Here is a 72089-nt window from a genome sequence, read left to right as displayed (position 1 = left end):
CAAACGGCTTTCTGTGTTTGTCTGGTAGGCTTGTGATTCCACAGGATGAAGAGTTGCGAGAGGAGATTTTGTCTCAGGCACATCGCACTAAGTTGAGTATTCATCCTGGGAGCAACAAGATGTACAAGGATCTACGTACTCGTTTCTGGTGGAAGGGAATGAAACGCAGTGTTTATCAGTTTGTTTCGAGATGTTTGGTGTGTCAACAGGTCAAGGCAGAGCACCGACGACCTGGAGGATTGCTTCACAGTCTGCCTATTCCTGAATGGAAATGGGAGTTTATCACTATGGACTTTGTGACCCATTTGCCGGTATCCCCGAGGAACTGTGATGCTATCTGGGTTGTGGTGGACCGACTCACCAAGTCAGCGCATTTCATTGCCTATAGCCGAGAGTACTCTGTGGATCGCATGGCACGGATGTACATTCAGGAGATCGTCCGACTTCATGGAGTGCCTGTGAGCATTGTCAGCGATCGGGACCCCAGGTTTACTTCTAGATTCTGGGGGAGTGTTCAGCGTGCGATGGGTACTACTCTCAGTTTGAGTACAGCCTATCATCCGGAGACTGATGGTCAGTCAGAGCGCACTATCCGTACGTTAGAGGATATGCTTAGAGCGTGCGTCATGAATTTTGGTTCAGCCTGGCAGGATCATTTGCCGTTGATCGAGTTCGCTTACAACAACAACTATCACACTATTATTGGGGTGGCACCTTTTGAAGCGTTGTATGGGCGACGTTGTCGTACTCCACTCTTCTGGGAAGAAGTGGGGGAGAGACAGGCTGAAGGACCGGAGTTTATCCAGCAGGCGATAGACATTGTTGATCAGATCAAGAAACGGATTAAGACTGCACAGGATCGTCAGGCCAGTTATGCTAATATCAAGCGTAGGCCTTTGCAGTTCAAGGTCGGGGAGAAAGTGTTTCTGAGAGTGTCACCTTTCCGCAAGATTCTCAGATTTGGCCTTAAGGGCAAGTTGTCTCCCAGATTTATCGGTCCGTTTGAGGTCTTGGAGAGCATTGGCGATTTGGCTTATCGACTAGCTTTGCCACCGCATCTATCCAGTATTCACGACGTGTTCCACGTATCTCTGTTGCGACGGTATGTGGCGGATGAATCTCATATTCTGCAGCGGTCTGAGGTTCAGGTAGACAAGGATTTGACTTATGTTGAGAAACCTCTTCGCATCCTTGATTATAAGGATAAGGTTTTACGGAACAAAGTCATTCCTTTGGTTTTAGTTCAGTGGCAGCGCCGAGGCACTGAGGAAGCTAATTGGGAGCTTGAGGACAGGATGCGTAAAGACCATCCTGAGTTGTTTTGATTTCATTCTTTAAGTTGTATTCAGTTGCAAACTCTGTAAACGTTTGATTGAATAAAGAATTTTTCTGATTTCTGTATTTGCATTCGGTACTTAAGATCTGATTTCGAGGAAGAAATATCTTAAGTGGGGGAGAATGTAGTAGCCCGTACCCTAATTGAGTAATTAAAGGATTAATGCTAATTAAATAAATTGGGGATTGGACGGATCGGAAGCTCCAAAGGGACGATCGGAAGCTCCGAACAGGATCGGAAGCTCCGATGAGCGATCGGAGGCACCGATCGATATTACGTCATCCATGACGTGTGGCTGGATCGGAAGCTCCGCTCAGGATCGGACGTTCCGATCACCCCTATCCGAAGTCAACAAATGATATTTTGACACGTGGCAGATCAGGATCTTCGGAAGCTCCGATGGCAGGATCGGACGTTCCGATCGAAGTTCGGACGTTCCGATCGAGGATCGGAGGCTCCGATCGTTGTCTATAAATAGAAGGCCGAGGCTTCATTTCTCCTTGCCAATTCCGGATTTCCTCTCTATTTCTAGTCATATTCGAGTTGTTCTAGCCTTCCTAGGCTTGAACCGGGAGTCGTCTAGACATTCGGTAGTCGTAGCGGAGTTGTGCCCAAGTTCTGGAGGCATCGACATCAAAGGGCTAACGACGGACGAAGGTATAGCTTTTGCTTCCTATAAATATTTAGGAGTATGCAATAGCTTAGTTAAGGCTTTTAGAGCACTTTAATGATAATAGTATCATTTGGAAGTGTAGAGCAGACTATAGGCGTGGACCTAGAGTTGGTAGAGCTTGCACTGTATTGAGGTACGAAAGTACTGTTCGAGATATCCTGACTGAGTATGCATGTATTACGTGACTGCATGATTTATATGCCATGATATTATGCTGAATTCATTTGCATCTTGCTGTATCTCTTTCGAGATGTCTGTTAGTAGGGTTTTACCCTATCCTGTTAGTGGATGGACTTCCATCGATTTGGGTCCGGCGTATCCACAGTTATCTCGGTATGGGAGCCACCTCCTGAAGCGACGGCACAGCGTGCTACATACCAGGGCCCGGTCTGTCTCTGTTATCTGATCCTTGACCTCGAGTCTATAGGGAGTTCACTTTGCATGCATGTGTACTCATACTCTCGCACTGAGCGTTTTATGCTCACGTCTCGTACTCTGTATTTTCTGGACACCCTATTCCATGGGGCAGGTTTGCGATTGGATGAGGAGGGTGGATCCAGGAGGGGCTAGTCAGTGGTTGGCCGGGTGGAGCTTCGTCTAGGCTTTATTACTGTTGTTTGGGTTTATACAGCTATTCGATTTGGTTGTATATTATTGGATAATTACAGATTCCTTTACTTGGGATTGTATAATGTTATTGGTTTCCGCAGTTTTATTCTGATATCTGTTTTATTAAGTTAATTGCATGCCTAAGTTCTGTTTAGTAGGTGATCCGGGTAAGGGTCACTACAAGTGCACTCAACTTTGTGTAACGCTTACATCCATTGTACAATGGTTTCTCTGCGTCCTCCAAAAACTTCACAAATTCTTCTGGATTTTCTGTGTAGTTCTCGTATGCTGCCTCACACATATTAGTTGTTTCAAAGTCTTTGTGATAATCATAAGTTGGATCCTGGTTGGTACTCCAATTTACTCTATCATTTTCGGCAGACTCGCCATGCCAAATCCAATTAACATAATTTTGACTAAAACCATGAAAAAAAAGATGCTCTCGAATCGATGTAACCGGTCCTTTTTTTAGATTTATACATTTGCAACAAGGACAATGAATGAAATTGGGGTCAACGTGGAGATTTTGCAAACAACTGCTGATGAACTGTTCAACACCCTCCTGATACTGTTTGGATCTTCTATCCGAGCGAATCCAAGATTTATCCATAATTCACAACTTATCTTCAACAAACAATTAAATTTATGAAATTTATATATAATAACAAATACTAAAAGATTAATATACAAGAATCATGAATGATTTCCACTTCAAGCACTAGTTACTTGGTTTTTAAAAACCAAAGGGATTTTTTAAAAAATCATTGTGACTCCAAAAATCAATGCTAATTTTAGGAATAGTTCCAGAAAAAAATTTTAAATTCAAATATGACCGAGCCAAGCTCTAATACAGTAAACTATTTTCAAAATCAAGAATGAATACTTTTGGTTTCAAAGTAAAAACGGGAAATTAATTTTACTAGTGAACAAAAATAAAAAATATAATATGCAAAATATTAATTTATTTAAACAAAAAATGACAAATAACTTAATTTTTCAAGCACAAAGGCTAGGAAATTAATTTAGCAGTCTTATCGAGCACAATTACAAGCATAAGAAACGAAATTCCCAATGCGAACAATGAATCATCATATAATCAAAATATTGTAAGCACATGGAGAAAATATGCGACCAGGTTTAATTTCAAAGCACATTAAACGTCCACTGAAGCAGAAAAAGTTCAAAAAATACCTGCTTTTGTTGCGGCTAGAGCTAGGATGCTACTTTCAAGTTCAGCTTGTGTCTGAAAAGTAGCTGCAGCAAAATCAATAACACATGCTATAGTTTTTAGCTCATTGTGAGTGAAAGAAAACTATCAAATGCTTTATCATTGCCCTACTGGTGTATAGAGTATAAACCAACACAATATCACAATTATTTTCTTTGTGCATCTCGAATCCTCTTTGAAATTGATACATGTTGAAAGGAATAACATGCCATATTGAGTAAACCTACGTTTCACAAGGGAAAATTGCATCTTTTTTAAATCAAGTAAGTTAATAGGAGGAAATTAAATAATGTACGACACAATTTGAATCAACAAAATATAATAAGTACTGTTTGTATGTTTACGCGAGGGGAAATAATAAATACTTGTCAAATTGTTGCTGAAGCAACAGAAGCTATAGTGCAGGAAAACCAAAAAAAATACACCAGATGGAGTGGTAACTAACAGAACAGTAGATTGTTTAGCAAAGAAAGCAACATAAAATAAATTACTAGCATTATATTGTCGAATGATTCAGGCATGTCCAGTGTTGGATCCAACACTCCAAAGACCAAACGAATTGATAGGTAACTTTTTTTCAGTGTTTCCTCCATTCAAACTGTCATCTACTCAGTATCAATTTCCCATTATATTTTGCATAAAACCCTTACATGTTACTTAACTTGTCCCCAAGCCCCTACATGAAAAACTCTCTAACCAAAGACCAAAGCTGCTTCTAACCACAATGGCATAGAATATACTCACGTAAAAAATGTTGTTACTTGAAATAGCAACTCGCACAAATTATTTGACATCATTCCCAAGCTACTGTGTGACACAACAACTCATGCATTCTGAACAACTGAAGCTAAGCGCTTTAAGAAATAGCATAATTATGAAAACTATGATATGGCGACTAACTCAAAGTCATTTCCTTTAAGAAAAAAGGCTAACATTTGACATTTCTCTATTTTCAAAACACCTAAAGCAGCTCTAGTACCACAATATGCTTTATAATTTTCAATGTTCAAGGTACATATTTGTGGAAACCACTCAAGAAAAAAAATACCTGCATTTTAAAGTAAAACCCAAACCAAAACAAAATCTAGCCTACAGAATGTTTAAAAAACCAAATTTCTCCACAGATAAACTATATTTACACACACACACACACACACACCACATACAACACTCCTCTATATGCGCAAGCATAACTATATAGATAGAGTATCACAATAACACAACTAACACAAATGGAACAGAGAGACGATGAATCAAATCAAAACCTGAATTACTAAAGATTTTTTTTTAACGGGAACAAAGCTTAAAGAACACATTTGCTCGCGGGCCTAAACACAGAGATATATAGGGTTCGTCCTTTGACAAGAAAAACTAAATATGTATGATGATTAACCTTGCACTTCAAAGATTTAACTAAATGGTCGTTTCTCATACTCCCGAAAAGAAGTTGCTGTTGGAAAACTGGCGAGTTCCCAGACCAATTACGATTGATACCCGGTGCAGCGGAAGTTTAAAAATTTTTCTCATGGAACGATTCCATGGTGTGGGTATCAACCATACAACGATTGAATTACGTGTGTGTAAAATTTAAATAACAATTAAATAAATTTTACCTCAAATCTCGCAACGAGATTAATGGACACCAACAGAACAATTCTGCTCTTGTTGTCTCTCCCTGGAACCGATGAACGCCTTCAATCAGGTCCACGAACAGAGGTTTAATCCCTCTGATAGATTGCACTAGAAAATCTATCAGAAGTTTTCTGCGAAGAGAATACACGAATTTGATTCGTTATTCCTGACTGCAATTCAAAATCACAGACCGGAATTTCTCGGGCAGAGTGAAGGGGGGCGGCCGAAATATGTTTGAGAGAGACTAGGGTTTTTCGATTTTTCTGTCTCAAAAATTATGACCTGTTGTGTGTAATTTCTGTACTGAAATAACTTATTTATAATGCAGGCCACTAACACCTTAGGGCCCATTAGTCATAAGCTGGGGCCCGACAAGCAAAGCCCGCTCGTTCAGAAATTAATATAAAATTCATCGTGACTCCGATTGATGAAACGATTTCACCAATGTGCACAGAAACCATTTCTGCACGTTTTAAAGTCAAAATAAATTTTCCTGAATCCGAATTCAGTGGTTTCCAAAAATGTCCATCCCTATGTCATTTTAGGAAATCCTACTCCCTTACTCTTATTTAAGAAGTCCAACTCCTTAGTTCATTAAATTTAACTCTTTAAATTTAACTATCTCAACGGGGATTAAAACTCCATTACACTGTGTGACCCTCAATGGTTCAGGGATACAGCTAGCCGTGGGCTCACAACTCCTTGTGACTCGGAACAACACTTTCCGACTTGCCCAACGAATCATGGTAAAGCGCCTAGCAACATCGCCCCATGATTCCCTAGGTATCACTGATAGTGCCTACAAGAACCAGTAGATTTTGGTTAACGTACAGTACGGTCCCTTCATCCATATATCCCGATCGAATCAACAACCATTGGTATATCGAGAGTCGCTCAAGATTCGATAACTATGCAATACATCTTGAAGATCAAATTAGTGACATCGCATGTGCTACTAAGAAACCATTTCTTAAATCACATCAATTACTCTGGCCAGAGATTTATCACACTAATATCTCCTCAGATCGCATAGGATATCCACACTCGCAAGTATGTGGTGAATCCTTGACAACAATGCATTGACTCCTATATGTGTCGTAACTGTACCCAATCTCGACACCTGATGACCCCCTCAGAGTCGGTAAACGAGTCAAAGCACAGTACTAGCATATAGAGTCTCCATGATGTTTCAAGTCGTAAGGACTAATGGTGTACAACCAAAACCGCGGACTTTATCCACTCGATAAGTGATAACCACTTGGTAAGTCCGGATAGGGTGGTTCGACTATTCATCCTATGAATATCCATTTGCATGCTTCGAACATCTCCATGTTCCCTACCAATGAAACGTGGTACTCCGCATCGCAAATGCTAGTCTCAAACTCGAGCGATCCTTATCCTTATTATCGGACGGCTCAATCGACTAGGAACGGTTTTAGAATATACAGTGACTATAAGATGTATTTCATGATAGACATCTCCATGTTCTACCACATCTTACATACACTATAGTATATTCAAGGTCTTTATCAAAACAACAATAGTATATCACAATATAACAATATGAAGTAATATAAAGTCATTGCCATAAATGTGTAAATAATATTAAACAAAAGATTGTTTATACAAAGAGTCAACAAAGCCCATAGCCACACAGTTGGCTCACTGGGCACCCACTCTTACAATCTCCCACTTGCCCTATAGCCAACTAGTCATACTACGTAGACCCATTGCTTCGCGATGTTTGTCAAACAATGGTCCTGGCAAAGGCTTAGTAAGTGGATCAGCGATATTGTCTGCAGAGGCCACTCGTTCGACACTGATGTCTCCTCTTTCCACAATCTCCCGGATTATGTGGTATTTCCTCAGTACGTGTTTGGATCTTTGATGAGACCTTGGTTCCTTTGCTTGAGCAACGGCACCCGTGTTGTCGCAGTACACCGGGACTGGACCAACAAATTCAGGAATGACGCCCAACTCTTGGACGAAATTCCTCATCCAAACGGCCTCTTTAGCAGCAGCTGATGCTGCAATGTATTCAGCCTCAGTGGTGGAATCCGCTGTGGTGTCCTGCTTGGAACTCTTCCAAGAGACAGCACCGCCATTGAGCATGAACACAAATCCAGAGGTTGACTTCGAGTCATCCACATCACTTTGGAAGCTAGAGTCGGTATAGCCTTCCAGTTTGAGTTCTCGTCCTCCATAAACCATGAACATATTCTTAGTCCTTCGCAAGTACTTAAGAATGTCCTTCACGGCTTTCCAATGCATCTGACCAGGATTAGACTGATATTTGCTCGTGACACTCAGAGCAAATGCTACATCCGGTCTGGTAGATATCATCCCATACATGATACTACCTATAGCTGACGCATATGGTACATGTGTCATATTCTCTATCTCTGCATCAGTCTTGGGACACATAGACTTGGATAGAGAAACTCCATGACACATGGGTAGATGTCCTCTCTTGGACCCATCCATTGAAAACCGTTTCAATATGGTATCGATGTAGGTTGATTGAGTGAGTCCTATCATTCTCTTAGATCTATCCCTATAGATCTGTATCCCAAGAATGTAGGATGCCTCACCCAAATCCTTCATCGAAAATCTACCTGATAACCATATCTTTGTTGACTGCAACATCCCTACATCATTCCCAATGAGTAGGATGTCATCAACATAAAGTATAAGAATGTCACTGCATCCTTAACTACTTTCTTGTACACGCAAGGTTCCTCCGGGTTCTTGATGAAACCAAAGTCTTTAATTGTTTCATCAAATTTCTGGTTCCAACTTCTTGATGCTTGTTTTAGACCATAAATTGATCTCTGAAGCTTGCATACCTTATGCTCGCTTCCCATGGATGTGTACCCCTCAGGCTGCTTCATATAGATTTCTTCCTTAATGTCTCCATTAAGAAAAGCAGTCTTCACATCCATCTGCCATATCTCATAGTCATACCATGCAGCTATGGCAATTAGGATTCTTATGGACTTGAACATTGCGACTGGTGAAAAGGTTTCATCATAGTCAACTCCTTGCCTTTGAGTATAACCTTTCGCCACCAATCGCGCCTTGTAAGTCAATATCTTACCATCAGGCCCAAGCTTTCTTTTGTAGATCCATTTACACCCTATTGGAACAATTCCATCGGGAGGATCCACTAAAGACCAGACTTGGTTAGTATGCATCGAATCCAATTCAGACTGCATAGCTTCAAGCCATAAATTCGAATCCGCATCAGAAATTGCTTCCTTGAAGCTTCTTGGATCACATCCAATGTCGGGTTCATCTTGACCCTCTTCAAGAAGAAGACCATATCGAACTGGAGGTCTAGAAGTCCTCTCGGATCTTCTAGGTACAGGCGTGTCCAGCAATGGTTCCTGAGGTGTGGGATCGTTATTTTGTATTTCGGGTTCCTCTCGAACTTCTTCGAGTTCCATCATCTCGCCTTTCTTATCCAATAAGAACTCCTTCTCCAAGAAGGTGGCATTCCGTGAAACAAACACCTTTGTTTCAGCAGGATAATAGAAATAATATCCGATTGAATTCTTCGGATACCCCAAAAAATAACACAAGCTGGATCGACTATCCAACTTATCTCCCACTGTCCGCTTCACGTAAGCAGGACATCCCCAAATCCTCAAGTACGAATACTTAGGAGCTTTGCCATTCCATAACTCGTATGGTGTTTTGTCCACTGCTTTAGTGTGGACGTTGTTCAACAACAATACCGCCGTTTCAAGCGCATAGCCCCAAAACGAAGGTGGAAGCTCAGTGAAGCTCATCATAGATCGAACCATGTCCAACAAAGTTCGATTACGACGCTCCGATACACCATTAAGCTGTGGTGTCATAGGAGGAGTCCACTGAGAGAGAATCCCATTCTCTTTTAGATAGTCCAAAAACTCGGTACTCAAGTATTCTCCACCTCGATCCGATCGAAGTGCTTTAATACTTTTACCTAGCTTGTTTTCTACTTCAGCCTTGAATTCTTTGAACTTTTCAAATGCTTCAGACTTATATTTCATTAAATATAAATACCCATACCTTGAATAATCATCAGTAAAGGTAATGAAGTAGGTGTGGCCATGTTGAGTCCCTACTCTAAATGGACCACAAACATCTGTATGGATCAAATCCAACAGATTTTGACTACGCTCAGGCTTCCCCTTAAAAGGAGATTTAGTCATTTTCCCTTTTAGGCAGGATTCACAAGTAGGTAGAGAGTTAATATCAGACATATCAAACATGCCCTCTCCCACTAGCTTGTTCATCCTCCTTGAGGAAATATGACCTAGTCTAGCGTGCCAAAGGTTTGCCGGGTTTTGACTATCGATTTTCCTTTTGTTTGTTGTCGCCGGTTTGTCAATACAATTTACTGGAACGTCTTTTAGTTTTAAATTGTATAGATCGTTTTCAATTTGTCCATTTCCAATTAAACATTCATTCTTGTAAATATTGCAAATCCCATTCACAAAATTACAAGAATAACCATCTCTATCAAGCATAGAAATAGAAATAATGTTTTTAATTAAATCTGGCACAAATAAAACATCTCTCAACAATAATTTAAAACCGTTCTGCAAAATCAAACAAACATCTCCAATGGCCGTAGCTTCAACTCTGGAACCATTCCCGAGCCTCAGCTGGGTCTCACCCATTCTAAGCCTATTACTTCTTATCATCATTTGCAACTCATTGAAAATATGAGATCTACATCTGGTATCAATACCCAAGAAGTAGTATTAAAAATATTTATTTCAATGAATAACATACCCTTTGCAGTTCGCAACTGCTCGAGGTATTCCTTGCAGTTACGTTTCCAATAACCGGGTTTCTTGCAGTGATGGCAAACTTGTTTAGACTTGTCCAATTTTGTATGTAACATTTTGCCTTGAGATCATGGTCCAACCATTTCTCTAGTTACATCAGCCGGGGCTGTTTTCGGAGAAGCCTTTTCTAACACTTAGAAAATCTTTTTCCGAACTTAGGACAATCTTAACTTATGGAATCATTCTGTATTGTTTGCGTCAATAAGTTTGTTTTGTTGGAGAACAGAAACATGTGGATTACTGAGATAAAACAGACAATTATCGATGATTGTTTAACAATTTACTAAGACATAAAATAGGCGAATTTAATTTTATGAATCTCACTCCCACTATTTTAACGATTTCACCACCCTCTAGTGAAAACGGGAAACTTTTTCCTTAGTGAGAACATGGAGTCCAATTGACAAACTTATGGTCCCGAATAATATCAGCCAACCATAATTCTCAAAAGGTAGAGCCCAATTGCTTCCAAAGCAACCCCATGTTTTTACCTCATGTCCAATAAGGGCCCAATAATATGACGCCGTTTAAAGTGACATGTCAAGATGACCCATCAATATTAAGTTGTGATAGACGGTCGCCATGTGGATCCCCCAATAATATGAGCCGATCCCATGGGAGTTCCACCCAACTTACAACATTTGTCGATCCAATGTACAGCTTTCCGACGGACGGGCCCCCCAATAATATGAGCCGGACCGTATCCGCGGGTAGCATCACATACATTGACCGTTGATGGAAGGTAGGAACATTTAAACAATATTTAAATTTCCTTTATTTATCTTGATATAAATTTTAAATCATATTTAAAATGAGGGATTTTATTTATAAAAATATTTGTCTCATCATATTTAATTTATTGCATGCATTGCCGGATTCACGCAATTTATGTCTAAACATGCATACAATCATAATATCACATATTATATAGGATGATCGATTCCATTTCTAATTGACCCGTGGTTGCCAATCACGGGTCTTAGTCCAATCCTAGGTAATATGCAGTATGCAAATGCAATCCTATTACATATGCTTCCAATTTACATTTCTTCAGTCTTCATTGTCTGCTGGGCCCACCATCTTCAAATCTTGATCTCCCACTAAATCTAATGTATTTACAATTAAATAACAATGACAAGTAGGGGATACATTTTTAGGGGGTGGGAACGGGCTATAAACCAAGCCCACTTTTATTACATATGACATTCATATCGGGCCATAAACCAGGCCCATTAATAAAACCAACAACAATAAAGACAAAATGTAAATTCCTAACATACACCTACAAAATTGGTCATGGCAATCGATCATCCTTATCCAATAACATTTAATTCAAAATAATTTATTGGATAACATGCTGTGGCAATTCAAATTTAAACAAGATAAAATCATATTTTATATATAAAATCACATTTCACATATAAAATCATATTTTATCTCCATATCAAATAAAATCATATTTTATCTATAAAATCCAATTTTACAAATAAAATCATATTTTATCTAATATATCATAAGATCATATCTTATCATCAATTGTACCAAAATAATTGATTTCAAAATTCAATTTACGGATAAAATATTAAAATTTTCCAAAAATTCAAATTTATCCAAAATCAATTTTAAAATTTACGGACTCGAACAATTCGATCCGAAATCTCGTGAACCAATCAAAAACAATTTTTGACCGGACCAAAAATAAAATTTTAAATATTAAAATTAATAAAAATATTAAAATAAATATTTATTTTGTTTCATAAACCGAGACTCAAAAATTTTGTACAATTGATTATTCAATCGATTGATCTGAGCAACCTGGCTCTGATACCACTGTTGGAAAACTGGCGAGTTCCCAGACCAATTACGATTGATACCCGGTGCAGCGGAAGTTTAAAAATTTTTCTCATGGAACGATTCCATGGTGTGGGTATCAACCATACAACGATTGAATTACGTGTGTGTAAAATTTAAATAACAATTAAATAAATTTTACCTCAAATCTCGCAACGAGATTAATGGACACCAACAGAACAATTCTGCTCTTGTTGTCTCTCCCTGGAACCGATGAACGCCTTCAATCAGGTCCACGAACAGAGGTTTAATCCCTCTGATAGATTGCACTAGAAAATCTATCAGAAGTTTTCTGCGAAGAGAATACACGAATTTGATTCGTTATTCCTGACTGCAATTCAAAATCACAGACCGGAATTTCTCGGGCAGAGTGAAGGGGGGCGGCCGAAATATGTTTGAGAGAGACTAGGGTTTTTCGATTTTTCTGTCTCAAAAATTATGACCTGTTGTGTGTAATTTCTGTACTGAAATAACTTATTTATAATGCAGGCCACTAACACCTTAGGGCCCATTAGTCATAAGCTGGGGCCCGACAAGCAAAGCCCGCTCGTTCAGAATTAATATAAAATTCATCGTGACTCCGATTGATGAAACGATTTCACCAATGTGCACAGAAACCATTTCTGCACGTTTTAAAGTCAAAATAAATTTTCCTGAATCCGAATTCAGTGGTTTCCAAAAATGTCCATCCCTATGTCATTTTAGGAAATCCTACTCCCTTACTCTTATTTAAGAAGTCCAACTCCTTAGTTCATTAAATTTAACTCTTTAAATTTAACTATCTCAACGGGGATTAAAACTCCATTACACTGTGTGACCCTCAATGGTTCAGGGATACAGCTAGCCGTGGGCTCACAACTCCTTGTGACTCGGAACAACACTTTCCGACTTGCCCAACGAATCATGGTAAAGCGCCTAGCAACATCGCCCCATGATTCCCTAGGTATCACTGATAGTGCCTACAAGAACCAGTAGATTTTGGTTAACGTACAGTACGGTCCCTTCATCCATATATCCCGATCGAATCAACAACCATTGGTATATCGAGAGTCGCTCAAGATTCGATAACTATGCAATACATCTTGAAGATCAAATTAGTGACATCGCATGTGCTACTAAGAAACCATTTCTTAAATCACATCAATTACTCTGGCCAGAGATTTATCACACTAATATCTCCTCAGATCGCATAGGATATCCACACTCGCAAGTATGTGGTGAATCCTTGACAACAATGCATTGACTCCTATATGTGTCGTAACTGTACCCAATCTCGACACCTGATGACCCCCTCAGAGTCGGTAAACGAGTCAAAGCACAGTACTAGCATATAGAGTCTCCATGATGTTTCAAGTCGTAAGGACTAATGGTGTACAACCAAAACCGCGGACTTTATCCACTCGATAAGTGATAACCACTTGGTAAGTCCGGATAGGGTGGTTCGACTATTCATCCTATGAATATCCATTTGCATGCTTCGAACATCTCCATGTTCCCTACCAATGAAACGTGGTACTCCGCATCGCAAATGCTAGTCTCAAACTCGAGCGATCCTTATCCTTATTATCGGACGGCTCAATCGACTAGGAACGGTTTTAGAATATACAGTGACTATAAGATGTATTTCATGATAGACATCTCCATGTTCTACCACATCTTACATACACTATAGTATATTCAAGGTCTTTATCAAAACAACAATAGTATATCACAATATAACAATATGAAGTAATATAAAGTCATTGCCATAAATGTGTAAATAATATTAAACAAAAGATTGTTTATACAAAGAGTCAACAAAGCCCATAGCCACACAGTTGGCTCACTGGGCACCCACTCTTACAGTTGGGCCGTGAGAAGTATTTTAATCAAAACGAAATTAATGATGGCTAATATTTAAGTTGAATGAATCAATAGAGAAGGATTTTGTTCGGCAAAAAAGGTTCAGAGATTGAAAAGGAAACATACTTTCTGCACTGAAATCTTCCAAAACATGTAAAACATAAATTGAAAAAAAAAATAGAGAGATTAAGACCTTTCTCTTTCGAAATAGGGTGTTGGCGTCGGTTCCCGGCAGTGGTTGATGGGGGGCGGCTGAAGAAGAAAGGGATCGAGCTGCTAGCTAGCTAGGTTTTCTTTCCCACAACGAAGAAGAAAGGGGATCGGATCGTGTGTTGTTTTTCACAAGTGTTGAGTAAAAATATCCGTTTATTTTTTACTTCATCAATTATAATAAAAATATTAATTTTTTTACTTATTACTTCAGCAATTATAGTGTGCCGAAGTAAAATACTGTCCAAAATAATTAGTGAAGCCCGCGTTTTTCAAGTACCAAAGTAAAAGGTGTGTTTTTACTTCATCCTGGTTAGTACCGAAGTATATTGTTACCTTTTACTTCGTATTTACTAATTGACGAAGTAAAAACTGACGAAGTAAAAGCCCATTTTTCTACTAGTGCCACTTTTGCATTTCAATCCTTTAATTTTCCAAATTTTGCAAAATGACTCCTGCAAAATATCAAAATGATCCTCTATTTCTGAAAACCCGGATTATCTCGATTAAACTCAATAATAATCAAATCGGGGCATTGCAGTTTCTAAAGGAATTGCTGAAAAATAAAAATAAGTTGAATGATCTTACGCAGGTTACAATGAATGAGGAGTGCTCGGCAGTGCTGAAAAAGAAGTTTCCAACAAAATCTCAATATCCAGGTAGTTTTTCTATACCCTGTAAAATTGGAAGTTTATATTTTGAAAATGTTTTGTGTGATCTTGGGTCGAGCATAAATTTAATGCCTTATTCTATTGCTTGAAAATTAGGAATAGAAAATATTGAACCTGCTGCTATATCTCCCAAATTTTCTGATGGTTCTATTAAATATCCAAGAGAGATCGTAGAGAATGTCCTAGTCAAGATAGATAGTTTAATTTATCCTATAAACTTTGTTATTCTTGACATGGAGGAGGATTTAGAGGTTCCGTTGATTTTAGGACGCTCTTTTATTGCTGCTAGTAGGGCGTTAGTTGATGTTGAGAAAGGGGAGTTGGTGTTAAGACTGAACAATGAGCAAGTTGTGTTTAAAATGCTAAAGTCGGCTACTGAGAGCCCAATTTTAAAATCTCGCTCTGATGTTAATTTTATTGGGGTTATTGGTGATGCATGTCAGCAGGTGCAGCTCTCGATAGGAATTAGTCCCTTGCACAATTTATTTAATAGTGTAACATGCAAGTGCAGGACTGATTCGAGTTTTTCACAAACGGTGGATAAACCACCTTGAATTTCGCCACTCAAGAGAGGAGTATATTCGGGCTATAGACTATAAATTAACGCTGACTTGGAGGCAACCCAGTGTTTTTGTTTTTGTTTTTTATTTTGTTTTTGGTTTTTATCTTTCTTTTTATTTGATTTATGTTTCTTTCCCATGCCAGTTTGTCATGGCTGCTGATATGTCTAGATTGTTGATACCGTCCCAAAGGATACTGTTAAGAAGGAAGAGGATGCATCGAAAACCAGGGGAGTGTTATTTTTATTTTCATTGTGTTTTTGTTTGTCTTGCATTCTGTTAATTGTTCTGGAGCATTGAGGTCAATGCTTTGGATAAGTATGATGGGGTAGACTAGTATTGCATTGTCTATGTGCTTTTGTTGCATCTGTCATGTTTCGTGTTTGTTTTCATCTAGTTTGTTTTTGTTGTTGTTTGTGTTGTTTTGCATGAGTTGGATGAGTCATAATAGCCAATGATGATGAAGTTTATTTGAAAAAATTGGATTTTTTTAAAAATTTTGCTCTTGACTTGACATGAGAAACTGCAGGTTGAACCGTGAATATTTATAGGCACTTGTGTTAGACCAGTGGATTGTAGCGAAAGATTTGAGGAAGTTTCTGTCTGTTTGACCATTGCACAAGAATAGGTGGTTTGTGGATCTTGATTGTGTTCTATGAATTTTGATGAGGCTCTAGTTACACTTATGATCTTGGGCACACCTAGAAAAAAAAATAAATTTTACAATTCCATCCGGGCCTTTAAAGGATTAAAATCCTATAAAAGATTAAATTTAAGGCTAAACATTCGGATCAAATGGAGTTGATGCTCCAACCGGGCTATAGACGAGGGAATTAGAAAGAAAAAATAGAAAGATTTTTCTAATCCTAGCCAGTTATAGCTAAGCCAGCAAGAAATTTTTGGGGCTAAAGCAATACCGGGTGTAAAATCCGGAGGTGTGTAATTCATTATCTCAAGGGAGGTGGGTTTAGTCTAGAGGCCGTTGGAGGAAATGGGCACTTGAAGAGTGAAACTTGCACTGATTTGTCATAGGTCGCTAAGCAGATTTGAGACGAATTCGGTCTAAGTTGCATGAAACTGGAATGACATTTCACACACACACGTTCTCGTTAAACCGAAAATGTATTATGAAAAGTTGAGAGTGTCTGTGTTTTTGGTTTTGTGATTGAACTTCTCGGAGTCTGTGCACATTTATGAATCTTATTAACTTATGCTTTTGTTTGCATGTTTTTTTTGCATGTCTTGCTCGAGGGCGAGTAAGAGTTAAGTATGGGGGTGTTGAAAAGTGCATTTTGTATGCATTAGTTCGTGATATTTTTATGTTTATTTTGTGTGCATTCATATTATTTTGTGTTTTATTGCATTTGTGTGCATTTCATTCTCCGGGTTCTATTTGTAGGAAAAATGAAATTTAAAAGGGTTTTGAAGAGAGGAGAAGAGAAGAGAGGAAAAGAGAAAAGAAAAGAAAAAAAAAGAAAAGAAAAGACTTAAGCGGGTTTGCACAACAATGTTGTGAAAACGAAATTTTTTGCACTACATGTAGTGCAAACAAGCAAGAAAGAGGCGCAAACGCGCTACAGGAAAGAAGAATAGCGCAAGAAGCAAGGTGAACCGGTCAAAGTATTGCGCAATCGCGCATGCCTCAGAAATTAACTAGCGCGCGCGAGTGCCGTAACTAATTCCAGAAAATTGAGAGGGAAGCGCGCGCGAGCATGATGATTTTGGGCGCGCGCGCGAGAGAAGATTTGAGGCACTGGGTTGAAGGCCTACGCGCGTGCAAGGACTCTTTCAGGCGCGCGCGCGTGTCGCAAGTTAGAATTTTCCGAGAAATTATATTTCGAGAAGAAATTTAATTATTATGGGATCCGGGCACTATAAATAGAAGTTTTTAATTATTTTTTAGGGTTCGCAAATTACTCTAGTTCCAGAGACGCATAGGCGGCTACGGCACAGGCTTGGGAGATTTTTCTCTTCTCTTCTCTTCTCTTCTCTTTTATTTTATTTTTCAATTCATGATTAAAACTTGGTTTTTAATTATGAATTTTGAGTAGTTTTTCTTTTTTGATCAAGGCCACATGATTGGGCCATACAATTTATATAGAAAACTTGATTTGTTTATTTGATATTTTCAGACTTGATTTGATTTTATTGATTATCGAATTTATATTTGTCTTGTGAATTTCTTGGCCAGTTATTTGCTTGCATGTTAATCTATTCCAAGTCTACAGAGGAGGTTTCGAATTCGATCACTTTGATAGTCAACATAGTGTAAAACTGACTAGAAATAGAATTCGATTTCATTATGCGGTTTAGGTGTTTACCTACGTGTGTCCTTGATCAAATTTTTCCCAAATTTGAATTAAATAAAAATTTCAGCTGCGTTTTAATTATTTAAATTTTATTTTTAATTTTAATTATTAGTTTAAAATCTGAATCACTATTTTTCATTAGTCTAGATTAAGTAGAAATAAATATATTTTGGTATTCATATTTATACAGTCCCTGTGGGTTCGACATCTGGACCTTTGTCCACTATATTATTACTTGACCAGTTATGCTTGCCAATTGATTTTTAATCATACCGATTTAGACGGTCACTGGCCAATCTGTGTTTCCAAAGATTTCATCATTGCCCCCAAACTGCACATATGAGTCTCCATGCTATCCATTCGAGTTTCAGTCCTCGACATTTTCTTGTTAGACTCATTGGCATATGTAGCAACAACATCCTCCAAAGACGCCTTTCATTCACGTTGATTTGTATTGAATCCCGGAGGGGGATTCAACACATTTTTGTTGTTGGCATAGGAGAAATTTTCATGGTTACGTAAGCCAGGATTATAAGTATTGGGCGGAGGGTTACTTCGCTAATTTCCATAGCCTCTGGGATTTATGTACTGAGCCTCCTTCGGTGGACGAGATTCTTCTATGGCAACCGACACACCTGCACGTTCTGCTACATTCAACTTGTTCAGAGTAGCAACTTGTGTACTCAATGCAGATATCTGTGCAGTGATGGAAGTGAGAGGATCAACAATATACACTCCCTTCGTGACTCCCATACGTTCAGATGACCATTGATAACTATTGATAGTCATTTGTTCCAACATCTCATAGGCCTGAATGGGGTCCTTGGAAAATATGGTACCACCAGCAGCAGAGTCCACGGACATTCTTGTAGGCATGTTCAACCCATTGTAGAAAAGCTCTATTTCTTCCCAATCTGAAAAATTATGATTAGGACAACGCCATAAAAAATCTTTGTATGTTTCCCATGCCTCATATAGTTGTTCTAAATCATGGTGTTGAAAGGTGCTAATCTCAATCTTTAGCTGGGTGGACTTGGACGGTGGAAAATACTTTGCTAAAAATTTCACAGCCATGTCCTCCCAAGTTGTTATGCTTCCTAGCTGCAATGACTGCAACCAGCTGCGTGCCTTGTTCCTGAGAGAAAAAGGAAAAAAGAGTAAACGTATTATATTCTAAGAAACACCATTTAATTTTACCGTATCAGTAATCTCTAGGAAGGTGCGCAAGTGTAAATGAGGATCAGCTGTGGCGCTTCCATTGAATTGGTTCTGCTGAACCATGTTGATTAATGTCGGCTTCAACTCGAAGTTTTTGGCATTTATTGTCCCTCGAGCGATTCCAGAATAGTGAGCCTGGATAGTCGACCAAAAGTGATCTCTAATTGGCACCAAGGGAGCCTCTTGTGCATTCTCTTCAGCCATGTTTTGTTGTTCTTATCTTCTTGCTCTGCTCAAAGCACATGTGGTTCGTTCAATCTCTGGATCAAAGAGTAAAGAATCCGCACTCTGGGTTCTTCGCATGAACTGCATTTAAGAACAACAATAATTTATTAGTACTTAAGATAAAATAAAATAAACGCTCTAAATTAAAACATAGACTAATTGGTAACAAGACTAAACAAAATCAAAATTTACTCCCTGGCAACGGCGCCAAAAACTTGTTGGGAAAATTCCTCGCATGCTGTCGAGTGTCAAGTTTTAATATATTGAAATAGAGAGTGTCGATCCCACAAGGAGTAAATTGAAAATATTCAATACTTGTAATTATAATAGTCTTAATTTTATCTAGAGAATCAAACTTTGAAGAGTTTCTGAAAAATTAAATAAATAGTAAATAATTATCAAGCTCACGCACACACAAAATTTGAGAAATTATCAATCAGAGAAAATTACTCTAGAGGTTTTGATTTCACTTGGTCTTGACAATATTCAATCCTAAATAATCTATTTTATGAATTTCTTTCAATTAAATACCAAGAACACTTATATTATTCTATTTCCCTCTCCCGAGCAACAAATAGCATGTATCAACTACAGTTTAATTTCAATATCCCTATTAAAAATCTAGATGCAATGATAATTGTAAACGATGTTTCTTAAAGGTTCTATTAAAGTTATATACTCTCCCGAGCTATATAAAAAATTAACAGTATAGTTTCTATTGATCCTATTCAAAATCCCTCTCCCGAGTGCCAGATTTCAAATAAATATAACAACTCAATTTATGGCCAGTAAATTAAGAAGAAATTAGATTCTAGAAACACAATTAATCTGCAGAAATTCAATTAATTAAAATCAAAGATTCATGAATAAGTCTCAACAAGGCTACATCAACCTCTAGACAATAAAAGTTTAGTTCATGCTCAAAATCATAATAAAACTGAAACGCCCAACTACTAATAAATGCGGAAAAACTTTTTTTTTATGCTATATACTATACATATACGCCCATACATATATGTATATAAAAATAACATACTTTTCTTAAGTAACCTAAAAAAAATATTAAATAAATAAATCCTTAAAAATGTTTCATGCATCAATTTAAAATAATAAACAATACTGCTGAAAAATCTCATACGCGGAAACAATAATAAAATAAATCATGTTTCAAAACTCAATGCAATAATCTAAATAACTGCGACGGTCACGGGGTCCACTGCCATGCTCGCTCATACGTCCTCGCCACCGGAAGGAGCTACATAGACATCATCATACTCATCTGCACCATATAAGCGTAGTGAGCCTAGAGGCTCAACATGTCTAATCCTTGATAACGAGATTTAAAATAATGCATCACATAATCATACTAATACATATAACTTACGTGGACATGCATGCATGATCTTAAAATAAATGCATCATAAAAATTATTCATCATTAGTCGTACATACATCATAACTAATCATACATAACATAATTGAGCATGTCATAATCATAAAAACTGAGTATGGTCATATCCATGAATGTGACTAATAACTGTGCCGACTGATCAGTCTAAAAAACCATCGTACGTGGCGGTGGATAAATCCACCTCTATGCCGGTAGTAAACTACCTCTGTGCCAGTGGTAAAACCACTTCTATGCCGGTAGTAAAACTACCTCTGTGCCGGTGGTAAACCACCTCTGTGTTGTCACACCACTTCAATTTCCATAAAAATATTTTTCATGCTCAATTCTTAATCATAAACACATCATAAAATATTTCATGTATGCATGCACTTAAAATATGTCCGTAATATATATTTAATTAATTTTAATAATAAATATACTTTTACTTAAAATAGACTTCATGCATAAAAATAATTAAATATATATTCCGGACTTAGTTTATTTTCATGGATTGGTCCAGACTGCTGATCACTCACTCTAAGCCCATTAAACTTAAATAAAATCCAATAATCATATTTTAGCCCAAATAACTTAATTAAACTTAACTTGACCTAAATAAAATATTTAAGCCCAATTACTTAACTTAAGCCCAATAAAACTCTAGACTGGCCCAAAATCCACTGACTGGCCCAAAAATTCCTGTGGGCCTACGAGCCCATAAAAATCATTGGGCTAACTTAAAAATAATTTTGAAAGCCCAAATAAAATTATTTGGAAGCCCAAATAATTTTATTTCTAATTAAATGGCCCAAAAACCCATTAAAACATTAAACATTTTAAAATTAAAATACTCGAGCCCGGCCCACCTAGCCTGGACCCGGACCTACCTGACCCGACCCTAGACCCTACTGACCCGACCCACTACCCTGACCCGACCCGTAACCACCCAGAACCCCCAACCCGATCCCCCCTCCTCTCCTTACCTTCGGCCGTGCGAGCAGCAGCTTTCCGGGGCTGATGCCGCCATGCTCCGGCCGTCCCCTGGCCGGAGCACCACCACCTACCCCTAGCCCTCTTCAAGACGTTTCCAACAAGCTAAAAACCAGCCCAAACCGATCCCTAACGAAGGAGAACGAAGCAAAACCATCTATCCCTTAATCTGCTCGCGTCCTGCGCGCGACGCCGGACTTCCGACCGTTCGGCCGCCCAGCTCCGGCCACCACTGGCCGGAGCACAACTTGGATTACCTTCCCCTATGTCTTGTGGTTCTAACCCAACTGGAATCAGTCTAAAACACGCCTTATGGACCGAGAACGACCCAATCTTCCAACATCGCTCAACCTGCGCACCCTAGGACCTGTTCTGAACCAGCTCCTCTCCTGGCCATGCATGGCTCGAACCACTGGACCCAGCTCGACCCTAGGCACCCTAGGACACCCCTTGACCGAGCCACAACCTCTGGACCGAACCATGTTGGTTAAAAAACGTGAGTATGACCATGTGTCCACCAAATTATGCAACAAGCAACCAAAACTCCCATAGAATTCGAAATATTCATGAATAATTCTGAAATAAAAATATCATGCATGAATAGTAGCTTATATGGTGGTCAAATAAAAGTTTTAGACATGCCTTTGATTTTTAAAACGAAGCTAGACCGCGTGAACGACTCCGGGACGACGGACCTACGAAGAACTCGAATTTTTCTTGAATAAATCGGCTATGGAGGCTGAAATCTGCTGTGGGGCGTGAAGAAGATGATGGAGAAAGGTTGGAGGCAGCTAAGGGAGTTGTCGGCTGATAAGGATTTGTGTAGGGTAGAAATTGATTTGTTTTGGTTTAAATAGAATAGATAATGATTTAAATAAATAATAAAAATCAACATAAAGATAATATACCAACAAAACTTTATTTAAAAGTCCTCATAATAATAATAATCTGATGTAAAAGCATAAATCCCGAAATTAAAATTAAGGGAATTTTTAAAAGTGATTAAAAGTCATTATCTTGGCTAATTTTGGATAAAAAGGACTCCTAAAATTATATAAAATCAAATACTAAAAATTTTGAGATAATAAAACTCAAAATAATATTTTAGGGCTCTAAAAAGGCTCATAAAATCATTTGGGTGGAAAGTTGTCATCTCGTCCGTCCACGGTCCCGTCTACGCGATCAAATATTTAAAATACTAAAAATCATAAAAATCACTAATTATGGGTTAAATGCTTAAAAAAATAAATTAAATCATGCATATAAATCACATAATAACACATAAATTCATTTAACCCTTATTTTAAAAATTAATTTCTCCTAATTATGCATGCGAATTTACGTATTAAAATTCCGGGTGTTACAATTCTCCCCCCTTAAATTGAATTTCGTCCTCGAAATTCGACGGAATCTGTCTGGGAGGCATTCTGTACCACCACATATTTCTTTACGTAAATCGCAATGCATAACTAAGGGTTTCAAAAGTCTTACTGAACATGAAATACTTAAAATTAATACATATGCTCCTTCTAAATCTTATTAAAACATTTAAAACTTACAGACCAGTAGCAGGATTTCTGAGCTTCACGTGGCAGATGGACACCCTCCGAGGACCGTGCTCTGATACCAATTGAAACGCCCAACTAATAATAAATGCGGAAAAACTTTTTTTTTTATGCTATATACTATACATATACGCCCATACATATATGTATATAAAAATAACATACTTTTCTTAAGTAACCTAAAAAAAATATTAAATAAATAAATCCTTAAAAATGTTTCATGCATCAATTTAAAATAATAAACAATACTGCTGAAAAATCTCATACGCGGAAACAATAATAAAATAAATCATGTTTCAAAACTCAATGCAATAATCTAAATAACTGCGACGGTCACGGGGTCCACTGCCATGCTCGCTCATACGTCCTCGCCACCGGAAGGAGCTACATAGACATCATCATACTCATCTGCACCATATAAGCGTAGTGAGCCTAGAGGCTCAACATGTCTAATCCTTGATAACGAGATTTAAAATAATGCATCACATAATCATACTAATACATATAACTTACGTGGACATGCATGCATGATCTTAAAATAAATGCATCATAAAAATTATTCATCATTAGTCGTACATACATCATAACTAATCATACATAACATAATTGAGCATGTCATAATCATAAAAACTGAGTATGGTCATATCCATGAATGTGACTAATAACTGTGCCGACTGATCAGTCTAAAGAACCATCGTACGTGGCGGTGGATAAATCCACCTCTATGCCGGTAGTAAACTACCTCTGTGCCAGTGGTAAAACCACTTCTATGCCGGTAGTAAAACTACCTCTGTGCCGGTGGTAAACCACCTCTGTGCTGTCACCACTTCAATTTCCATAAAAATATTTTTCATGCTCAATTCTTAATCATAAACACATCATAAAATATTTCATGTATGCATGCACTTAAAATATGTCCGTAATATATATTTAATTAATTTTAATAATAAATATACTTTTACTTAAAATAGACTTCATGCATAAAAATAATTAAATATATATTCCGGACTTAGTTTATTTTCATGGATTGGTCCAGACTGCTGATCACTCACTCTAAGCCCATTAAACTTAAATAAAATCCAATAATCATATTTTAGCCCAAATAACTTAATTAAACTTAACTTGACCTAAATAAAATATTTAAGCCCAATTACTTAACTTAAGCCCAATAAAACTCTAGACTGGCCCAAAATCCACTGACTGGCCCAAAAATTCCTGTGGGCCTACGAGCCCATAAAAATCATTGGGCTAACTTAAAAATAATTTTGAAAGCCCAAATAAAATTATTTGGAAGCCCAAATAATTTTATTTCTAATTAAATGGCCCAAAAACCCATTAAAACATTAAACATTTTAAAATTAAAATACTCGAGCCCGGCCCACCTAGCCTGGACCCGGACCTACCTGACCCGACCCTAGACCCTACTGACCCGACCCACTACCCTGACCCGACCCGGAACCACCCAGAACCCCCAACCCGATCCCCCCTCCTCTCCTTACCTTCGGCCGTGCGAGCAGCAGCTTTCCGGGGCTGCTGCCGCCATGCTCCGGCCGTCCCCTGGCCGGAGCACCACCACCTACCACTAGCCCTCTTCAAGACGTTTCCAACAAGCTAAAAACCAGCCCAAACCGATCCCTAACGAAGGAGAACAAAGCAAAACCATCTATCCCTTAATCTGCTCGCGTCCTGCGCGCGACGCCGGACTTCCGACCGTTCGGCCGCCCAGATCCGGCCACCACTGGCCGGAGCACAACTTGGATTACCTTCCCCTATGTCTTGTGGTTCTAACCCAACTGGAATCAGTCTAAAACACGCCTTATGGACCGAGAACGACCCAATCTTCCAACATCGCTCAACCTGCGCACCCTAGGACCTGTTCTGAACCAGCTCCTCTCCTGGCCATGCATGGCTCGAACCACTGGACCCAGCTCGACCCTAGGCACCCTAGGACACCCCTTGACCGAGCCACAACCTCTGGACCGAACCATGTTGGTTAAAAAACGTGAGTATGACCATGTGTCCACCAAATTATGCAACAAGCAACCAAAACTCCCATAGAATTCGAAATATTCATGAATAATTCTGAAATAAAAATATCATGCATGAATAGTAGCTTATATGGTGGTCAAATAAAAGTTTTAGACATGCCTTTGATTTTTAAAACGAAGCTAGACCGCGTGAACGACTCCGGGACGACGGACCTACGAAGAACTCGAATTTTTCTTGAATAAATCGGCTATGGAGGCTGAAATCTGCTGTGGGGCGTGAAGAAGATGATGGAGAAAGGTTGGAGGCAGCTAAGGGAGTTGTCGGCTGATAAGGATTTGTGTAGGGTAGAAATTGATTTGTTTTGGTTTAAATAGAATAGATAATGATTTAAATAAATAATAAAAATCAACATAAAGATAATATACCAACAAAACTTTATTTAAAAGTCCTCATAATAATAATAATCTGATGTAAAAGCATAAATCCCGAAATTAAAATTAAGGGAATTTTTAAAAGTGATTAAAAGTCATTATCTTGGCTAATTTTGGATAAAAAGGACTCCTAAAATTATATAAAATCAAATACTAAAAATTTTGAGATAATAAAACTCAAAATAATATTTTAGGGCTCTAAAAAGGCTCATAAAATCATTTGGGTGGAAAGTTGTCATCTCGTCCGTCCACGGTCCCGTCTACGCGATCAAATATTTAAAATACTAAAAATCATAAAAATCACTAATTATGGGTTAAATGCTTAAAAAAATAAATTAAATCATGCATATAAATCACATAATAACACATAAATTCATTTAACCCTTATTTTAAAAATTAATTTCTCCTAATTATGCATGCGAATTTACGTATTAAAATTCCGGGTGTTACAAAAACAAATCATGTTCAATATCTCAAACATAATTCAACAATCAAAAGAGAATAAATAACAAGAAGTAACAAAGCCTTAGTCTTTCTTCCGTGTCCGGTCGAAAAGTCTTTGTTTTCGTTCCAAGTAATCTTCTATTCTCGATCCCAAAATCTCACAAAAGTGCTCTCAAGAATATTATGTGTATTAGCGGCTGATTCCTCTCTCTATGACTCAGAAAAATCCCTTTTATATGCCCTAAGAAATCGTCCAAAATAAGCCCAAAGAAAACCCAAAGTTTCCATAAACAGTCGGACTCTTAAATTCTAAACAGCGATGGCGCAGGCGCGCGATGGAACAGGACCGGCACGCCTCGACTTCGCAAAACAATCCTTCTAAATTTATTCAACGGCGCGGGCGCCCTATAAAGCAGCGTGGGCGCGCCTGCACCTCGACTTTTCTTCTTAAAATCCTCAATAATAGCGCGGGCGCCCTATCAATCAGTGCGGGCGTGCCTGGACCTCGAATTTATCCTTTTTCTTTTCTTTGTCAATTCTTGATTCTTCCTTTAAACTTCCATGTTTTAGGCTTATTTCACCTTAAACGCATCAAAGTCAATTACTTCCTACAAACACAAAAACAATAACAATTTCACGAAATATCTATCAATAAATCCCAAAAGTAAAGTAAAACCATATAAAAATTAAGTGCACAAAATGCACTTATCATCAACCCTCTAAAAAATCAAGAAATTTGGCTCAAGATGAATTCATATGAATCAAATGCAATTTAATCGAATCGAAAATAATAAATCTGTGTATTCAGACATCAATGTATCGAAGATGTCAACACATTCAACTCGCATATTCAAACTCATGAATATAATATCAAAATCATTGAAGTAATTCATATAAGAAATCTCATGCTTTTCAAATCGAATATATAAATCACTTACTTCAAACAATTTCATATAGACAAACTCATGTTTTTCATGTAATATCAAAAATCAATTAAATCATTCAAATTCTCATTCAATATCAAATAAACAAATAAACATGCAAATATGTGATTTTAATCGAGAACTCGAGAATCGAAAACTCGTTCGAGTATTCATTCCCTTCGAAATCAACATCAGCTCATACCTCAATTTTTCCAAGTCTGGAAAAGTTCAAACCCTTAGACTGTTGATCTCTACCTTTAAATATCCTCGACTGGCTTCGAATCTGCGAAAAATCACATAATATACATAAGTCAACATCGGTCAACTTTGACCGATAAATTTGCAAATTTTAATGCGCTCTCACCTCTTAACGATTTTGAATCTCGACTCGAAACTTGGATATTCGAATTCATCACGCCGAGACGATAAAAAATGGGTAACACGTCAATGGCCGGTGGTTCGCCGAAGAAGACGGCGGCGACGCGGCGATCCGGCTGCGGCGATGCAAAACTTCTCCAAAAATTATGAAATTTGGCAGGCTTGTAGAGCTCAACGAGACAATTCCAACGCACTAGGCCACAATCGGATCGGACCACCGTGGCGGCGTAGATCGGAGAAAAACAGTCAGCGGTGGCGTGAGCTTCCGAGCTCAGATTTGTCCGATTTTCTCACGAAAAATGATGCAAAATGCTTGGGAAATGATCTTCACACATCCTACTACCAAATAGAAGCTCAAAAACCAACTCAATCGAGTTAAAATCGCGAAAATCTTAATGAAGAAGAAGATTAATAGTACATGCGCGAAACTCGACTGTTCTTCGTCGATTTCCTGGCGATCCAACCGTCGGATCTATCATTTCTTGGTATCAATAGACTCGTCTTGATGTTGGCTACAAATTGACTGGTCGGATTCTTGATCGGAGCTCCGAATAACGGCTGGCAAAGGCAAACGTGAGAGGTGCTACAGTGCCAATCGGGAAATTCAAAAATTGGGGCAAAATTTCTTACTCTGTGTTTTCTCTTTATGAGGTTCCCGTGCTTGATTTTCTATTTATAGAAACACAATATTTTTGGGTCTCGGACTAATTTATTTGATACCCAAATGGTAAAATTAGTCTTCATTCTGATATTTTTCTGATACACACACCCAACATCAATTAATACCATATCTGAAATTATTGACTTTGACCAGTCAATTGGACTCAAAATTTTCCAAATTAAATACTAAATACAATTTAGACTCTGACCAGCCCACACGGTAAATTATTCTTCCAAATTAATTAATCTGACATACAGATTTATTTTTATTTCAATATCTCAATAATTATTCCAAAATGCCAAATATTCCAGATCTCAAAAAATCATCAAACTCATTGATTAATAGACACGTGTATTTTGTAAATACACTCTATAATCTCATTAGCAATAATAATTATTTCATCAACTCAATAATTATTTCAATTTCTAATTAATTCGGTAATTAATTTTGGTGCGTTACAATTCTCCCCCTCCAAGAATTGATTTCGTCCACGAAATCGCATGCAATATGAGCACACCAAATAAAGATCTGAAAGTCTAAATCAATACTTACAACTCTGCCACATCTGTCTCACACTATTCTGATTCTATTCGAAATCATAATCACTTCCTCTGACATCCATGACAATATCAGGTCAAATCTGACTCTAAAACTGATGTATTTCGGAAACATCATTCTCGAAATGAGAAAATTCGCAGTACTCTTCGTATATCGCTTCAAAAAGAGTCATCTCTAAACTCTTTTGATCATAGTTCAAATCAAAATATTCAATCAAAGTCATGAATCTAGCCAACTAGTGCCAAAATCTAGCACTACGGCTCGTAGGATATCCTCTCAAAAATATGAACAGTCTGTTCTGACTGTCGGATAGTCTGAAATTTGTATACTGTACTCTAATGAGACGAGTAGCAGGAGTTTTAGAACATTCAATTCTGACTCAATTCTAGTCATCAGATCATATATGTCTGTCAGTTGATAAGGAATCAGTCAAGAATTCTTCGAAATCCTCTAACAAGTCAACAATTCAATCTTCAATCTATCAATCTCAAACTAAACCCAATCCATAAGTTTAGAGTTTAGAGGAACTTATGTCAATCAGACAGTTCCAAACATCTTAAACTCATATACTGAATTAATCTCAAGCAATTCGATCTTTCTCTAATGCCTTATAAGTCAATTTCCATCAGTCAATCATTTCAAATCTCAAAATTCAATATCGAAAAGTTCTATCTTCGATGTCATTTCGTAGGATCACATATTCATCTGCGAGTCACAATATGTTTTCCCAATCATGGAGCAATCACAAATCAAAATTCAAAAATTCTCATCAATTGGAAGAACAATATTCAAGTATTCATCTGACTGCTCTGGAACTTATTCAATACCAGTTTCACTAATTCAAGTTTCTTCTTATTATTATTCGATCCATCTGATTTCAAGTGTTAGTAATTCCCGCCATCGAGTTCAAATGCTAAAACGAGATTAAACATCTCTACTAACACTGAAATTACCATCTTATTTATGAATTCAAAATTATGCTCTTAGTCCATCAATGGAATTTTATCGCAAAATTTCCTTAAATTTCCGAACAATCATCACAAAATCCAAAGATCAAAAGATAAATCATATATCACTGATTCATCGGGTGAATCCTATCAATTGCTACTAAAATATCTGAAATGTTCTTCAAATCCAAATTCAAATCCGAAGGGTTCGCTAGACTAATTCAATATCTTCACAATTCATCTATTCGAATCCACTGCAATTCTGATTCAAAATCTCACCCAAAATACCAAAAATATGTTCTATCATTAAACTAAAATTTTATATGTTTCAATAGAACAATAAATTCTAATAGTGTTATCTATCTCTATTAGTTACGAGCCAACAATGTCACATATACCGCAGATATTCATCAATAATCAATGACTCTCTGAGTCAAAATCAAAATGATATCAAAGAGAATCTCTCAAATCATGATCATCGATAGAATGAATTCTGAACAACAATCTCTGCTAGGTGAAAACAACTCACTTGCATCTCAATACAAGGGGTGAATAAATCAAATTCTAAGGCTCCATGAATAAATGATGCTAGTCAATCAATCAATATCAAATCAGGTGATCACCCGTCATCAGGTATGACATCATTCCCATCATCGAGACAAACCAAAATCATGGCTGTCAACGTAGCCTCACTCACGAGGAATCCGCACGCAGTCATCGAAAAAGAAATACAATCTCATGAAAAAATCCGATGTCAAAATAAAATCGAGATCACAAATGAATCAAATAATAAAATTTCACCCGAATCAATATCAATGTCCAGAATTAAATTTCGAAATATTAAGAATTTTCAATTTCCAAGTTCATACTCGAATATCAATCGTTACCAAAAGGTAATTCTCATCGAATTCAATGTTATGCGAATCAAGGATGCATAACTACAATAGGATTCAAGTTTTTTCAGCTTAATCGAAATAAAGGCTCAACTGTAACTAAAATCTGTATTATCCCAAAAGCACTAATTATCCTCTTATTATATAAGAAAATAGTTTCTCCTAAACAAATTCTTAAATTCATAACTCTTCCAATCTTTCAATCACAATAACTCCTCGAATCAATAAATGCTGGAATTTCATACATGTTCTCTTAAGACTCGATCAAATCATCATTCTTGAAAGAACAATATTGGATACATCAATAAAATCTCGATATCGTCGATTGGGACCTAATCAAATTCTCAAAATATTCTATTAATCTTACTTATCCCAAAAGATTAGAACATGAGTGTTGTCATTCTGAAAATTAACTAACATCTTTCAAAAGTATCGCATACTAAGATCAATTCCCGATAATTCAAGCTATTATTCAAATCTAATCATCTTATATCCAAGTAATCAGATACAATCTGGTTATTCATATACCGATCTCAATTCACTTCTACTTAATCTCTTGATATCACACACAATTCCAGCTTATCATTTCTTATAAATCAAATCATCTATTCATAATGGGTGTTTTTAAAACATCTTGTTTTGATCTTAGAGTATTGTACAATACTCTCTCAAAACTTACACCACATTATTTCCGTCAATAAGTCAAGATCAATAAAATTCTTACCTCGAGAATCCTTACCAATTCATTACAATCGTTGATCAAATCGGATCTCATTCTGAAGTTTTTTGAAATTATTAATATCGATGTCCTATATATGTTCTGTATTGAGGTCCATCTGATACAAATCAGTTCAATCATTGCTAAAAATAAATATCAATTCTTACCTCGGTCAATCTCAGCCACAAAATCTTCAAGGGGTTTTTAATTCAATATCGTCAAGAACAGACATCATCTAATCATATTCTAGATCTTCTCATTTTTCATCAATATTGATTCTCAGTTTTGAGAACATACAATTCATTGCTCAACAGGGAGATACAATTGATAATGACAAAGATATAACAATTCAGAATAACATAAATAAAATCTCACCTGTAATCTACTCCTGCTCAACAATTCATAAACCTCAACTTCTTAACATAATCCCAATCCACTGGAACAGGCAGTCTTTCACCACAAATCAAATCTGATTTGCTAGATATCTCAACCATATCGGCTTCACAGTTATCTCAAATATTCACATAAGCACAATTCTCGAAATATCAAAATTTTCAACTCAGTTTTGATCATCCTCTAATCATCATAGTCATGTAATCGCATGAGCATTCAAATTCTCAATCTCGAATCGGTTCTGATTCTTTATTCATATCATGAATGCTTTAAAATCAATTCACATAATCATAGAGACATATAATTCTGAATCAGTAAAGCATGCTCGCATGTAATTCAAATAATCAAACACTAAAATCAATAACATGCGAAAGAAATAAATTCATGCGAACTCAATCTACCCTGCTCACTCACTTCTATTTCCATCCAAGAATCTTATCGCTTTGATACCACTTAATGTGAGGACCTCGATTCTAATCATCTAATCTCGAATAGTAAAACTGTAGTAGCCCGTAACCAATTAAAGAGATTAAGGAACTAATCACATTTGCTAAACCCAAGTTCGGACGATCCGAAGTTGAGGATCGGAGGCTACGAAGGCGCAATTCAGACGATCCGAAGAGGGTTCGGATGCTCCGAATGTGCTGCCAACAGACGTCATGGATGAATTCTTTGTGCTGACGTAAGCAATGACGTATTAACGGGTTCGGACGACCCGAAGTCCTGTTTGGATGGCCCGAAGTCAGTTCAGATGGCCCGAACTCCGTCTATAAATAGGAGGGCCGAGATTCATTTTCAGTCGCACCATTCACCTCCTCCCTCTTAATTCCTTAGCCTTCTAACTCAGATCTAGGAAATTCTAGGCTTTCTTTGGGAAATCTTGAAGCGGCAGTGCGATCCCGGCGTCATAGCGGAGCTGTGGCCTAGTTTTGAGGAAAGCGACAGCAAAGGGCTGACGATCGACGCAGGTATAGCTTTGAGCTCCTAAAAATATTTAGGAGTATGCAATAGCTTAGTAAAGGCTTTTAGAGCACTATATGATAGTAGTATTATTTCGCTGTGTAGGCGGACTTGAGGCGTGGATCTAGAGCTGGTAGTTCTTGCCTCGTATTTGAGGTACGAAAGTACTGTTCGAGATATCCTGACTGAGTATGCATGTATTATGTGACTGCATGGTTTATATGACATGATATTATGCTGCATTCATGTGCATCTTGAGTTATCTCCTTTAAGATGTCTGTTAGTATGGTTTTACCCTATCATGTTAGTGGATGGACTTCCATCAATATGGGCTTGGAGTATCCACTGGTTTTCGGTATGGGAGATACCTCCTGAAGCGACGGCTACATACCAGAGCCCGGTCTGTCTCTGTTATCTATTCCTTGACCTCGAGTTATAGGGAGTTCACTTTGCATGCATGTATACTCATACTCTCGTGCTGAGTGTTTTATGCTCATGTCTCGTACTCTGTGTTTCTGGACACTTCATTCCGTGGGGCAGGTTTGCGACTGGGTGAGGTTGAAGGTTCCAAGAGGGGCTAGTCAGTGGTTGGCCAGCTGGAGCTTCGTCTAGGGTTTTATTTCTGTTGTATTGGGTTGATACAACTTTTGATTTGGTTGTATAAATATTTGGGTATTTGCAGATTCCTTTCCTTGGGATTGTTTAATGATTTATGTTTCCGCAGTTAAATTCTGATTTCTGCTTAATTAAGTTAATTACATGCCTAAGTTTTTTTTAGTAGGTGATCTCGGTAAGGGTCACTACATTTATGGTATCAGAGCATGCATAGTATTCTTGGGATTTAGTTTCTGCAGGAGGTAACCGTGAGGTTAATTTTGTAGATGGCGGATCATGATGATCAGAGTAGCCATGGTAGTATAGGTGGATGTTGGGGTGACGACAACCGGGAGAGTCGTCGGGAACGCCATCATTGTCGCCATGATGATCACCGTTTCAGTGTGCGTTGTTTCATATCTATGGGTCATAAGCCCTTGGTTGGAGGTGAGACACCGGAGGATGCGGAGAACTGGCTTGACCTCATGGAGACGACCTTTCAAACGATACACTATACTGAGGAGCAGAAGATGGAGACACTTGGTTATCTTCTGGATGGGCGAGCCCATAGGTGGTGGAGGTTTACTTCTGCACCCTTTGTTGCGGCGAGAGGAGTGGCCACCTGGGCCGAGTTTCGCACAGCTTTTCAGAAGCTGTATTTTCCTCCTGCACTCCGTCAGATGAAGGCAGGTGAGTTACTGAGCTTGCGTCAGGGAGCTATGTATATTGCGGAGTATCAGCAGAAGTTCTTCGATCTGTTATCCTATTGCCCCGAGATTGCTGATAGTTACGAGATGAAGTACAATCTGTTCCTTCAGGGCCTTAACCCTGAGATTCATGACCGTGTGGCGGTTGGTGCTGATATGTCCTACGAGGGTTTGGTGAGCCGTTGTCACCAGGCGGAGGATAGCATTCGACGGAACATGTCTTTCTCTCAGTCTAGGCCTGCGAGTTCTTTGGGTCCTCGTGCCCAGTATTTCAAGAAGCCCGGATCTACTTCTTCTTCCTCTGGTTCTGGTGGTGTTGTTCGTTTTGGGAAGAAGGACAAGTGTGATCATTTTGGGAAGAACCATCCGTCAGACAAGTGCCGTAATGCTTCTGGAGCTTGTTTTCGATGTGGAGAGGTGGGTCATCTCAAGAGGGATTTTCCACTATTTTCCTTGAGGCACGACCAGACAGTGTAGGAGAACGAGAAGGTTATCGCAGGTACATTTCTGTTATATGGTTTACCTGCTCTCGTACTCATTGACACTGGTGCATCTCATTCATTCATTTCTGCACGCTTTGTTAAGAAGCACAAGTTACCTTGAATTGCACTAGACATAGTAGTTTCAGTTTCTACCCCGACTGGCCAAGCTACATTGGCTAAGCGTCTAGTGATGGGTTGCCCTTTAGAGTTCGAAGGGAACGTTCTATTAGCGAATCTCATGATCCATGCGATGGACGATTTTGATTGTATTCTAGGGATTGATGTGTTTACTACCTATCGAGCTTCAGTGGACTGCTATCAGAGATTAGTACGCTTTCATCCGGTTGAGGGTGATAGTTGGTTCTTCTATGGTGAGGGAGCGCGACCCCCGATGCCTTTGGTATCAGCTTTGAGAGCCTGTCGAGATCTTGAGTCTGGTGGGGAAGGCTACCTTCAGTTGATTTGTCCGCTGAGAGCGTTGGGATAGATAGTATTCCGGTTGTGGATGAATTCCCAGATGTATTTCCTGATGAGATTCCGGGTTTTCCGCCTGCTAGGTAAGTCGAGTTTGGCATAGAGTTGATGCCGGGTACTTCGCCTATTTCTCGAGCACCGTATCGTCTGGCTCTGTCAGAGATGCGTGAGTTGAAGAATCAGTTACAAAATCTTTTGGACAAGGTGTACATTCATTGTAACGCCCCAAGTTTTGATTATTTGAGATTTTAGGAGATTGAAATTGATAATTGGGAATTAAGAAATTTGAATATTGAATTTATATTGGATAAGGGACCGAATTGCAAAGTGAATAAGTTTGGGGACCATATTGCAAAAAGAAATAAATATATATATATATATATATTGGACTTGAGTGGTTGACTAGTCTCCTCCACTTCCTCCCTACTCCTTCCCCATCGTTTTCTCTTTCCTCCATTGAAGGGGAGAAACGTGAATCTCCAAGCTTTCCCTTCCAAATGTTGTACTCGATCCGACCGATAGATTTTTATTTTGAAGGTAGTTTTGCGATCCCGGAAACAAGAGCTTCATTTTAACGTAAGTATTTCTTCGATCGGACATACTTCATTTTTCGGATATTATTGGAATCGAATAATTTTTGGATATGTTGTTCCTGGGCTAGCATAGATCGTATATTTGAAGTTGGAACGGAGAAAGATTGAAGTTTAGATTTATTATGATTTTTGGAAGCAAATTTCGAAAATGGGTGTTTTGGGATTTGTTGGAATTGGATGGGATTGGTTGAATTGTTGTTGATTTGGGTGGTTTAGAATGAATTATTGTTGTTTGTATTTCCGGATAGTTGAATTTATAGCCGTTATGCCGTCGAAATCGAGTTTTGGACTATCGGTTATATTGTTTCGGGTTGTTCTCCGGGTTTGTTGGAATGGTTGAATTGATATCGAATCCGTATTCCTTATTTTCAGAGTTTGGTTGAAAGATTCGGGTTTGGAATGAACTTGGAAGCTTAAACCGATTGATGATTTGAAGACGGTATAGTATTCGTTCTTCTCGACTTTGATAATTGAATTGGAAGAGATTGTGAATCGAATTATTCTTTTGATTCAGGATTTGAAGTGAAGCCTCGAATAAGGTAAAAGATGACATTGGATTTGATGGGACGATTAACTCGAATTTGACTTAATTCGAGTGTCCAAAGGAAAATCACATACTTGCATGTTATTTGATTAAATGAGCTTTGTTGATTACTTGCTCTTATATGATTTCATGAATGGATTTGAATTTATGAGTGAAATCATGATAGAATGCTCAATTGAATTTATGATTAAAATTATGATTGAATGCATGAGATTTCATATGCATTCATATTGAGCCTTGATTATTCGATTTGATTTAGACGATCTAGGGATTATAGTTGAGTGACTTTGGTACGTGATTTATTACCTGGTCTATTAAAACTCGCTATAATGCTCTGGAGTCTAGAGGATTAAAATATGCCACGTCCACCTCGAAGGGAGAGTTCGGTGTGATGGTTGGATATTTTAACCTCGGGATCCCAAACGAAGAAGTGAAGAGAAAATTCACCTTTTGATTATCTAGATTTGATAATCTTGAAAACCCAAAGACATGCATTGCATGTTATTGCATTTTGAATTGAATTGTAGTTATAGCATGATTTTGTTATACCACTTGTAGTTGTTTGCCTCATTGTTTTATATATCACGATTTGATTTATTACTTGGATTATTTGTTATGTGTCTTTTACTGGGAATATTATTCTTACCGGATTATCCGGCTGTTGTCTTTGTTTGTATGTGTACTTTGCAACAGGTGGGGCATGGCCGAGTCAGAGATCGCATGGCTAGGTGGTCGAGTTGATAGAGTGAGGCCTTGTTGTTGTAGAAGTCGAATATGTAATCGAACTTAGATTGTATTCGAACTCGATTTGTATTTTGGATTGTGGAACTTATAATTGATGCATGTTCTACTTTGTTTATGTATTTGGATATCATGTTGTTGGAAAAATGTTATTTGGATCATGTCGGAGTATTTTCGGGTGTTAGATTACACTTTTGGAGCAGAAACAGCAGGCCATGCGCGCCCGCGCGTCCTGCTCTCTCTCGGAAGCCCGTACAGGGCGTTACGGGCGCCCGCACGTCAACCCCTGTAAAATAAAAATTGTTTTATCTCTTGGATTTTTGGATGTTTATCGATAGTTATAATTCTTGATTAGATGATTAGAATTGAGGTCTCACATTAAGTGGTATCAGAGCGATAAGTTTCTGGACTGAATTAGAGTGAGCGGGGTAGATCGAGTCCGCATGATTTGAATTCTCGCATGAGATTGATTTATTTCAATGATTTATTTCAGATACATGCGAGCATGCTTTAGTGATTGAGAATCAGTTGAATTACATGGCTATGTGATTTAATTATAAAGCGTGAATTTCTTGAAATATGAACTTTGTTTTTTTATTATTCCTGTTTGAATCTGAATGTCATCGAATTTCACGAGCTTTAAGATCAAAGAAAGTTGGACACCGAATGATTGAACTGGAGGTAACTATGTCCTATTTTCCCATGAGATTGAGATAGTCGCTTTCGATGATTATTGAACAGGAATAGCTCCGTTTAGAATTCTGATCGAACAGATTTGTTCTGCGACTGAATTGATGGATTTTCCTCCGACACCGATGGAATCCTTACTGATGAGGTTTAAGTCTTTCAAACCGCCGACTCTGAAGAGTACTGCAAGTACAGTTGATTGTGTAGGCTGGTTAGAAGAAATTGAATAGTTGTTTTGTAGTAGCCCGTACCCTAATTGAGTAATTAAAGGATTAATGCTAATTAATTGAATTGGGTATCGGACGGATCGGAAGCTCCGAAGGCACGATCGGAAGCTCCGAACAGGATCGGAAGCTCCAATGAGCGATCGGAGGCACCGATGTTATTACGTCAGGCATGACGTGTGGTTGGATCGGAAGCTCCGATCAGGACCGGAAGCTCCGATCACCCCTATCCGGAATCAACTAGTGGTATTTTGACACGTGGCAGATCAGGATCTTCGGAAACTCCAATGGCAGGATCGGACGTTCCGATCGAGGTTCGGACGTTCGGATCAAGGATCGGAAGTTTCGATCGTTGTCTATAAATAGAAGGCCGAGGCTTCACTTTCATTTGCCAATTCCGAATTCTTCTTTCCTTTCTAGTCCTTTTGGAGTTGTTCTAGTCTTCTTAGGCTTGGTCCGGAGGTCAGCGAGGCGTTCGGTAGTCGTAGCGGAGTTGTGCCCAAGTTCTGGAGGCATCGACATCAAAGGGCTAACGACGGACGAAGGTATAGCTTTTGCTTCCTATATGTATTTAGGAGTATGCAATAGCTTAGTTAAGGCTTTTAGAGCACTTTAATGATAGTAGTATCATTTGGCAGTGTAAAGCAGACTATAGGCGTGGACCTAGAGTTGGTAGAGCTTGCACTGTATTGAGGTACGAAAGTACTATTCGAGATATTCTGACTGAGTATGCATGTATTACGTGACTGCATGATTTATATGCCATGATATTATGCTGCATTCATTTGTATCTTGCTGTATCTCTTTCGAGATGTCTGTTAGTAGGATTGTACCCTATCCTGTTAGTGGATGGACTTCCATCGATTTGGGTCCGGCGTGTCCACGGTTATCTCGGTATGGGAGCCACCTCCTGAAGCGACGGCACAGCGTGCTACATACCAGGGCCCGGTCTGTCTTTGTTATCTGATCCTTGACCTCGAGTCTATAGGGAGTTCACTTTGCATGCATGTATACTCATACTCTCGCACTGAGCGTTTTATGCTCATGTCTCGTACTCTGTATTTTCTGGACACCCTATTCCATGGGGCAGGTTTGCGATTGGACGAGGAGGGTGGATCCAGGAGGGTCTAGTTAGTGGTTGGCCAGCTGGAGCTTCGCTTAGGTTTTATTACTGTTGTTTTGGGTTTATACAGCTATTCGATTTGGTTGTATATTATTGGATAAATTACAGATTCCTTTACTTGGGGTTGTAATTATTTATGGTTTTCGCAGTTTTATTCTGATATCTGTTTAATTAAGTTAATTGCATGCCTAAGTTCTGTTTAGTAGGTGATCCGGGTAAGGGTCACTACATGTTTGATTCTCTAGGATACACCGATGACCGTCGAATACGATTAGTAATGTATCAACTTGAGGGATCTGCTAAAAGTTGGTGGATTTCGAAGAAGAAAGCTTTGGAGAATCAAGGTACGACCATTTCTTGGAGTCTTTTTAAATCCGAGTTTCTTCAGCAGATTTTGTTTCGACATTCGACCAGGTATAGACGAAGTACCTTGGGGGATAATTTTCCACCGAGAGGGAAACAATTCAAGAAGTCTGGGAGTGGTTCTTATAGCTCCAGCGGATCAAAACAGTTTGGATCAGGACAGAGTTCTGGATCTTTCGTAATGACCTGCAGCAATTGCGGAGGTCGTCACCTCAGTGAGCTGTGTCATGGAATCCGAGGAAGCTGTAATATATGTCGTCAGCCCGGACACTATGCTAGGAGATGTCCCCAGCGAGAAGCTGAACGATCTCAGAGTGTTCAATCTTTTCAGCCCCCTCAACAAAATCTATTGGGAGTTAATCAGAATTTGACTCAATCTCCGAGGCATCAGGCCTTAGTACTTTCTCCAAACGAGGATCCTTCGACTCAGGTTGCATCTGATGATGACTCAGCAGGTAACCGTTAGTTTCGAGTTTATGCTCTTATTCTGATAAGTTCTATTACGTTCTTCATTTTCTTATTGAGGAATGTAATTGGTGCATCTCTGCTTGTTGAGTTTTGATTTCGGTATTCGTCGCTCTTCGATTTGTGTGAATATGATTGAAGGGAGCTGATAAAACTTAAAATTTGTAATTATTTATATGTTAAAAAGTGTGTTTTAAAATTTAAAGTTTAATTAAAATTATGAAGTTGTATTATTTTAGTGTTATGTGTTTATATTTAAATGTTTTACTAATATGTTGTATTTTACGGTTTGCGCAGGTTTGGTAAAAATAAAATTACTCAAGCTACAGAGGTCATAATGGAGTAATCTCAAAACCTGTAGAATCACAAAAGAGGCATCTTCAACTTTGTAGAAGACAAAAAATTCCAAAAACTTCATTAAGATGATCAAAATAATCAAACATCAAAATGAAGATAGATTTATTTTTACTATGACCAGCTTGAAGTAAAAATATCATAAGTATTTCATATTTTATCCAAAAGGGGTGAATGAGTTGTCCAAACACATCTACACAAAATATCCTACGTGTTCTATGTTGAAAAGAAAGGCTGAATCGGTGGTCTAAGGCATCAAACATGCCAATTAAAGTTGGGTCATGGTATTGACATTCAAGGAGACAAGCACCCACCAACTTTACTATTTCACATTTAATGAGCCTTGGACTCTTGCTCTCATTTGGCCTATAAATAGATGTGTTGTATAAGCTTTGTAGTGTGCAAGAGTGTAGAGAATTCTTCATTTGTAAAATAAATATTGTGTGTGTGAGAATAAAAGTTTGAGTGTGCAAGTTTCTCAAGTTCAAGTATGAAATTTCTTTTATCTTTATTCTTGAGTTTCATGTTCATGGAAAGCTAAATCTTTTTATGTCAAGGTGAAAAGGTTTCATTGTTGGTCAAGTAAGATTGTCTATATTTTGTATATTCTTTTCTCTTTCTATTTTTATTTTTACTAATTGATCTTTATTTGTAGGTATAATTTTGGATGATTTGTTGTTATCTATTTACATCAAATGCTTGGTACCTTGAATGTGGTTACCTTGATTTGTTGTCAAATATGATACAATAAATACTACAATAATTATATACTATAAATATATGTATCTATTTATAATAAAGTCATATATATTATTTAGACGATAGCGTGACACTGTCGGTTGTTCTAAATAATATATTGTGATTTGAACTAACATTTACTTTCTCGCATCTAACTTTTACTTTATCGCAACTAACATTTACTTTTCCGCAACTAACATTTACTTTCTCGCATCTAACTTTTACTTTTTCGCAACTAACATTTACTTTATCGCATCTAACATAAAGTCATATATTTTATTTAGACGATAGCGTGGCTCTGCCGGTTGTTCTAAATAAAATATTGTGATTTGATCTAACATTTACTTTTATGTCAATTTATATTTATGCATTTATATATATATTATGGGTACCATGTATTAAATATCGGTTGATATTAATATAGTGGGAACTATATTATATGATATACTTGTTTAAATATTTAATTGTTCTTTTTATGTTTATATTTATTCATCTATATATATATTATGGGTACCATGTATTAAATATCGGTTAATCTGATATTAATATAGTGGGAACTATATTATATGATATACTTGTTTAAATATTTCATTGTTCTTTTATGTTTATTTTTATTTTAGTTTCTTTTATTTAGCAATCTTAAATAAACCAACAATGAACCTTTGAAACCTTGACAATTTTATAATTTGTGTATTTAAAGTTTTATAATAATATTTTCATCTATAATATATTATTGCTAAAATTAAACTTACAACATCCTCTCCGTGGATCGATCTCGTACTCACGAGTATATTACTTGCAGACAACCTACACTTGGGTGAATTACAATTTAAGTTGTAGCAAGTTTTTGGCGCCGTTGCCGGGGAGGTATAAATTAAGTTTAATTTTGTTATTATGTAAATAGTATGTTGTTTTTAATTGTATGATTGTTTGGAGTTGTAAACAAAGTGGTAGACTTGTTCGAGTAACTGAAAATATTTTAAACATGGAAGATAATTCTAATAATCAAGATGATAATAATAATAATAATCATCATCAAGATTATGAACAACCAAGAACACTTAGGCACCATATGAATCCAATAAGAACTAGTACACCATCTTGTTTAGTTTTTCCTCCTGATGCATCTAATTTCAATTTTAAGCCACAAGTCATTCAACTTTTACCAAATTTTCATGGCTTAGATTCTGAAAATCCATATTTGCATTTAAGAGAATTTGAGGAGGTTTGCAACACTTATAATGATCAAAATTGTAGCATGGATACTGTTCGATTAAAGCTTTTCCCTTTTTCCTTAAAAGATAAAGCTAAAACATGGTTGCAAAATTTGAGATCAAGTTCAATAAGATCATGGGAAGAAATGCAACAACAATTTCTAAAAAAGTTTTTTCCTTCCCATAGAACAAACTCTTTTAAAAGACAAATTACAACTTTTTCTCAAAAACAAGGGGAAACATTTTATCAATGTTGGGATAGATATAAAGAGTTACTTAATACATGCCCACATCATGGTTTTGAAATATGGAGAATAGTTTCTCACTTTTATGAAGGTTTAATACCTAAAGATAGGCAAATGATAGAATTCATGTGTAATGGAACTTTTGAAGATAAAAACCCAAATGAAGCTATGGAATATTTGGAGTCATTAGCAGAAAATGCTCAAAATTGGGATAATATAGGCTCAATTGAACCACCAAGTAAAACCAATAATTCAACAAATGGGGGTGGTATTTATCATCTTAAAGATGATGTAGATGTTCAAGCTAAACTTGCATCTTTAGCAAGAAAAATCGAGTCATTAGAAATGAAAAAGAGTGATCAATTAAAAAGTGTTCAAGAAATTGTTTGTCATATATGTGACACACATGATCATCTTACAAAAAATTGTCCTACTTTGCCTTCATTTAAAGAATGTCTATGAACAAGCCAATTATGTTAACAATTTTAAAAAACCAACATTAGATCCTTTTTCACAAACATACAATCCTGGTTGGAGAAATCATCCCAATTTTAGTTGGAGGAACGATAATAATGCACAACCTTCACAACAACCTCTTCAAAATAACCAAAATCATCAAGGTTATGCTCCTTATATCCCACCTCCAAGAAAAAATTTTGAAGATGAAATTCATGCATACATTCAAAAGCAAGAGTCTATCAATATTCAAAACATTCAATCTATGAATGATTTGAAAGAAACTCTTGCAAAATTTGCATCTGCACTTAATATTCATGAAAAAGGAAAATTTCCATCTCAACCACAACCTAATCCTAAAAATCAAAATCAAGAAAAATTTGATCAAGTAAAATCTGTTATTACTCTTAGAAGTGGTAAAATAGTTAATGATCCATATAGTGATGAAAACAAAGATCAATTAAACTCAAAGAGTAAGGATTCAAATCCTGATACTTTTGAGAAAGATGATGCTTTGAGTCCTAAAAATAAAAAAATTGATGATAAAATAAATAAACATGTTCCTTTTCCTCATGCATTAGTAAATAATAAAAAACAAAAAAATGATTCTGATATTTATGAAGTTTTTAAACAAGTAAAAATAAATATTCCATTATTAGATGCTATTAAACAAGTTCCTTCTTATGCAAAGTTTTTAAAAGATTTATGTACTGTAAAAAGACAATTGCATGTAAAGAAGAAAGCATTCTTAACGGAGCAAGTAAGCTCTATTATTCAAAATAATTCTACCTTGAAATATAAAGATCCCGGTTGTCCAACAATTTCATGTATTATTGGAAAAAATAAAATTAAAAAAGCTTTGTTAGATTTGGGAGCAAGTGTGAATTTAATTCCTTATTTAGTTTATGAAAAGCTTAAGTTGGGAGATTTAAAACCTACATCTGTCACTCTTTTACTAGCCGATAGGTCAATCAAAATACCTAGAGGTATCGTAGAAGATGTGTTAGTTCAAGTCGATAAATTCATATATCCTGTGGATTTTATTGTCTTGGATACACAACCAATAGAAGTACATAACGAAATTCCAGTAATATTGGGACGTCCATTTCTAGCAACTTCAAATGCTCTAATTAATTGTCGAAATGGAATAATGAAATTGTCTTTTGGAAATATGACTTTAGAACTTAATGTGTTCAATTTATGTAAACAACCAAGTATTAATGAAGATGAAGATGATAATGCAATAGAAACAATTGTGGAAGAAAATATACACCAAGAAAACTTAAATCAACAATCTGAAGTTTGTTTAGTGGAAAGTTTTGATTCAAAAAATGTTTTTAAATCAAAGTTATTTGAAGAAATTAATGAACTTGAAGAAGTAAAAGAAAATGATCATCCAAAACTTGAATTAAAACCCTTGCCAATAGAACTAAAATATGCTTTTCTTGGTGAAAATCAAACATATCCTATTGTAATATCTTCTATCCTCTTACCAAAACAAGAAGAAGATGTAATAACACTACTTAAAAAACACAAAAATGCAATTGGATGGACTTTGCAAGATATAAAAGGTATAAATCCTTTAATCTGCACACATAGAATTCACTTGGAAGAAAATGCTAAAACATATCAACAACCACAAAGAAGATTAAATCCACACATGAAAGAAGTTGTTAAAAATGAAGTTTTAAAACTATTAGATGCCGGAATTATTTATCCAATCTCGGATAGTAAATGGGTAAGTCCAACACAAGTAGTACCAAAAAAATCAGGCATCACTGTTATAAAAAATGAAAAGGGAGAATTATTACAAGCTAGGATTCCATCTAGTTGGCGTATGTGCATTGATTATAGAAAATTAAATGATGCAACTAGAAAAGATCACTTTCCGTTACCATTTTTAGATCAAATTTTAGAGAAAGTGGCAGGTAATCCTTATTATTGTTTTCTTGATGGGTATTCGGGGTATTATCAAATACCAATATCATTAGAAGATCAAGAAAAAACTACTTTCACTTGTCCGTTCGGAACTTTTGCTTTTAAAAGAATGCCATTTGGTTTATGTAATGCCCCGGCTACTTTTCAAAGATGCATGCTAAGTATTTTTAGTGACATGATTGAAGAATTTGTGGAAGTTTTTATGGATGATATAACTGTTTTTGGAAACTCATTTGAAAACTGTCTTAAAAATTTGGAAGAAGTTTTAAAAAGATGTGAAGAAAAAAAATCTTGTTTTAAATTGGGAAAAATGTCACTACATGGTTAAATCCGGAATTGTGTTAGGGCATGTCATATCTGAAAAAGGAATTGAAGTTGATAAAGCTAAGGTTGATGTTATTGCTAATCTACCATCACCAAACACGATCAAAGAAATTCGATCATTTTTGGGTCATGCGGGATTTTATAGAAGATTTATAAAAAATTTTAGCATAATATCGAAACCAATTTCAAATCTTTTAACAAAAGATGCACAATTTGAATGGACTCAAGAGTGTGAAACTGCTTTTAAAAAAATAATTAATCTTTTAACTACATCACCTATTTTACAACCTCCTGATTGGTCTTTACCATTTGAATTAATGTGTGATGCAAGTGATTATGCTGTAGGAGCCGTGTTAGGACAAAGAAAAGAAGGTAAACCTTATGTGATCTATTATGCAAGTAGAACATTAAATAGTGCTCAAATCAATTATTCAACAACTGAAAAAGAATTACTTTCAGTAGTGTTTGCATTAGATAAATTTCGATCCTATTTAATTGGTTCTACTACTATTGTTTACACTGATCATTCTGCCATAAAATATTTATCAAATAAACAAGATGCTAAGCCAAGATTAATAAGATGGATTTTGTTGTTACAAGAATTTGATCTTGTAATAAAAGATAAAAAAGGAAAGGAAAATGTAGTAGCCGATCATTTATCAAGAATAATTTCTGAATCATCTCAAAATGAAATACCAATAAATGAAAATTTTCCGGATGATCAACTATTTTATGCTACTACTATGCCTTGGTTTGCTAATATTGTAAATTTTCTTGTGACAAATAAAATGCCTTCTCATTGGAGTTCACAAGATAAAAATAAATTTTTGAAAGAGGTCAAAAAATTTTATTGGGATGATCCTTATTTGTTTAAGTATTGTCCTGATCAAATTTTTCGACGATGCATACCCGACAATGAGGTAAGTAGTGTCATTAAATTTTGTCATTCTGAGGCATGTGGAGGTCATTTTTCGTCAAAGAAAACAGCTGCAAAAATCTTTCAATGTGGATTTTATTGGCCTTCTTTATTCAAAGATACACATTCATTTTGCAAATCTTGTGAAAATTGTCAGAAAATGGGTTCAATTTCAAAACGAAACATGATGCCTTTAAATCCAATCATGATTATTGAAATATTTGACAGTTGGGGAATAGATTTTATGGGTCCATTTCCATTATCTTTTGGATTCACTTATATTTTAGTAGCTGTCGATTATGTTTCAAAATGGATTGAAGCAATTGCATGTAGAACTAATGATCATAAAGTTGTGATAAAATTTTTGAAAGAAAATATTTTTAGTCGATTTGGAATACCTAGAGCTATAATAAGTGATGGGGGAAGTCATTTTATAAATAAATCATTTTCTTCGTTGTTAAGAAAATATGGTATTACACATAAAGTCTCTACTCCATATCACCCTCAAACGAATGGTCAGGTTGAACTTGCAAATAAAGAAATAAAACAAATTTTGGAAAAAACAGTCAATCCAAATCGAAAAGATTGGTCTTTAAGATTAAGTGATGCATTATGGGCATATAGAACTGCATTTAAAACATCATTGGGGATGTCACCATATAGATTAGTTTTTGGAAAGCATTGTCATTTACCTGTTGAAATTGAACATAAAGCTTATTGGGCAATTAAAGCGTTTAATACTAATTTAGATGATGCATCTAAATCAAGAAAATTGCAATTAAATGAACTAGAAGAATTAAGAAATGATGCATATGAAAATGCAAAGATTTATAAAGATAAAACAAAAGCATTTCATGATAAAAATATTATGAGAAAATCTTTTGAAATCGGACAGAAAGTTTTACTTTATAATTCTCGCTTGCATTTGTTTCCAGGAAAACTTAGATCGCGATGGTCTGGACCATTTATTGTTAAATTTGTCTATCCTCATGGTGCTGTTGATGTTGAAAATCCTAAAAATAATAATGTATTTAAAGTTAATGGGCAAAGACTTAAACCGTTTATAGAAAATGAAGTTCTTAATGAAGAGTTTATGCCTTTATATGATCCAACTTAATTGTTACTTATATTTTTATTTTATTTTTGCAGAATTGAGTTCACTTCCCGGTTAAGTGGCGGATAACGGTACTCCGTGACTACTTTCAGTCGGTTTTATTTCAATTTCCCAAAATAATTGAATATATATATATAAATATATATTATGGATGAAGCTATCAAAAAACTTGGTAAATATTTTCCATCTGTTTCTAAAAAGGTTCTGAGAATGATTTATGAAGGCAGATGTGAAAGATTGAGAATGCTTATGCAAAAAGGAATCCCGGAGGATATTCGTCTTATAATTGAAGCCAAGGTTCGATTAGGTGGTGAAGTTCCAAAATTCTTACTTGTTCGAAATATGTCTGGACTAGGAAAAAGTACCTATGCGAAGAAAAGAAGGGCTAAAAGGTTAGATGTTTGTCATAATTGTGCCAGATGGACTTGTAATAGACAATGCAGATCTTTGGGATATGTTTCCATAAATAGAGAAGATAAAATTGATTTCATTAAGAATGGGCTGAGTAAAGAGTCATTGGATGATATCTCATTGACTCTTGAGACGCATTCTAGTGGAGATGTACAAGGTCAACTTCTCCATTTATGGAAACTATTCCAAGCGCAGCGTCATGGTGATGGTCTTGGGAATCTGACTAAAAAAGACCCTATTTGCCAATTTATAAGAAAATTGGATGGTAAGCCAACCCTCGACTCATAAATATTGAAGGAACACTGTGAGCCACAATCACATCACTGTTTATACGCATGCATGTTATTATTATATATTATTTTTTTTTACTATTTTTATCATTTTGTTCACATCTGTATTCCTATTTCTGTCTTATTCCTTGTTTTCCTTATAAAATCACTCAACTCTCTCTATATTTTTTAAAAGAAAAGAAAAAAACATGACAGGATCTTCTTCACAAAAATTGAAAAATATTTGTGTCTTTTGTGGTTCTAATACTGGAAAGAATGAAATATTTGTTGATGCAGCAATTAATCTTGGAAAAAAGTTAGCAGAGAGAAAAATTCACTTGGTTTACGGAGGAGGCAATATTGGGTTAATGGGATCTATTTCAACAGCAGCTCATCTTGGAGGTAGTCAGGTTTTGGGTATTATTCCTACAGCTTTAGCTGAAGGAAATATTACAGGTGTTACGGTTGGGGAAGAGTTGAAAGTTTCATCAATGTACGAGAGAATAACTAAAATGATAGAAAATTCTGATGCTTTTATTGCCTTACCTGGTGGTTTTGGTACTTTAGAAGAAATTTTTCATGTTGTTTCTTGGGCACAACTTAATATCCATAATAAACCTGTTGGCTTGTTGAATATCAATAACTATTATGATGGTTTGTTGACTTTTCTCGATGTAGCCGTGGAACAAAATTTTATTTCAGAAAATTCACGAAGGATGCTCATCTCTGCTTCGAATGAAGACCAATTAATTGATGATCTCCAAGCTTTTGTTCATCAACCTGATTCAGCTATAACAAAGATCAATTGGTCTCAACCAACCAGTAAGAAAAGAAAACTGGATCATTGATTCAACATGTCATGAAATGGTTTGTGTTTGTTCCTCATCTTCAATAATTACAGGTGATATCTCTTTCATCATGTACTCTTTATTTTTCTTAAAAAAAAAAAATAAAAAAAAAAAATAAAAAAAAAAATTAAAATTTTAAAAAAAATATATTTCTATAATAATATTTATTTTTCTTTTTCAATGGCAGAGTAAGGAGTCAAAAACTCCTGACACGCATTAGTTTTTATTTATCATCTTATCACAATAGATTAGATTTTAATATTCCGTATATATTTAAATTGCAAACTACTAAGAAAATGAAGTCTTTTTGTATAAATGTTTATTTATTCTTCTTTTTATCAATTTAATAGAAAATATATAATTGATGGGATATAAGTTATAAATAATATATAATTATGTGTTTTCAAATACATATTTTCTAAAACTTTTATGAGTATATAATTAAAGTGATATTGATTGAATAAATAATAACATGTATAATTGAGGGAATTTATTTGTAAAAGTGCAATAGTTACTCACATAAATTTTGTGAGTGAGGGGTGAGAATTGAGAAAACAACTTATAAGCTTTTATTGATTATTAAGAAATGGTTGATTACTAGATTAAACCCATTTTGAAAAAAAAAAAAAAAAAAAGTAAAATAAAAATTGGCTGCAAAGTTGTTTGAAGTTTGATTGTAAAGATGTAGAGTATTAATATCTCTACTATAATTATTAATATAATAGATTTACCTCATAAAAAATAAAAAAAATAAATAAACTTTGAAAAAAAAATGTTACATTTTCAAAGTTTATTGGAGGTATTTGATTATGTAAAAACGATTTTGCAGCCAAGCAAAAAAAACAAAAAAACAAAAAACAAAAAAAAAAAAAAATGGGTTTATTCTTTGTAAATCATCCTATCTTATTTTCAATATTAGATTATTTGATTGTCTGCTTTACATATTAATCATTTTCAATGAGCGTATAATTTTCTTCCAACTCCATGAGTGAAAAACAGCTATATATGAAATACTTTAACCCGAGAGAATATGGAGTTGAGACTTTTACATTAAGATTCCTGATATTATACATGTTATGAAATGATTTCTATTATCATTTTAATTATATTATTCTCAAAGTTTTTAGAAAATATTTATATAAAAAAATTATATATATTTAATATTTTGATATTGTGTGTAATATATATGTATACCCCATCCAATTATATATTAATATATTAGTTGATAATGAGATTTATAAATAAACATATGATCTCCTCACAAGTGTGTTTTTAAAATTTCAAAGTTTGCAAATTTGAATATATATATTAAGGAATAAAAATCTAACTTGTGATTTTATGATATTTTATGATATTTTATGATATTTTATTACTAAGGGACTAGTAATTAGCCGGTTTGGGGGTGTGATAAAACTTAAAATTTGTAATTATTTATATGTTAAAAAGTGTGTTTTAAAATTTAAAGTTTAATTAAAATTATGAAGTTGTATTATTTTAGTGTTATGTGTTTATATTTAAATGTTTTACTAATATGTTGTATTTTACGGTTTGCGCAGGTTTGGTAAAAATAAAATTACTCAAGCTACAGAGGTCATAATGGAGTAATCTCAAAACCTGTAGAATCACAAAAGAGGCATCTTCAACTTTGTAGAAGACAAAAAATTCCAAAAACTTCATTAAGATGATCAAAATAATCAAACATCAAAATGAAGATAGATTTATTTTTACTATGACCAGCTTGAAGTAAAAATATCATAAGTATTTCATATTTTATCCAAAAGGGTGAATGAGTTGTCCAAACACATCTACACAAAATATCCTACGTGTTCTATGTTGAAAAGAAAGGCTGAATCGGTGGTCTAAGGCATCAAACATGCCAATTAAAGTTGGGTCATGGTATTGACATTCAAGGAGACAAGCACCCACCAACTTTACTATTTCACATTTAATGAGCCTTGGACTCTTGCTCTCATTTGGCCTATAAATAGATGTGTTGTATAAGCTTTGTAGTGTGCAAGAGTGTAGAGAATTCTTCATTTGTAAAATAATATTGTGTGTGTGAGAATAAAAGTTTGAGTGTGCAAGTTTCTCAAGTTCAAGTATGAAATTTCTTTTATCTTTATTCTTGAGTTTCATGTTCATGGAAAGCTAAATCTTTTTATGTCAAGGTGAAAAGGTTTCATTGTTGGTCAAGTAAGATTGTCTATATTTTGTTTATTCTTTTCTTTTCTATTTTTATTTTTACTAATTGATCTTTATTTGTAGGTATAATTTTGGATGATTTGTTGTTATCTATTTACATCAAATGCTTGGTACCTTGAATGTGGTTACCTTGATTTGTTGTCAAATATGATACAATAAATACTACAATAATTATATACTATAAATATATGTATCTATTTATAATAAAGTCATATATATTATTTAGACGATAGCGTGACACTGTCGGTTGTTCTAAATAATATATTGTGATTTGAACTAACATTTACTTTCTCGCATCTAACTTTTACTTTATCGCAACTAACATTTACTTTTCCGCAACTAACATTTACTTTCTCGCATCTAACTTTTACTTTTTCGCAACTAACATTTACTTTATCGCATCTAACATAAAGTCATATATTTTATTTAGACGATAGCGTGGCTCTGCCGGTTGTTCTAAATAAAATATTGTGATTTGATCTAACATTTACTTTTATGTCAATTTATATTTATGCATTTATATATATATTATGGGTACCATGTATTAAATATCGGTTGATATTAATATAGTGGGAACTATATTATATGATATACTTGTTTAAATATTTAATTGTTCTTTTTATGTTTATATTTATTCATCTATATATATTATGGGTACCATGTATTAAATATCGGTTAATCTGATATTAATATAGTGGGAACTATATTATATGATATACTTGTTTAAATATTTCATTGTTCTTTTATGTTTATTTTTATTTTAGTTTCTTTTATTTAGCAATCTTAAATAAACCAACAATGAACCTTTGAAACCTTGACAATTTTATAATTTGTGTATTTAAAGTTTTATAATAATATTTTCATCTATAATATATTATTGCTAAAATTAAACTTACAACATCCTCTCCGTGGATCGATCTCGTACTCACGAGTATATTACTTGCAGACAACCTACACTTGGGTGAATTACAATTTAAGTTGTAGCAGGAGCAGTATTGTACTTTGTTTATCGGTTTTGATTAATTTGTATGTATAGCTTCTTTAACCGAGTACAGGGCAACCGAGAATTGATTTCTGATAGTTGTTAGAATTTTATTTGAACTGATAGACTAATGGTAATCCTTTTTGGATGTTCTGAATTCAACCCGAATTGGTTGAGTGACCAAATAATTTAGAGTTTGCTGATAAGGTTCCAGATGAGGTTCTTGGAATGCCTTTGATTCTTCAAATTGAATTCAGATCTGACCTTCGATCCGATATCATCAACTGAGAAATTGAGAAGAAAGATGTACAGAGACTGAATTCAGAATAAGAATATTGAGAATAGTTTCAGATTGCGTGCCAAGCAGTTATCGCTATTCTATCAACGTCTGAATTTTGATGGCATCAAGTTGTCTCTCCTCGATCTTGTCAGCAGTAGATGGAATTTATGTTGATCATTTCAAGACCGGAACTGTTATGAATCGATCTAGATCGTTATCTCTATCGGAATTTGAAGATTATGGGTTTAGTAAGTTTCTATCGCCGATTGTAGAAGAATTCTTATCGTTAGTGAAGCCGATTATTCAACAGATGTTGTTCTTCTGTCTGGATTTTTATTGATTGAAGAAGATATTGATCAGTGCTTTGGATTCTTTATTTCTTCTATACTGATGACCTTACGGTGTTTCGCACTTCTTCTTATCAAGATTCGAGGCTTATTCTTATTCAGAGGATCACTTATTAGCCTATTATCAGAGCAGCTGAAGATGCTCGAGACTCAATGTCTGTTTCTGTACTTGAGCTCGCAACGATCTTATTGATTTGGAGATTTGATGTTGTTTTCTTTCGAGGATAATTCTTAATCTTTTCTGATCTTATGAGTCGAAGTATTTGTGGCGCAGACGGAACTGATTTGGAGATAGTGAAGAGGATTAGATTGTATGAGAATTCGAACTGAGAATCTTTTATCAGAGGAATTTAATGCAACAACGGACGTTTGGAGCAAAAAGAATTATTCTTATTTTATCTACTACAGTTATCCTCATTGACCGTTGTTTCTTCGATTCTAGTTGGACTGTAGATATGTGCTTATTTTATCTACTATTATTGTCTCCTTGATCGATGATTTCTGCACTTATGATTAGAGTTCGGAACAGATAAGAGGTCTTTCAGAATTTGTTTTTGGATCCGAACCCGAGTTGATTGTGGAGATTGGGAGCGATCAGAAATCTGATTTGTTTTGTTGTCAGAATTGATGAAGAAAAGCCAGAGCTGAATATCAGAAAGAGTTCCGGATCAGTGCTGTCGCAGTATTTTGAGAATATTGAATCTTTTGTGTCGGATGTTTCGGTTTGAAACAGAGTATCTCGAGATTGTCACATTTTGGCGTTTCAGTATTCTTTCAGATGATCGAAGGATAGTCGATATTTGAGGAGTCAGTTTTGGTAGTATCAGATGAGAAACGATGTCTGAGGTATCTGCCAATTTAGTGAACTGTATGCAGTTGGTAGCAGAGGAAGAACGAACCGATGGTCTGTCGTACAGAATGATTCTCGGGCATGATTAGATGATAGATACATTGTCAGAACCGTGTCATATTGTTGATTTCCGAATTTGGTTTTGCAGACAGAGATCGTTGATATACCCTTTTTCTTTTGAGTACACGTTTCAAAGACGCTTTAGTTATTCTATTGCAGCTGTGCACTGTTATTTGTTTCAGATTTGAAATGAGAGTTTCGGTATGTTGTCACGGAGCTAATTATCAGTCTGAGTTGGAGATGCTGTTGGAGTATGTTAACCGATTTCTGTAATCTTCTTCTGTATTCCGTACAGAATGAATTTCAGACTCGACCAGATGTTTGAGATAGTGGTCAAAAAGAATTTCAGATTTTCCTTGCTCTGTCGCAGTCTGACATTTCAGAATGAGATTTTGAGTGTATTTTCACTTTGAACTCAGTCTGGGAGATACTTTTGTTAATTGACTATAACTGAGTTTAGTTTATTGTCTTCAGAACGACGGACAACCAGAATAGAAGAGTCGTACTTTAAAGGAGATGCCATGAGATATAGTGCCATACTTGAGCACCAGTGGGCATAATTCGTGATGCTTGAGGAGTTTTGTACCAAAGCTATCAGACGAATATTTTGATAGAATAAGTCGAAGAATTATACGAGCAGAAATGAAAACCTCATTAAAAAAGAAACGATTATATGAGTCACTGAGTTGGGACCAGATTCGATTCGAATTTTGAATGAGCAGGTGAAGTTATTCTAAGGAGACTAAAGATGAAATTTTTTCAGGCAGACAAGAATAACGACAACTCTGAACAGATAGCTGAAGTATTGGAATTCAAATACTGATCTTTGTACTGTGTTCAAAGAGATCGAGTGATTCAGTAGAATTCTACTTTCAGAGGTTTTGGTCAGATAAAAGAAAAGAGAGAATTCGTCTCTGAGATTATTCAATCCTTAAGAGATTCGGAAGATGAATATCATCAATCCCTCTTCATGTTCTTCGAACAGACATGATTGAATAGTTGAGATGTCGAGTTACTTCGATAGATTCTTATTTTTTTTACCGAACTGAGAATCCGTTCCGAAACAAACTGAGTCAGTAGTGACAGTACAGTTGAGCCGATACAGACTTGGGGAAAACATTCGTGAGACAGAGTTCTAGCTGAGGCAATGATTGCTAAACCACTTCCGAGAATTGAATTCTTATGGATGTTTTGAAATTATCTGTTATCTTTTGAGATTCAATCGTGTCGATTTCGAGGACGAAATCAATTCTTAGAGTGGGAGAATTGTAACGCCCCAAGTTTTGATTATTTGAGATTTTAGGAGATTGAAATTGATAATTGGGAATTAAGAAATTTGAATATTGAATTGATATTAGATAAGGGACCGAATAGCAAAGTGTAGAAGTTTGGGGACCATAGTGCAAAAAGAAATAAATATATATATATATATTAGACTTGAGTGGTTGACTAGTCTCCTCCACTTCCTCCCTTCTCCTTCCCCATCGTTTTCTCTTTCCTCCATTTAAGGGGAAAAAGTGAATCTACAAGCTTTCCGTTCCAAATGTTGTACTCGATCCGACCGATAGATTTTTATTTCGAAGGTAGTTTTGCGATCCCGGAAACAAGAGCTTCATTTTAACGTAAGTATTTCTTCGATCGGACATACTTCATTTTTCGGATATTATTGGAGTCGAATGATTTTTGGATATGTTGTTCTTGGGCTAGCATAGATCGTATATTTGAAGTCGGATCGGAGAAAGATCGAAGTTTAGATTTATTATGATTTTTGGAAGCAAATTTTGAAAATGGGTGTTTTGGGATTTGTGGGAATTGGATGGGATTGGTTGAATTGTTGTTGGTTTGGGTGGTTTATATTGAATTATTGTTGTTTGTATTTCCGGATAGTTGAATTTATAGCCGTTATGTCGTCGAAATCGAGTTTTGGACTATCGGTTATATTGTTTCGGGTTGTTCTCCGGGTTTGTTGGAATGGTTGAATTGATATGGAATCCGTATTCCTTATTTTTAGAGTTTGGTTGAAAGATTCGGGTTTGGAAAGAACTTGGAAGCTTAAACCGATTGATGATTTGAAGACGGTATAGTATTCGTTCTTCTCGACTTTGATAATTGAATTGGAAGAGATTGTGAATCGATTTATTCTTTCGATTCAGGATTTGAAGTGGAACCTCGAATAAGGTAAAAGATGACATTGGATTTGATGAGACGATTAACTCGAATTTGACTTAATTCGAGTGTCCAAAGGAAAATCAGATACTTGCATGTTATTTGATTGAATGACCTTTGTTGATTACTTGCTCTTATATGATTTCATGAATGGATTTGAATTTATGAGTAAAATCGTGATAGAATACTCAATTGAATTTATGATTGAAATTATGATTGAATGCATGAGATATCATATGCATTCATATTGTGCCTTGATTATTCGATTTGATTTAGACGATCTAGGTATTAGAGTTGAGTGACTTTGGTACGTGATTTATTACCTGGTCTATTAAAACTCGCTATAATGCTCTAAAGTCTAGAGGATTAAAATATGTCACATCCACCTCGAAGGGAGAGTTCGGTGTGATGGTTGGATATTTTAACCTCGGGATCCCAAACGAAGAAAGAAGAGAAAATTCACCTTTTGATTATCCAGATTTGATAATCTTGAAAACCCAAAGACATGCATTTCATGTTATTGCATTTTGAATTGAATTGTAGTTATAACATGATTTTGTTATACCACTTGTAGTTGTTTGTCTCATTGTTTTATATATCACGATTTGATTTTTTACTTGGATTATTTGTTATGTCTCTTTTACTGGGAATATTATTCTCACCGGATTATCCGGCTGTTTTTTTTTTTGTTTGTATGTGTACTTGGCAATAGGTAAAGCAGGACCGAGTCAGAGATCGCATGGCTGGGTGGTCGAGTTGATAGAGTGAGGCTTTGTTGTTGTAGAAGTCGAATATGTAATCGAACTTAGATTGTATTCGAACTCGATTTGTATTTTGGATTGTGGAACTTATAATTGATGCATGTTCTACTTTGTTTATGTATTTGGATATCATGTTGTTGGAAAAATGTTAGTTGGATCATGTCGGAGTTTTTCCAGGTGTTAGATTACACTTTTGGAGTCATTTTTGGAGCAGAAACAGCAGGCCATGCGCGCCCGCGCAGCCAGGAAGGCGCGCCCGCATGTCCTGCTCTCTCTCGGAAGCCCAAACAGGGCGTTACGGGCGCCCGTGCCTCGTTTGGCGTGCCCGCGCGTGAACCCCTATAAAAAAAATGCTTTATCTCTTGGATCTTTGGATGTTTATCGATAGGATTAATTCTAGATTAGATGATTAGAATTTAGGTCTCACGTTCATCCTAGTGTATCTCCTTGGGGATCTACTGTTCTCTTTGTGAAAAAGAAAGATGGGTCGATGCGGTTGTGCATTGACTATCGGCAGCTGGATCGACTTACTGGAAAGAACAAGTATCCTTTGCCTCGCATTGATGACTTGTTTGATCAGCTAAAGGGTACTTCGGTTTACTCCAAGATTGATTTGAGATCCGGGTATCATCAGATGAGGGTCCGAGATCAGGACGTATGTAAGACCCCGATTCTAATCATCTAATCAAGTGCTAATCTCATCGCTAAACATACACGATCCAAAAGATAAGCAATTAAATAAAAGATAATAATTATTTTTTTTTAAAGAACAGTGCTCGCTCGATCGGTGAAATCTTACCGATCGAGTGGGCCATAATAATCAAAGACTCTGCCCGAGGTAAGAACCCCTCGCTCGATCGGTGAAATCTTACCGATCGAGCGAGAACAAAAATTCATCACCACTGTCTTGCATAAAAGGTGCTCAATTCTGAATTCAATAACATGCAATCGACCATCAAACTTCAATTTTTATCATTCAATCGATTCTAATATTCCATACTACAAAATCAAATACAATACATTCGAATTCTAACATGATTTCAAAACATAAACTAGATTGGCATGCATTTCCAATTCTAATTCGAAGTCTCACTTCTAATCTTCAATCTCATTCTATCCCTGTCGTCTCTGACTCGATTCTGCCCCACCTTTTGCCAAATACACATACAAAACAAGACAACAGCCAGATAATCCGGTGAGAATATAATTCCCAGTAAAAGAGACTATCATGCAGTATCAATCAAAAATATCAATCAAGACATGTATCAATCCAATTTATATATATATCAACTTCCATATATCTTATCACTTCAAGATAGAATTCAAACAATTCATCCAAGTACTGAATTAAAATGATATGCATGTCTTTAAAAATTATGGATTATCAGACTAAGATAATCAAAGGGAATTCTTCTTTCTTTATTTCTTCGGTTTGGGATCCCGAGGTTAAAATATCCAACAATCACACCGAACTCCCCTTTCGAGGTGGACGAGGCATATTTTAATCCTCTAGACTCCAGAGCATTATAGAGAGTTTATTTGACAAGGTATAAAATCTTCCAACCAAGTCACTCAACTACAATCTCTAGATCGTCTAATCAAATTGAAATGAATCAAGGCTCAATATGAATGCATATGTCATCTCATGCATTCTAATATCATTTCAATCATCTATTCATATAAGCATTCAATCATGCTTTCATTTATCAATTCAAATAATCATTCAAACATGATTTCATAAATATAAATGCATATATAATCTCATGCATTCAAAAAACATTCAAATATGATTTCAAATAAGCATTCAATCATGCAAGTATGTGATTTCTTCGGAACACTCGAAACAAGTCTCATTCGAGTTAATCGTTCCATTCAATCTAAGTCATCTTTTACCTTATTCTCTTCGAAGGTACTTCAATCTGAAATCAATAACAAGGATAATAATCAATATCCAATTCAATTCAATTCAAAACTCAAACAAACTTCTTCGATCGATAAATCAGAAAATCGATACTGTACCGACTTCAATCTTCCAAACTGACCAAAGATGCTACCTCGCAACTCTGTTGACTTCACTTCAATCATCAGAAGGAGTCAAAAGGATCAATAACGACATCTAAAAGTTCAATCAAACTCGATACGTTCAAAACATCGAAACGATATCCAAAATTCAAACTGACAGCATAACGACTATAAACTGATCAAACCGGAAATGCAGACAGCAATTCATCAACTCAAAATACTCATTCCAATCCTAAAACATCAATTCCATCTCAATCCCAACACATCACAAAAACATGATTTTCTAAAATGACAAGAAAAATCATATCAATTCCAATCATCGTTATTTCTTCGAACCGTCTTAGATATACTATCACAGCTATCCCATAATCATCCTCTCCGAATATAAATCAATTCTAAAGACATCCAAAAATTCAAACATCTCAGAAATAAGATAAACTTACTTCTAAACGGAGCACTCGTCGCTGTGATCGCAAATATCAACTTCAGATCAATTTCCAACGGACGGATCGAGCTAAAATGGAAATCCCAAAAGCTTGGAAGCTTTTTGATCGTCTTCAATGGAGGAAACCGAGTTGGAGGAGATAATGGAAGGAAAAGAAAGTCAAAACTCCTTATAAATATCTAATAAATCCATTTATTGCGTTTTAGTCCCTGAAAATTATGAAAAGTGCATTCTAGTCCCTGATCAAAGTCAAATCGGCCCTCGACTTCTAAAATCTCTGATTATCTCAAATAAAGTCCATTAAGATAATTTTGGGGCGTTACAATTCTCCCCCTCTAAGAATCGATTTCGTCCTCGAAATCAAAAATGATTCTATCACAAGGTCGAGGCATGAATCAAAGGACTGCAAAAGAATTTACATCTCGGAACTAAATCCAGAATCTGCTTCCAATCAAACTCTGAATAATTCATCTCAAAAAGTTCGACATCTCAATCAATCAGAGAAGTCAGAAACTCTAGTCGATTACTTCATCAACACTCCATCCATCTATCAAAAGTCAACTCATCATCGTCAGAAAATTCTTCTAAACTCAGTCACAATTCGAATCATCTTCGTTCTAATTCATGTGACTTAGAAAGTTACATCTCAAAAAGGAAGGAGATCTTCATATCTCCTCGTACAACTTCTAAGATTGCTTTCATCAAATCATCTGATCGCTATCGTTGTACGAAGTTTCCACAAGAATCAAGAATTCTGCCAACTAGTGCTAAGTCGAGCACTACAACTCATGGCAATTCTTCTAAAGTTCTACTCATCTAATCTGGATGTCCGTCGTTCTGAGGGTATCAAATCAAATGTAGTTGAAATCGACAACACAAATATCTTCTAAGTCTATGCCGAAGGAACAATTACATCGAGAATCTCAGTCTAAACTGACAGACTTCGGCAATTCATGACATCTGACAACATCTGACAAGATATCAATTCTCTGTTCTTCATCAAAATCATTCTGTACAGTAAACTGTAGCGGATTCCATCAATCAATCAATCAAAATCAGACAGTAGATAAAATAACAACAACTTCTTTGGTCCTATACATCAGTTGCTGCATTCACTTCTTCTGTTATAAGATTCAAAACAGAAATCTCAATAAGAAGAAAACCAAGTAATGTAAGATTATCAGTACTGAAACTCAGAATACAGAAGAACGGATAATCATAAATTTCATCATCAGATAAGAAGATCAAGGAAATTCATTCGGTTCAATCAGAATTTCGAACATCGAGATTAATCTACAACTGATCGGCGTACAATTCTGAAAAGATTGTAGAAGGCTCTGAACGATCAGTACAATTCTCATAGCCAGAAAGCAAGAAATTCATCAATAAGAATTCCTAATTTCAACTAATACTTCTGAGAGATTCGGTCTACATAAAATTCTTCAACAAAATAGGATTATTCTTCAAAACAAACGGCCTGTTCAAAGTTCAAAATGGCCATACCTCAATTCGGAAACGATTCTGAGAAAAATTCTCTTCACGACTTCCTGAAGATAAAAATTCGGATCTCCATTCAGTGTCAAACTCGTTCTGACAGTTGGGACCAAACTAGAAGTTCATTCTGAACAACTTCAGTCGTTCAATAACTACTGGCACATCAACCAGTTCAGGTTACTATTCAAAACATCAACTGAAAAGCTTCGAGAGTTCGTTCATACTATTCTGTAACAACAGTCAATCTACAGAATAAATCAAAAATTCTTAGAATCGAGAATTCTTAACAGAGTATTCCATCATTCGATCAATGATACTCAGATAACATCTCATCTCAAACTCAACAAGGTAGCCTTGCTAAGAAAATCATCAAAAGCAATCTCAATTCCCTTCTGAATCAGAAAAGACTGTACAAAAGAATTTTGGATTGTTCTCTCTCTCTGACTGCTGACAGTTCAAAACATCAGAAATTATACTTCGAATTTCATACTTCACATCCTCTAATCATTCTGATTCCTCAATTCATCAAACATCTTCCGATCATCTGGAAGAACTCTGAATAAACTTCAAAGTGCAAATCTTTTGATACTCTGTCTCAAATCGAAACATCTGGCACAACAAAAGTTATTCTCTAATAAGGCAACAATAAAAAAAATCTGCATCTCAGATTAAACTCAGATCTGATCTATCTTCATTGGATTCTGAAAGGTCAAATCAGATTCCAAAACATTCTCAATCTTCTCAATCAACTCTGGTTCTAAGTCGAATGAAGGAGTCAAAATAAACGTTCCATCTGTTCCAGAGTCTATCAGAAGAACACAATCATCTGTCAAAGAAGACAACTGAAGTAGATAAAATAAGATCAGATCATACAGCTTAAGATCTTAGATGTTTCAATCAGTTCTCTGGATAACCAAAGAATTCGCAGTCAGATCAATCGTCCTCTAAAACTCTCTTTCTCAACTCATAATCAGTTCGAACTGAGACAATCAAAACTGCTATCTTCCAAGATTAGAATAGGTTACTGAATCTTCCAAGCAATACGATCTAAAACAACCGCAATAAGATCTATGTGAGATACAATTCTGAAGTAACATTGCATCTCAAACGTCTTCAACTTCTTCGATGCTCAAGATATCCAGGAGTTCTTATGAACAAGAATAATTCCCAATCCTCAATAAGAATAAGAAGTGCAAAGCACCAAAAGATCATCAAAGATACACTGAACAGAAGAGCATAATCTGCTGAGTATTCGTCTTCTCAACAATATGAATTCTTCAAAGGATTCACGATAGAACTCGCTAAATCCAAGAATCTTCAAATTCGGATAAGAACGTCGATCCAGACCAATTCATAACAGCTCTAGTCTTTAAGAGTTCAATAAAATTTCATCTTCTTAGAGAAAAGATCGAGAAAAACACAACTCGGTCTCAATAAGATTCAGACGTCAGAAGAATAGCATAATCGGTCGACATGCAATCTGCGAACAATTCTTAAAGAATCTAAAGTATCAATACGGATCTTCGAAGGATAAAAGATTCATCGATAAGAATACTCAAGAACTCATCTACAAACCACTGTAAGATTCGGTTCAACGGACTCATAAACATTGCAGATGCAATTCAAATTCAATCTGTACGATAAAAATTCAAATCAGTCGTACCTCATTCAGAATTCAAACTCTGAAACTTCTTCTCTTCAGATTATCAGTCGATGATGTCTGATCTAAAATAAATGTTGAACTCATCCTCTTGACTCGGAGGCAAATCTGGAATCTCAATCAGAACAACAACAGCAAACTTAACATCTCTGTTAAAACAACCAACACGGGCTGATTGAAGACATCATCTACATACATCAAACATTTCTCCGTACCATTCTGTAACAAACCGTAATCAACAATCAAAAGAAAGAAATTCTTAATTCAGGAATTTTACCGGAGGAATTTCATTCGTCTATCATTTCGAATCTGAATCTGGCAACTGTCTGAAATCAACCTCGATTGCCCTGTACTCGGTTAATATACTGCAACGATAATATAATCAAATCTGATAACCGAAGTATAGTACTGTTCAGTACAATCAACTCTCATCGAATCAAAGTTCAAAATTCGAACTAAACTCACTGCAACTAATTCAGATACTCAAAAGTGGAGGAAGTATCAATCTAACTTCTCAAAAGAAGAAAAAGTTGCATCAATATATAACAGCAAAATATTCTAAAGACTAGAATCGAACAGTTACCTGCTTCATCATCGTCAAGAGCAGTTAGAGTCTGTGAATCCTCGAGCAAGTACTAAAGCCTTGCAGTTGGTAACCAACTAACTGAATCCGTCGTTCGTCGTTGTAGTTTAAAGAATTAAACAACTGATCGATCTCTTCTAATCAGCTTTCATACCCAATCTCAATCTCAGAACTCCTCAGAATTTAAGGGTTAACAGACTGAAATCTTATCAGTAAAGCTTCCATCAATTCAGTCACAAAACAAATCTGTACAATCGGATTCGCTACTAGTTGAATCTTATTCAAACTTACCGAGTAGAAAATCTTATTCAAGAGAATTAGGACACGACATCTAAATCACATCTATCTGGTGTCCAACAATCTCAGTTCGACATACTCATTCAATCTTCAGAGTATTCAGTGTAACCCGAAACAGTTTGTATCTCAATTAATTCAGAAACAAAACAATTCATATCTCAAGTATTTCATGCTTTAAAATTTGAATCACTCAATCATGTAATTCAAATAATTCATCAGATAATAAAGCATGCTCGCATATTCTTCAATCATAGAATTAATCAATCACATGCGAGAAATTAAATTCAAGCGAACTCAATCTACCCCGCTCTCTTCTAAATTCAGACCAAGAATCTTATCTCTCTGATACCACTTAATGTAAGACCCCGATTCTAATCATCTAATCAAGTGCTAATCTCATCGCTAAACATACACGATCCAAAAGATAAGCAATTAAATAAAAGATAATAATTTTTTTTTAAAGAACAGTGCTCGCTCGATCGGTGAAATCTTATCGATCGAGCGGGCCATAATAATCAAAGACTCTGCCCGAGGTAAGAACCCCTCGCTCGATCGGTGAAATCTTACCGATCGAGCGAGAACAAAAATTCATCACCACTGTCTCGCATAAAAGGTGCTCAATTCTGAATTCAATAACATGCAATCAACCATCAAACTTCAATTCTTATCATTCAATCGATTCTAATATTCCATACTTCAAAATCAAATACAATACATTCGAATTCTAACATGATTTCAAAACATAAACTAGATTGGCATGCATTTCCAATTCTAATTCGAAGTCTCACTTATAATCTTCAATCTCGTTCTATCCCTGTTGTCTCTAACTCGATTTTGCCCCACCTGTTGCCAAGTACACATACAAAACAAGACAACAGCCGGATAATACGGTGAGAATATAATTCCCAGTAAAAGAGACTATCATGCAGTATCAATCAAACATATCAATCAAGACATGTATCAATCCAATTTATATATATATATCAACTTCCATATATCTTATCACTTAAAGATAGAATTCAAACAATTCATCCAAGTACTGAATTAAAATGATATGCATGTCTTTAAAACTTTTGGATTATCAGACTAAGATAATCAAAGGGAATTCTTCTTTCTTTCTTTCTTCGGTTTGGGATCCTGAGGTTAAAATATCCAACAATCACACCGAACTCCCCTTTCGAGGTGGATGAGGCATATTTTAATCCTCTAGACTCCAGAGCATTATAGAGAGTTTATTTGACAAGGTATAAAATTTTCAACCAAGTCACTCAACTACAATCTCTAGATCGTCTAATCAAATTGAAATGAATCAAGGCTCAATATGAATGCATATGTCATCTCATGCATTCTAATATCATTTCAATCATCTATTCATATAAGCATTCAATCATGCTTTCATTTATCAATTCAAATAATCATTCAAACATTATTTCATAAATATAAATGCATATATAATCTCACGCATTCAAAAAACATTCAAATATGATTTCAAATAAGCATTCAATCATGCAAGTATGTGATTTCTTCGGAACACTCGAAACAAGTCTCATTCGAGTTAATCGTTCCATTCAATCTAAGTCATCTTTTACCTTATTCTCTTCGAAGGTACTTCAATCTGAAATCAATAACAAGGATAATAATCAATATCCAATTCAATTCAATTCAAAACTCAAACAAACTTCTTCGATCGATAAATCAGAAAATCGATACTATACCGACTTCAATCTTCCAAACTGATAAAAGCTGCTACCTCGCAACTCTGTTGACTTCACTTCAATCTATCAGAAGGAGTCAAAAGGATCAATAACGACGTCTAAAATTTCAATCAAACTCGATACGTTCAAAACATCGAAACGATATCCAAAATTCAAACTGACGGCATAACGGCTATAAATTGATCAAACCGGAAATGCAGACAGCAATTCATCAACTAAAAATACTCATTCCAATCCTCAAACATCAATTCCATCTCAATCCCAACACATCACAAAAACATGATTTTCTAAAATGACAAGAAAAATCATATCAATTACAATCATCGTTATTTCTTCGAACCGTCTTAGATATACTATCACAGCTATCCCATAATCATCCTCTCCGAATATTAATCAATTCTAAAGACATCCAAAAATTCAAACATCTCAGAAATAAGATAAACTTACTTCTAAACGGAGCACTCGTCGCTGTGATCGCAAATATCAACTTCAGATCAATTTTCAACGGACGGATCGAGCTAAAATGGAAATCCCAAAAGCTTGGAATCTTTTTGATCGTCTTCAATGGAGGAAACCGAGTTGGAGGATATAATGGAAGGAAAATAAAGTCAAAACTCCTTATAAATATCTAATAAATCCATTTATTGTGTTTTAGTCCCTGAAAATTATGAAAATTGCATTCTAGTCCCTGATCAAAGTCAAATCGGCCCTCGACTTCTAAAATCTCTGATTATCTCAAATAAAGTCCATTAAGATAATTTTGGGGCGTTACAACGTAGCCAAGACTGCATTCCGTACTCGCTATGGTCATTGCGAGTTTTTAGTGATGCCATTTAGATTGACTAATGCACCGGCTATGGTTATGGATCTGATGAACCGTGTCTTCAGGGAGTATTTGGATAAGTTTGTCGAGGTTTTCATTGACGACATTCTGGTGTATTCGCGTAATGCGGATGAACATGTTTCTTACTTGCGGTTGGTACTGCGAACTCTTCTGGATGAGCAGTTGTACGCCAAGTTGATTAAGTGCGAGTTCTGGATGGATATAGTGGTATTCCTTGGCCATATTATATCCGGGGATGGGATTTCCGTTTTTTCAAGCAAGTTAGAGGCTTTGCTTAATTTGTCGCGTCCAACAACGGTTTCTGAGATCCGTAGTTTTCTTGGTCTAGCAGGTTATTATCGTCGCTTCATTGCGAATTTGTCACAGCTATCTCGACCGTTGACGCATCTTACCCGAAAGGGTGATGATTTCGAATAGTCCTCCGAGTGAGAGGAGAACTTTTGCGAGCTTCGACGACGGTTGACTTTTGCGCCAGTATTGGCATTACCGTCACGATCTGGAGGGTATGTGGTTTAAACGGATGCTTCTCTTCAGGGGTTAGGTGGTGTCCTAACTCAGAATGTGCATGTGATCGCATACGCTTCTAGACAGTTGAAGAACCACGAGGACAATTATCCAGTGCATGACTTGGAGTTGGCAGCTATTGTGTTTGCTTTGAAGATCTGGCGTCATTATCCCTATGGCGATAGATTTGATATCTTCACCGACCAAAAGAGTCTCAAGTATTTGTTCACTCAGGCGGTGTTGAACATGAGGCAGAGACGTTGGATGGAATTGCTTAAGGACTATGATTGCGAGATTAAGTACCATCCGGGAGCTGCTAATCTCACTGCTGATGCTTTGAGCCGCAGGATGCGATTGTCCGCACTTCAGACTTGTTCAATGTCTCGGGAGATCGAGGATTGTTGTTCTTTAGGGTATACCTTCAATCATAAGAAAGGTATGCAGAGTATCCAGATGTTTGAGATTTTATCTGAGCCAGCTTTGTATTCGTAGATTCGGGATGCTCAGATGTCTGATCCGAAGACCCAATGATTGGCTCGTTTAGCCAATGAGGGTAGCTCGTCTTGATTTCAATATCAGTCAGATGGTTTTTTGTGTTTGTTTGGTAGGCTTGTGATTCCGGAGGATGAGGATCTTCGAGGGGAGATCTTGTCTTAGGCGAATCGTACTAAGTTGAGTATTCACCCGGGGAGCAACAAGATGTACAAGGATCTGCGTACTCGGTTTTTGTGGAAAGGGATGAAACGCAGTGTGCATCAGTATGTTTCAAAATTATTGGTTTGTCAGCAGGTCATGGCAGAGCACCGACGACCTGGAGGCTTTCTTCATAGTCTGCCTATTCCTGAGTGGAAATGGGAGCTTATCACGATGGATTTTGTGACCCATTTGCCGGTATCCTCGAGGAATTGTGATGATATCTGGGTTGTGGTGGACCGACTTACCAAGTCAACACATTTCATTCCTTATAGCCGTGAGTACAGTGTGGATCGCATGGCTCGGTTCTACATCCAGGAGATCGTTCGACTTCATGAAGTTCCAGTGAGCATTGTCAGCGATCGAGACCCAAGGTTCACTTCTAGATTCTGGGGGAGTGTTCAGCGTGCGATGGGCACTACTCTTAGTTTGAGTATTGCTTATCACCCGAAGACTGATGGCCAGCCAGAGCGCACTATTCGTACTTTGGAGGATATGCTTCGTGCATGTGTCATGGATTTCGGTTCAGCCTGGCAGGATCACTTGCCATTGATTGAGTTCGCGTACAACAACAGCTATCATACTAGCATTGGGATTGTAAGAGTGGGTGCCCAGTGAGCCAACTGTGTGGCTATGGGCTTTGATGACTCTTTGTATAAACAATCTTTTGTTTAATATTATTTACACTTTTATTAATGGCAATGACTTTATATTACTTCATATTGTTATATTGTGATATACTATTGTTGTTTTGATAAAGACCTTGAATATACTATAGTGTATGTAAGATGTGGTAGAACATGGGGATGTCTATCATGAAATACATCTTATAGTCACTGTATATTCTAAAACCGTTCCTAGTCGATTGAGCCGTCCGATAATAAGGATAAGGATCGCTCGAGTTTGAGACTAGCATTTGCGATGCGGAGTACCACGTTTCATTGGTAGGGAACATGGAGATGTTCGAAGCATGCAAATGGATATTCATATGATGAATAATCGAACTACCCTATCCGGACTTTCCAAGTGGTTATCACTTATCGAGTGGAAAAAGTCCGCGGTTTTGGTTGTACACCATTAGTCCTTACGACTTGAAACATCATGGAGACTCTATATGCTAGTGCTGTGCTTTGACTCGTTTACCGACTCTATGGGGGTCATCAGGTGTCGAGATTGGGTACAGTTACGACACATATAGGAGTCAATGCATTGTTGTCAAGGATTCACCACATACTTGCGAGTGTGGATATCCTTTGCGATCTGAGGAGATATTAGTGTGACAAATCTCTGGCCAGAGTACTTGATGTGATTTAAGAAATGGTTTCTTAGTAGCACATGCGATGTCACTAATTTGATCTTCAAGATGTATTGCATAGTTATCGAATCTTGAGCGACTCTCGATATACCAATGGTTGTTGATTCGATCGGGATATTTGGATGAAGGGACCGTACTGTACGCTAACCAAAATCTACTTGTTCTTGTAGGCACTATCAGTGATACCTAGGGAATCATGGGGCGATGTTGCTAGGTGCTTACCATGATTCGTTGGGCAAGTCGGAAAGTGTTGTTCCGAGTCACAAGGAGTTGTGAGCCCACGGCTAGCTGTATCCCTGAACCATTGAGGGTCACACAGTGTAATGGAGTTTTAATCCCCGTTGAGATAGTTAAATTTAAAGAGTTAAATTTAATGAACTAAGGAGTTGGACTTCTTAAATAAGAGTAAGGGAGTAGGATTTCCTAAAATGACATAGGGATGGACATTTTTGGAAACCACTGAATTCGGATTCAGGAAAATTTATTTTGACTTTAAAATGTGCAGAAATGGTTTCTGTGCACATTGGTGAAATCGGTTCATCAATCGGAGTCACGATGAATTTTATATTAATTTCTGAACGAGCGGGCTTTGCTTGTCGGGCCTCAACTTATGACTAATGGGCCCTAAGGTGTTAGTGGCCTGCATTATAAATAAGTTATTCCAGTACAGAAATTACACACAACAGGTCATTATTTTTGAGAGCAAAAAATTTCGAACCCTAGCCCCTCTCTCATAAAGTTTCGGCCGAACACTCCCACTCTGTCAGAGAAAATTTCGGTCTGTGATTTTGAATCGCAGTCAGGAATAACGAATCAGATTCGTTTAATCTCTTCGCAGAAAACTTCTGATAGATTTTCTAGTGCAATCTATCAGAGGGATTTAAACCCCATTCGTGGACCTGATTGAAGGAGTTCATCAGTTCCTGGGAGATACAAGAAGCGCAGAGAAATCTGTGTGGTGTCCAATAATCTCGCTTCGAGATTGAAGGTAAAATTTAATTAATTGTTATTTGAATTTTACACACACAATAATTTAATCGTTGAATGGTTGATACCCACACCATGGAATTGTTCCATGATAAAATTTTAAACTTCCGCTGCACCGGGTATCAATCGTGATTGATCTGATCGCCAGTTTTCCAACAGTGGTATCAGAGCCAGGTTGCTCAGATCAAACGATTAAATTAATCGATTGTACAAAATTTTTGAATCTCGGTTTTTGGAAAACAAAATAAATATTTTTAAATAAAAAAAAAAAAATTTCCGGGGCAAAACCCGGGCAGCGATTGGATCGCTGCCCGGTGGGGCAGCAATTGTTGCTGCCCCGGGCGGCGCACGGCGCCGCCCAAAGGGGGCGCACTGCGCCGCCCAGGACGGCGACCGTCGCCGCCCAGGGCGGCGCACGGCGCCGCCCAGGGCGACGCACGGCGCCGCCCAGCGGCGGCGCCAGGCGCCGCCAGGGCAGCGAGAGTCGCTGCCCTAAGGGGGCAGCCGGGCTGCCCCCGGCCCGCGCCCCGGGTGCGGGCCGGCCCGGGAGTGTCCCGGGCGGCCCTCGGGAAAAATTATATTTTTTATTAAAAATTAATTTTAATATGTTAAAATTTTATTTTTGGTCCGGTCAAAAATTGTTTTTGATTGGTTCACGAGATTTCGGATCGAATTGTTCGAGTCTGTAAATTTTAAAATTGATTTTGGATAAATTTGAATTTTTGGAAAATTTTAATATTTTATCCGTAAATTGAATTTTGAAATCAATTATTTTGGTACAATTGATGATAAGATATGATCTTATGATATATTGAGTAAAATATGATTTTATTTGTAAAATTGGATTTTATAGATAAAATATGATTTTATTTGATATAGAGATAAAATATGATTTTATATGTGAAATGAGATTTTATATATAAAATATGATTTTATCTTGTTTAATTTGAATTGCCACTGCATGTTATCCAATAAATTAATTTTGAATTAAATGTTATTGGATAAGGATGATCGATTGCCATGACCAATTTTGTAGGTGTATGTTAGGAATTTACATTTTGTTTTTATTGTTGTTGGTTTTATTAATGGGCCTGGTTTATGGCCCGATATGAATGTCATATGTAATAAAAGTGGGCTTGGTTTATAGCCCGTTCCCACCCCTAAAAATGTATCCCCTACTTGTCATTGTTATTTATTGTAAATGCATTAGATTTAGTGGGAGATCAAGATTTGAAGATGGTGGGCCCAGCAGACAATAAAGACTGAAGAAATGTAAATTGGAAGCACATGTAATAGGATTGCATTGCATACTGCATATTACCTAGGATTGGACTAAGACCCGTGATTGGCAACCACGGGTCAATTAGAAATGGAATCGATCATCCTATATAATATTTGATATTATGATTGTATGCATGTTTAGACATAAATTGCGTGAATCCGGCAAGCATGCAATAAAATGAATATGATGAGACAAATATTTTTATAATTAAAAATCCCTCATTTTAAATATGATTTAAAATTTATATCAAGATAAATAAAGGAAATTTAAATTTGTTTAAATGTTCCCACCTTCCATCAACGGTCAATGTATGTGATGCTACCCGCGGATACGGTCCGGCTCATATTATTGGGGGGGCCCGTCCGTCGGAAAGTTGTACATTGGATCGACAAATGTTGTAAGTTGGGTGGAACTCCCATGGGATCGGCTCATATTATTGGGGGATCCACATGGCGACCGTCCATCACAACTTAATATTGATGGGTCATCTTGACATGTCACTTTTAAACGGCGTCATATTATTGGGCCCTTATTGGACATGAGGTAAACACATGGGGGTTGCTTTGGAAGCAATTGGGCTCTACCTTTTGAGAATTATGGTTGGCTGATATTATTCGGGACCATAAGTTTGTCAATTGGACTCCATGTTCTCACTAAGGAAAAAGTTTCCCGTTTTCACTAGAGGGTGGTGAAATCGTTTAAAATAGTGGGAGTGAGATTCATAAAATTAAATTCGCCTATTTTATGTCTTAGTAAATTGTTAAACAATCATTGATAGTCTGTTTTTTCTTTTCAGTATTTCATACAATGAATTCGCGAAATCCATTATTCTCGATCCTCGAACAAAACAAGTTGACTGGCGCCAACTATACGGAATGGTTCCGGAAGTTGAAGATTGTCTTAACTTCGGAGAAAATGCTCTACGTGTTGGAGAAAGCACCTCCGAAGGAAGCACCAGCTGACATAAGTCCGGAGGAATTGGCCAAACTTGATGCATGGTGTGACCATGACATCAAGACCAAATGCTATATGCAAGCCTCGATGTCTGATGAACTCCAGAGGCGATTTGAGGACACGGTGAATGCTGCTGACATTCATGCGCAACTCAAGGAACTTTTTGGGGCTCAGTCGAGGGCTGAAAGTTCGCTACTGTTAAGGAGTTGATGACGTTCCGCATGCGTGAAGGGACTTCGGTCCGTGATCATGGGGTACGAGTGATTTGGCTCATACAGAAGTTGGCGACCCTAGATTTGGTGTTGGAGCATGAACTCAATGTGGATTTATTGCTTCTGTCTCTTCCTTCTTCATTTGATGGATTTGTGATAAATTTTAATATGAACAAGATAGAGGCCACCCTAGAAGAGATGGTCAATATGCTCGTTACATATGAATCCACACTTAAGAAGGATAAACCAGCTTTCTTGGTGGGCTCCTCATCTTCTGCTAAGAAGGGGCCAAGTATGAAGGGCAAGAAACGTTCTACCCCACCCAAGAAAGTCGAGCCCGAGAAGAAGCAAAAGACAAAGGCTTCAAACAATGGAAAATCCAAGGATGTTTGCCATTACTGCAAGAAGCCGGGTCATTGAAAGCGCAACTGCAAGGAATATCTTGAGCAGTTGGGAACTGCAAAGGGTATGTTCTATATTGAAATAAACATGTCACTTAATACAACTTCTTGGGTATTGGATACCGGATGTGGATCTCACATTTGCAATGATTTGCAGGTGATGACAAGAAGTCGCAGGCTTAGAATGGGTGAGACCCAGCTGAGGCTCGGGAATGGTTCCAGAGTTGAAGCTACGGCCATTGGAGATGTTTGTTTGACTTTGCAGAACGGTTTTAAATTATTGTTAAGAGATGTTTTATTTGTGCCAGATTTAATTAAAAACATTATTTCTATTTCTATGCTTGATAGAGATGGTTATTCTTGCAATTTTGTGAATGGGATTTGCAATATTTACAAGAATGAATGTTTAATTGGAAATGGACAACTTGAAAACGATCTATACAACTTAAAACTAAAAGACGTTCCAGTGAATTATGTTGATAAACCGGCGACAACAAACAAAAGGAAAATCGATAGTCAAAACCGGCAAACCTTTGGCATGCTAGGCTAGGTCATATTTCCTCAAGGAGGATGAACAAGCTAGTGTGAGAGGGCATGTTTGATATGTCTGATATTAATTCTCTACCTACTTGTGAATCCTGCCTAAAAGGAAAAATGACTAAATCTCCTTTTAAGGGGAAACTGAGCGTAGTCAGAATCTGTTGGATTTGATCCATACAGATGTTTGTGGTCCATTTAGAGTAGGGACTCAACATGGCCACACCTACT

At 36.4% G+C, this 72089-nt stretch overlaps 1 protein-coding gene and 1 non-coding gene across 2 annotated transcripts; one reads left to right on the top strand and one right to left on the bottom strand.

Annotated features, from left to right (window-relative positions):
• Positions 1 to 41934: 41934 nt before the first annotated feature.
• LOC140870051 (small nucleolar RNA R71) lies at positions 41935 to 42045 on the bottom strand. The gene has a single exon (XR_012147034.1). It is a non-coding gene; the product is annotated as a small nucleolar RNA R71 (small nucleolar RNA).
• A 58-nt stretch (positions 42046 to 42103) lies between these two features.
• On the top strand, positions 42104 to 53015 carry LOC140862674 (uncharacterized). Its single transcript, XM_073265708.1, has 7 exons — positions 42104 to 42280; positions 42493 to 42554; positions 42764 to 42888; positions 43504 to 43723; positions 45459 to 45627; positions 45661 to 46143; positions 52953 to 53015. The coding sequence occupies exons 1-7, from the start codon at positions 42104 to 42106 to the stop codon at positions 53013 to 53015; spliced, it is 1299 nt and encodes a 432-aa protein (XP_073121809.1).
• The last annotated feature ends 19074 nt before the right edge of the window (positions 53016 to 72089 follow it).

This window comes from Henckelia pumila, chromosome 4 (assembly GCF_033568475.1).
Source record: "Henckelia pumila isolate YLH828 chromosome 4, ASM3356847v2, whole genome shotgun sequence".
NCBI classification, from domain to species: domain Eukaryota; kingdom Viridiplantae; phylum Streptophyta; class Magnoliopsida; order Lamiales; family Gesneriaceae; genus Henckelia; species Henckelia pumila.
This window is presented reverse-complemented; position numbering and strand designations above follow the sequence as displayed.

What these genes read in the sequence shown, in the direction of transcription:
- LOC140862674 (XM_073265708.1), top strand. Translation starts at nt 42,104, where the DNA reads ATGATAGAATTCATGTGTAATGGAACTTTTGAAGATAAAAACCCAAAT. An exon ending in CCAATTTTAGTTGGAGGAAC is followed by an intron (nt 42,555 to 42,763) that starts GATAATAATGCA and finishes ACTTAATATTCA; the next exon opens with TGAAAAAGGAAAATTTCCAT. An exon ending in GAAGAAAATATACACCAAGA is followed by an intron (nt 43,724 to 45,458) that starts AAACTTAAATCA and finishes TACTATGCCTTG; the next exon opens with GTTTGCTAATATTGTAAATT.